Source organism: Phocoena phocoena, chromosome 9, assembly GCF_963924675.1.
Source record: "Phocoena phocoena chromosome 9, mPhoPho1.1, whole genome shotgun sequence".
Taxonomy (NCBI): Eukaryota; Metazoa; Chordata; class Mammalia; order Artiodactyla; family Phocoenidae; genus Phocoena; species Phocoena phocoena.
Genome location: NC_089227.1, coordinates 99249045 through 99314416, shown reverse-complemented (window position 1 = coordinate 99314416; position 65372 = coordinate 99249045). Strand labels below are relative to the sequence as shown.

The 65372-nt window shown below is 47.8% G+C and overlaps 1 protein-coding gene and 4 non-coding genes across 5 annotated transcripts; 3 read left to right on the top strand and 2 right to left on the bottom strand.

Moving 5' to 3' along the window:
• The first annotated feature begins 1542 nt into the window (after positions 1-1542).
• TRNAC-GCA (transfer RNA cysteine (anticodon GCA)) lies at positions 1543-1614 on the top strand. The gene has a single exon. It is a non-coding gene; the product is annotated as a tRNA-Cys (tRNA).
• A 6273-nt stretch (positions 1615-7887) lies between these two features.
• Positions 7888-7959, top strand: TRNAC-ACA (transfer RNA cysteine (anticodon ACA)). The gene has a single exon. It is a non-coding gene; the product is annotated as a tRNA-Cys (tRNA).
• Positions 7960-19023: 11064 nt separating this feature from the next.
• On the top strand, positions 19024-19095 carry TRNAC-GCA (transfer RNA cysteine (anticodon GCA)). The gene has a single exon. It is a non-coding gene; the product is annotated as a tRNA-Cys (tRNA).
• A 17283-nt stretch (positions 19096-36378) lies between these two features.
• TRNAC-GCA (transfer RNA cysteine (anticodon GCA)) lies at positions 36379-36450 on the bottom strand. Its single transcript has one exon. It is a non-coding gene; the product is annotated as a tRNA-Cys (tRNA).
• Positions 36451-51774: 15324 nt separating this feature from the next.
• ZNF783 (zinc finger protein 783) lies at positions 51775-64512 on the bottom strand. The gene is made up of 6 exons (XM_065884339.1): positions 64489-64512; positions 61415-61816; positions 61210-61336; positions 60918-61046; positions 55540-55668; positions 51775-52613 (listed from the first exon to the last, which is right to left on the bottom strand). Exons 1-6 carry the CDS (start codon positions 64510-64512, stop codon positions 51775-51777), a joined length of 1650 nt encoding a protein of 549 aa, XP_065740411.1.
• Between the last annotated feature and the right edge of the window lie 860 nt (positions 64513-65372).

Here is a 65372-nt window from a genome sequence, read left to right as displayed (position 1 = left end):
CAGACATTTTCTAAGGATGGATTCCAAGAAATGGAATTACTACCAAGTCAAAGGGAATTAATTATTTAAAATAATCTCTGGTTTTACACTGCCCTTCCCCTCAAGAAAGATTGTACCAATTTACAGTCCCAATTTACAGTAGTAATATGATAATTACTGTTTTAATTGTTTTCCTAATTTGATAGGTGAAAAATGTTATGTTTTAATTTGCATTTCTTTGGTCTTCCTAAAATTTACCCTGATTTACTGAGATTGAGCACATCCTTGATGGCCTAAGTGGACCCTTTACATATTAAGGATATTTATTTGCAGCATTTTGTCTGTCGTAAATGATGGAAATTTGCTATAATCCCAACTTGCTATTAACCTTTCAGTTTTGTTCATATTCCTAAACTCTTAATGTTTAAATAACTACTGACATTTTCTGTTCGGATTTCTTCCATGCCTTCCCTGCTGTTCAGAAATTAGTTAGATATTCATTTATATTCTCTCACACTTTATGTTCGGTTTTGTTATACACAGTGCTTTAATCCACTTGGACTGTATTTTGATATACAAAAAGAAGTTTAGTTGCTACTTTAATTATTTTTCCCAAATGGCCAATTAAACTCTCCTAGCTTGATTTATGTAAATAACCTTTCCTTTCCCGTCTGACTTCGTGACTGCTCTACGTCGGGGCAGTAAAACGCCGTGGTTAAGTGTGTGGTTAAGTAAGCCCCGACAGCTTATTTCGCATCCTGCCCCCTCGGGTTCCTCCGCTGTGCCGCTGGGGTAGCAATCACAGCCCGCTCCCAGAGGGCTGTGGACGTCCTGAGCGCTCGGGAGGCACTCGCGATGATCTTTTATTACGTGGGTACATATACCATGGTGTTCTCCCAGGTCTGGCTGCCTTGCGCTGTTTTAGTAGATGTTCTAATATTTACAGTGGAAAAGTCCTCCAGTGTCGCTTCTGTTATTACTTTCGCAGTTTTCTTAGCTACCGTCACCTATTTCATTTTTGGAAATAAACGGTTCACCTTTTATTTACTAGGCCTGGTCTTCCGTTTACCTCTCAAGGAAGGAGCTCGAAAAGGACACTGCTTGATGCAGCTGGCAGACTAGCCAAGGTCTGCGCGGTTAGGGGAGCAGAGCCCCGAGGGGCATCAGAGCGCTGGGAAGAGGAGAGAGAGGCGGCGAAGACGAGGAGGAGGACGACGAGACCAAAAGCCGGAAAAGGGCAGATGGAGCAGAAGCAACGAGGCGGCCCGGGCTCAGGCCGGAGCTTGGCGCGCTGATAAGTCTCCGTCCGGGCGGCCTGGGTCTTCTCCAGGCAACAAGAGGGGCCCTGAACCTCTACCACCTCCGGCTGTGGGCAGAAGACTGTGACCAAATCAATCGTCCCACCGAACCTGGGGAGGAAAACCGGTTGGAGTTCTGAGCAGGAAGGCCCGCCTGGAGCGACCATAGGCAGCAAAACCCAAGGCAGAGGCTACGACGGTCGGCAGGGTCTGGGTGTGGCTGCACAGCTATAAAGGTGTGAGTTGAGAACATTTAAATACGTCAGGGGGTATAGCTCAGGGGTAGAGCATTTGACTGCAGATCAAGAGGTCTCCGGTTCGAATCCGGGTGCCCCCTGCCCACCTAACATTTTGGAATTTCCAGGCTTCAGCAAGCCTGAGGCCCATGGCCTTCCTTCCTTGGGTCTCTGTAGTTCCAGCACCCCTCCACACTGAGAACAACACCCGCTGACTCTTTCCCATCTGGAGATGTTCCACCCGGAACAGCCACCTATGGATTGTGGAGAGGTACACAGTGTGGGAAGCCTCATTGGCTTCTTGCACTTTTCAAGGAAATGGGGGGAGCAGGATGCTGTCAGGGCCCCAGGAGGGTCCTGCTGCTCGTCAGAGTGTGGTAGATGGAAGGAGCCCCAGGGAGGAGTAAGAAGTTGGGGTTCTGGTCCCAGCACCACCATCACCCCACCTATTCTCATCAGCAGAAGGGGTGTCAGCCAGGAGCAATGAGGGCTGCTCCGCACAGGACAGAAGCAAGACTGGGGTCTGAGGACGGCTCTGGGGAGGCGTAGGAGACCCACAGATTTCCAGGTCCCTGGACAGACACTTTCAAGTGACTTTTTTCTGTAGACCAAAATATGTTTAATGAAAATACCTCTGATCCAGGTGCTAAAGTAACTGGTAAGCTTAAAGTATGCTAATCGAAAGGCACCCTGTGGGACTTCCCTGGTGGCCTAGTGGTTGGGATACTGTAGTTTCCCTGTAGGGGGCATGGGTTCGATCCCTGATGAAGGGACTGAGATCCTGCATGTTGTGTGGTGTGGCCATGAAACAAAAGAAAAAGTTTTAAACAACCAAAAAGCATTTTTAAAAAGTATTCTCAGTTGTAATTTTTTTGTATTGCAATATGTAAACATTTTAGCCACAAAATTTTCACATTCTCTTTTTGCTTCCATTCAAAGTACGTTTCTTCCACAAAAATATTTATAAGACACAGCTCTTGAAATGAGTATGATTCTTTGGAATATTTCACCAAATTTAGATGCTGCAAAATCATAAGCTTTGAAAATTTCATTCCCTTCAGGTACAGAATGTAAATTATCCAATTTAAATGAGGAGCTTCAGCCAAAGACTCCTTAGAGATATCGCAAATGCAATTTTAGAAATTCAGAATTAAATCCTGTACACCACGTGAAATTTCATTGTTTAACTTGTTCAGTTTCTCTCTTGCTTTTGCAAGAATACATTTCAATATCTTCCTGTTTGCAAATTTTGTTTTCATTTATTGCAACTCTAAAGTTTTCAAAAGCTGAAGTTTTGGGGCACACCATTTGTTGAAAACTTTGATTAAAGATTTCCAACAGGTTTGTGCAAAACACAACAACAATTTTTGGTGCACATTTTTACAAAAAGAAAAGTTTAATACCAATGCCATTGCAGGACACTTAGGTTAATTCACAAAGTAGTTCTTCAAAGGTTTAAACATTTCTAAAATCTTAGTGGTATTGGGGACAGATGTGTTTTAAGAGACTGATTATATTGGTGGACCTACAAAATAATTCTATTCAGTAGCTATTTGTACTTTCTTATACATACTGCCATCATGAAATATTTTCTTGTATTAAATCAGCTGTGTCACAAAAGTAATTCAGTTTTTTAAAAACTTAAACAAAAAACCAATTCAGCTTTTATATGAATTGGTAGAATACCACAGCTTGTTTGGATGCACTTGTGAATTATGTGTGCGCCACAGTGCCAGTGATATTTCTGCTTAATTTGCTTACAACTTACTGATGGCTTCCTTGCTAAGAACATGGTTTATATTACAATGCTGTGCTCCGAAAATTTCATTCTTGTATTATTACTGCAAAAACAAAGAGTTCTATCTTCTATTGAAGTCTTAAATGGAGTTTATAACAGCCTTTGCAATAAGTCAGGTGTTTCACCTTGGACAAAATGAACTTCCAAAGCTTCACTTTGATTCCATGAACTGGATGCTGGGACTACAGACCTGAAAGCAGGACCATCCCCAGGGACAGACTTATGTGACCCTACCTAACAAGACTTTGTAGTTACTCAGCTTACCAACAACATGTGTTCCCCGGGATGGGGGTGCTCCTCAGAAAGGAGCTGGTGGAGAGGTTGGACAGAGGGGAGGAGAAGATGAAAGGAGGGCGGCTGTGCTCCTGGGGAGGCCTGAGGTTTAGATTCTGGAGCAGAAATCAAAACCTTTGAGGCCTGGTCCTGACCCTTGTGGGCAGCCCGAATGTGCCCAGGCATGAAAGGGACAGCAGATCAGTGCTTCTCAGTGGTTCTTGAGTTTGCCTAGGAATCTATTCATACTTTAATAACAATCTTAACCGTTTAGATATAGGCACACTGTGGCTGGTTTGCAGGGCCATCTTTTAATCTAGAGCCCGGTGCTGGCGCCTGCCCGGGTTATGACCACATTGTCACCACACTGTGCTGTAACAGTGTGATGACAGAAGAACAGAGGCAGACTTTGAAAGCAGCTCTTTTGCCCCTTAACTGTTTGTCCATTTCTGTGCCCCTCCAACCTTAAAGAACCTAATTATAGGAACTCCTGACTTGAGCTCTCCTGAGTGCACACCATGCCTTGTGTAACCTGTTGAGTCTTTTCCTAGATTAAAAGAAGGAAGAAGGAAGAATTAAGTAGTTAAGGAATGACCAGCTCTCTACCCGCAACAGCCCCCTTAGCAATCCTGCAGGCAGATCACACAAGCAAGATAACGTCTGGAGAGAGAGGCAGCCAGCCTGCAAGCAATGGAAAAGGATGCAGAGCCCGACCTCCTGCCTCGATGGTTCACTGAAATTCTTCCCCATTTTTCCCTTTAAAAACTGTCATGGCTGAGCAGAATCTTTGCAGTTGGTCTTGGGACATGAGTTCACCTTCTCCCCAGATTGCTGGCTTTTCTGATTAAAGCGTTTTTCGTTTCTACTGACACTTGCCTCTTGATTATTGGCTTTTGAGCAGCGAGCAGCCAACCCTGAGTTTGGTGACAACTTCAGCCTATGAGAGATGGATCTGGGCCAAGAGAGGCTGTCACTGGGTGTGTTAGCAGAGACAACAGAGGAGTTGGGGGACAGCTGGGTCTCCAGGCACGAGCAGCTTCACAAGCACATTGCAAAGAGCCTCTTCCAGCAAAATGATTTCATCTGAATTGCTATTAAGTTGAATGTTATTGGGTATGTGATTTTGTTTGTATTGATTTCTAAAACTGTTTTGTCTTAATAGTGTATACAACTGTATGAAGCATTTACATCTAGTTTTGTGTACACATTTGTACACAGATATAAGCAGTACAATAAACTAAAATTAAGTTAGCCCTGGGGCACTAAGAAAAAAATGTTCCCTTTCAAAGGTGTACACACAACAAGAAACCAGTAAACTCGTTGTGTGGGGGCTGAGAGACAGAGATGGAATGGAGTCGGTTTTTCTCTGGTTGCTGTTTCGTACATTTTCATTTCTGTGCCATATGAAAGCGCTACTCGTAAAAAACCTAATTCATTCAGAAATTTAGGAAACTTCAGTTCAAGCCATCTGACTCCCAGAAGCCTCTGGTGGGTCCTCTCAAGGCGCTGGGTTAGGTCCCCTCCCTAACAAACCCATTAGAAAAGGGGGAGAGTTTGCAGGGAGGTGGGGGAGAGGGACTGCTGGGGTCACAGGGCGGGGTGAAGGCTTGGCCCTGAGGCAGCGAGGCCCTGAGACCCACCCTCAAGGGCAGCTGAGTCGAGGCAAGATAAAGTGGTGGTCCTTTAACTCTTGATTCTGTCACTTTGGCTTTGTGATTTAGGGCAATTTGCTTCAATCCCCTGTGTCATTGTCACCCATGATGAGGGTGGTGGTGGACATAGCACTAACACAATAATTTTTAAAATTAGATACAGTATATGAAAGTCTTAGAACAGTTTATCTAGCACATTATAAGTGCTCGATAAACATCAGGTCTTAAAGTTATCACAGGTGTCTTTGGTGTGACTACCAAAGTGAGAAGTTCTGAGGAGAGATGATATTCCAGTAGGGAGTGTAGCTCAGGGCTAGAGCATTTGACTACAAATCAAGAGGTTGCTGGTTCAAATCTGGATGTCCCCTTTAACTATCCCAAGCTTCCCTTTACTGGGAATTATCCCAAATTTCCCTTTGCTGGGCCTTCTGGTATTGCACCCCTTCTGTGTAACCAGCAAGAATGAGGATGTGGAAACTTTCCCTCGTTATTGCCAGGGAATTATCTAACCGCCTTACTTTTGGGGCTGCATTATAGGATTTAAACCAGCCCCCAGACCAGTTAGGAAGCTGGGTCTTAACACAGCTGGTAACCAAGGTTTCCTGCCCTCGAAAGATGCTCTCCCCCATCCCCCATCCAGCCGGGGAGGTTTTGTGCCTTTAACAACACAGAGAAGGGATGACCCTGTAGAATGCATGTTGTCAGTACTCAGCTTTCCAATTCCAACAGTGTGGGTGCTGGGGGATTCGGGGAATAAAGATCGGCACCCACTCTGTGCCAGCAGGGGGGCGTGGCATGGGCGTGGCCGGGAGAGCCAGGGAAGCTGGGAGGAGACACAGCGGGGACCAGCGTGGGATCAGAAGGTCACAATGTGGTCAAGACGACATTGAGGACCAGATGCCCACCGCACCCCCCAGCACTGTGGTACTCGGAAAGCCCTTTCAGGACTTAGGTGTGACACAGGGTGCGGGGGCGTTGGGGGAGTCCTGAGGTTGACTCATTAAATTTCTGCCACTCAGTAGGATGGGACACAAAATAGAGATCCAGTTGTTTTGTAGAGTTATCTTCTATCCCTCAATCTGTGGATTAAGATCTATCCACACTGAGCAGATCGCAGGGCTGAGAGGCTAGATGGAGGAGAGGGACGGGCATGTTCAGGAAGCGGGATGACAGAGTGCAATGATTTAGGAAGGATGCCTGAGGACACACTGCGCTTCCCAGTTCGGTGACTGTGAGTATTCTGGCCTCTAAAGAAGGAACGGGACTTTGGAACAGGAATAATGCATAATAATTTTCCGTGGCCTGAGAAACCCTCAAGAGCATTCAGTTCCCCTTTGCTCTGATTGCAGCCTCCGGAAGCAACTTTCTGATAGCTAATTTGGTTTCCCAGGTAACCTCGAGGGCATTCTGGCTTATTATGCATCCATCTCTCAGAGCCTGATTAGGGAGGTCCTGAAAGCCAGTCTAACCGGGTTGCATCACAAAGTCAGGGGTCTGGTGCTGCAGGGCTGGGAGCCAGGCTCCATACCTGATGGCCTCACTGAGGTGCTGCCAGGTAAGGACTCCAGTGAAGGGCAGGACCATGGGGGTTGGGAAGTGAAGGGCAGAGCGCAGGACCCCGGGGGGGGGGGGCGGGGGGCGGGGCTGGTGACTGCTGATGGCAGCTGTGAGCCGCAGCACCCAGCCAGCCCCTCGGAGCCTTCCATCTTCACTCTTGGGAATCGGTCCTAGGGAAATCATCAGAGAAGTGGGCCAAGAAGTATGTTCATGTTCATCCAGTGTTGTTTTATAATCCTGGAAAAAAATCATCCACTTGCCAACACTCTTAACTCTTTTTTTCCCAAGAAAGGCAGACGTCACGTTCAGCGCCTCACTGGATGTGTCTGGAGTCTTGGAAGCTTGATGGGCCTACGTTCTCCTACAAATGGAGAGCTTGTTTGGAGGCTCTAGCAGGGGCACAGCTACTCCCATACCCTTGACCAAAGAACCACCCTCCTCTATCGGGGAAGGGCAATCTCACTTCAGAATAATCTGAATGAAATGTAGAAAATCGTATCCAATTGTATGGTACAACATAACCAAGAAAGACTCAGACAGAAATGCAACGATGGCTCAGTACTACAAAATGTAGGACTGTACAGCAGGGGCTGTTTGAGTTCCAGAAGAAGTAAGCCCAAGGCCCATGCCAGGCCCTGTGGCTATGCCAACTTCTGGGCTCACCCCTGCCCACTCCAAGAAAGCTGTAGCTTTCTTGGCCAGACGCCTCTCCTGGGGTAAGCCAAGACGCTGACAGCCTCCCATAGGTCCCAGGCCTTGGTCCCCTGGAAAGGAAACCAGAACAGAGAGTGGGAGATGAAGAAAAAGAAAAAAGAAATGAAGTATCTTAGATATTAAGGGGCTGGGTAGAGTTCCTCCTGTATTCAGTAATAATAATAATGAGGGAAGGGGGCGAGACGTGCTCTGGGAAGAGGGGTGTTTGGGTGGGCATAGGTACGCAGGCTCTGAGGAAGCGGAGCAGTTCTGACAGGTGTGCAGGTGGGTGCCCAGAGAAGCAGCTCAGGAAGCTCCCCAGGGAGACACAGGATGGTGAGAGCACAGCTTAGGAAAGACTGCAACTATGGAAGTGTCTTGTGAAAAAGACATAGGCAGCTGGGGGTATAGCTCAGGGGTTGAGCATCTGACTACAGATCAGGAGGTCCCTGGTTCAAATCCAGGTACCCGCTCTGTCATGACTGTTTTTCCCTCCAGTGGAAGTTATACCTCCTTCTTCTGTGGAGGCCCAGCCTCATGGAATCTAAATTTCCAACAAGGGGTAAAGACTTCAGTATTCCTCCTGTGACATCTCTCATGAGCTACATTTTCACCTCCTCAGCCATACTCATTTCCTGGAGGGGCAGAGGAAGTCTGCCCTAAGCTTTCTCTGTTTCCCTTGTGCCTAATTATTACCATCCTGATTTTATTTGTTTATACCAAGCTAGCTGCAAAAAAATAGGGTCTGAGACAGCTTGCAGTAAAAGATGCAATAAAAGTCCACCAATGGAGCAGGCATTAAAAGGTAAGGGCTGGGCTTCCCTTGTAGTACAGAGGTTCAGGATCTGCTTGCCAAAGCAGGGGACATGGGTTCGAGCCCCAGCCTGGGAAGATCCCACATGTCGTGGAGCAACTAAGCCCGTGTGCCACAACTACCGAGCCTGCACTCTAGAGCCTGTGAGCCATAACTATTGAAGCCCACGCGCCTAGAGCCCGCTCGCTGCAACTGGAGAGAGCCTGCGTGCAGCAACAAAGACCCAATGCAGCCAAAAATAAATTTAAAAAAAATAAATTTATTTAAAAAAAAAAAAAGGCAAGGGCTGACTTACATGAGGTAGTCAAAGTCATAGAGACAGGGCTTCCCTGGTGGCGTAGTGGTTGAGAGTCCGCCTGCTGATGGAGGAGAGACGGGTTCGTTCCCCGGTCCGGGAAGATCCCATATGCCACAGAGCGGCTGGGCCCGTGAGCCTGTGCATCCGGAGCCTGTGCTCCGCGGCGGGAGAGGCCACAACAGTGAGAGGCCCCCAAAACACTTATCATCTTACCCACGTTTAAGTATACGGCTCAGTGGTATTAAGCACATTCATAATGTTGTACAATGATCCATCTCCAGAACTTTTTCATTTGCCAAACTGAAACTCTGTCCCCACTAATCAATAACTCCCCATTCCCCCCTCCGCCAGCCCCTGATACCCACCAGCCTTCTTTCTGTCTCTATGATTTTTTTTTTTTTTTTTTTGCGGTACTCCGGCCTCTCACTGTTGTGGCCTCTCCCTTTGCGGAGCACAGGCTGCGGACGCGCAGGTTCGGCGGCCATGGCTCATGGGCCCAGCCACTCCGCGGCATGTGGGATCTTCCCGGACTGGGGCACGAACCCGTGTCCCCTGCATCGGCAGGCAGACTCTCAACCACTGCGCCACCAGGGAAGCCCAGATGATAAGTCTTATGCTATGTGTATTTCACCACAATTTTTAAAATTCAAGGGAAAAATAAGGCAAGAACTGAACATTTGAGAGAGGATGTAAATTTATTATTCCCGAGAGCCCAGGTTAGGAGAAGCTACTGCTGCTGAATACAAAACGTATCTCTGAGTTTCCTGGTAATCAAACAGCAGTGAAAACATACCAGTTCATCAACTGAGCAAAATATTGTATTGGCTCTGAAAAACAGCAGGCATTCATATGATAGGTCTTTATAGATGGAAGGGTGGGAAGATGATGGTTATTGCCAGGGCAGCCAAGTACAGTCACAGAAGTTGTATATTACACAACTCCACCAATCACATTGTCCCTGGAGTTATGTAACATACAGACCCTAGATATTGTCCATATTTTATCCCCTTTACAAAAATAAGCATAAACTGTGCTCCACACACATATGTGTATATATACATGTGTGTGTGTGTAGGGGGCAGAGCTCACTAGTTAACTATCCAAAATACATTCTTCCCTCTTGCTTAGTAATAGAACCCTGATTTTATACTGAGCATTTATGTTCCCAACTAAAAGACCACATTTCCTGACTTCTCGTTGGCTAGGGGAGGTAAATGAGTGATAAGAAGCAGTCATCAGACAAAAGTTCTGGGAAAACTTAAAAGAAGGACAAACATGACATATCCCCTTTTTGACCTAATTCATGCTTCCTACTTGGAGCATAGATGTGATGGCTGGAGTGCCAGCTGCCAACTTGGACCATGAGTCAACCTTGAGAATGGGACCCACATTTAAGGGAAGGCTGATCAGAGAGATAAAAAGAGCCTGTGTCCCTAAAGACACCCTGGAGTGCCCATGCCAGCCCTGGTCTGCTCACCTCCACATACTTTTTCAAAAGAAAGATAGACATTTCTAGCATGTTTATACCTAGAGAAGACACAAATCCAGATGATTCTGAGACTCATGCCCTTTCCCCATCAACAGTTTTTCAAGCACCTAGCTCAGTAGATCTTAGTTACTCATTTAAAAAAGGCTCCTCTAACAAGGCCATTTCCTACACCAGGAACCTCCCATTGTTACAGTCAATGGGAGGCCTTCTCAGCTCCCCTGTAACAAGGTAAAGCAGTGCAGGAGAAAAGTCTACGGATGCAAGTTCCATGGTGCGCCCAGCTCTGCCTGGTTCAAGCCCACCTCTCTGCACGTTAAAGAGAGCCCAGGGGACCGTGTGCATTTGGATTCTTCCTTGCCTGGAAGTTCCCCCAAGAACTTCCTTTCTTTCACATCAGAAATGCATGGTACAAGACAACATATAGACTGGGAGAAAATATTTGCAAGTGATGCAACCAACAAGGGCTTAATTCCCAAAATATACAAACAGCTCATACAATTCAATTAAAAAAAAACAGTCCAATCTAAAAATGAGCAGAAGATCTAAATAGACATTTCTCCAAAGAAAATATACAGATGGCCAATAGGCACACAGAAAGATGCTCACCCTTGCCAATTATTAGAGAAATGCAAATCAACACTGCAATGAGGTACCACCTCACACCATCATTAAAAAGTCTACAAATAATGAATGCTGAGAGGGTGTGGGGAAAAGGGAACCCTCTACACTGTTGGTGGGAATGTAAACTGGTGCAGCCACTATGGAAAACAGTATGGCCCTTTCTCAAAAAACTAAAAATAAAGTTGCCATTTGATCCAGCAATCCCACTCCTGGGCATGTACCCAGACAAAACTATAATTCGAAAAGATACATGCACCCCTATGTTCATAGCAGCACTGTTCACAATAACCAAGACATGGAAACAACCTAAATGTCCATCAACAGGTGAATGGATAAAGAAGATGTGGTGTGTGTATATATATATATATATATATATATATATATATATATATATATAAAATGGAATATTACTCAGCCATTAAAAAGAATGAAATAATGCCATTTGCAGCAACGTGGATGGACCTAGAGATTATCATACTAAGCAAAGTAAGTCAGAAAGAGAAAGACAAATACCGTATGATATCACTTATATGTGGAATCTAAACTATGACACAAATGAACATATCTATGAAACAGGACAGACTCACAGACATAGAGAACAGACTTGTGGTTGCCCGGGGGTCGGGGGAGGGAGGTAGGGAATGATTGGGAGTTTGGGATTAGCAGATGCAAACTATTACATACAGGATGGATAAACAACAAGGTCCTACTGTATATCACAGGGAACCATATTCAATATCCTCTGATAAACCATAATGGAAAAGAATGTATATATGTTTAACTGAGTCACTTTTCTGTACAGCAGAAATTAACACAACATTGCAAATCAAATATGCTTCAATAAAATTAAAAAATAAATTAAAAAAAAAGAAATGCATGGTACTATGGTGAATGAGTCTGTACTGAGCAGCACAACAGCCACTCTCATTTCTAATTGGTTACCAGCAGCTGAATGCAGTTCCTAACTGGTGGAGTATGATTCTTCTAGCAGCTGGAGAAGGCAGCTCTACAGAGGTCTTGCGTAACTAACTTAGCAGAGTGATAAAGTCATCCCTAGATTTCAGAGGAATTCGTGGTCTGCTCAAAGTGTGGTCCAGGAACCAGCCCAAGACCTCTTTGTCGATGCTTAGAAATTCTACAATCTGACACTGGCCAGATCTGGCTGTAGTGGGTCTCAAAGTCCGCAAGTCTGATGTACTAGTATTGAGCTGTGACAGCTTTTTAAGAAACTAAAAATAAAGCTAGTCTTTGACCAAAGATAGTTGGAAACTCACTGCTTGAATTCATGCCCTTGGAGGTATGTTTCTCAGCATCCTTGGGCTGGAACAGTAAAGAACTTTAGGATTTAGTCTGCTGTGGCCATCAGGGCCTTGGGTGCCTGCCACAGAAGGTAGACTAAGCTGTAAACATTTATTAAAAATCTCTCTCTCTCTCTCTCTCTCTCTCTCTCTCTCTCTCTCTATATATATATATATATATATATATATATATATATATATATATATATATATATATATATATATATATATATATCACTAGGTAGGAGTGGTGGAAAAAGAGTCTGCAGACCAGCCTTCCAGGAACAATGACCCAAGCTAAGCTGTAGAACTGGTCTGATGAAAAACCACCACCACTGCATTGGTGCCGCCCAGCTGGAGATGCCAGTTTTCTTCCCAGAAACCAGCACGTGCACTACATCTGTACCAAACAAGCCCTGAACACTGGACAATGACACCATCCTTGCAAGCAAAACAGACTCTACACCTCCCTCTTCTCTCTTCAAACCTTACACGAGTACCTCTCATTATTGGAGCCTGGACCTATTCCAGAAACTCAAAGGAGCCTGGAGAACAGAGTTTTCTAGCTTCTTTTCTGAGGGTTTTGCAAGGAAAGAAATTCCCCATACACAACAAGGGCATTTGAAATGCTCTGCACAGTCAGAAAACATGAATATATCCTTTGCAATCACAGCAGATTTTTGAATACTTAGTATCAAAAGTAAGAATGCAAGTAATTTCATTATTAATTTTGTGTGTTAATTACATGTTGCAGTGATAATATTTTAGATATTTTGGGTTAAATAAATAGATCTTTAAAATTAACTTTAATAGTTACTTTTGCTTTTTAATGTGGCTACTAGAAAATATATAATTACATTTGGGGCTTGCATTAGATTTATATTGGACAGTATTGCTCTGGATGAAGCATGACCTCAGAATATAAGACCTAAATAATGTTACCAATGTGGAAAGGGTGGATATATAATAAATGGTGCTGGGATAATTGGCTCCTAAAAAAAATCAAATAAGATCCCTACTTCACTCCATTACAAACAAATTCCAGATGGATTAAAGACCTAAATATAAACTCAAACTTTTGGAAGAATATACAAAATAAAATTGTCTTAGTCCATTGGGGTGCCATAACCAAATACCATAGACCCAGAAATTAGCACCCAGGGCACTAATCCCATTCATGAGGGCTCCACCCTCATGACCTGACCACCCCCCAAAGGCCCCACCTCCAAATATCATGACATTAGGGATTAGGTTGCAATGTATGAATTTGGGTGGGGGCACAAACATTGTTTATAAAATATGTATAACTCAGGGAAGGCTTTCTTAAACACAACCCCAAAAATCACAAACTATAAAAGATAAATTTGATTGTATCAAAATTTAAAGTTTTATATGACAAAAATTCCTTAGCAAGAGACCATGAATTTTGCAACACATATGGTGGAGAATAGATTTGCATAAGCAAGATGAAAAGTTTCTGGAGATTTGTTGCAAAACATCGTGAATATACTTAACACTATTGAACTGTCCACTTAAAAATGGCTAAGATGGTAAATTTATGTTATATGTTTTTTACCACAATTAAAAATTTTTTTACCACAATTTAAAAAATATAAGGGGACTTCCCTGGTGGCACAGTGGTTAAGAATCTGCCTGCCAATGCAGGGGACACGGGTTCAAGCCCTGGTCCAAGAAGATTCCACATGCCATGGAGCAACTAAGCCCGTGTGCCACAACTACTGAAGCCCACGCGCCTAGAGCCGGTGCTCCGCAACAAGAGAAGCCACCGCAATGAGAAGCCCTCGCGCAGCGATGAAGGCCACAACTAGAGAAAGCCCGTGCGCGGCAATGAAGACCCAACGCAGCCAAAAATAAATAATTTTTTAAAATAAAAATATAAGAATTCCTATAGAGCAATCAGAAAAAAAAAAAAGGTTAACCCAACAGAAAAAATGGACAAAGAATAAGCAATTTACAGAAGATGTTCTTTTTATGACAAATAAACATATGAAAAGATGCTCAGCTTTGCTAGAAATCAAATAAATGAAAATTAATTAAAATAATAGAGGCACCATTTTCACCCCCCTGTCAAAAGTCAAGTGGAGATTTAACTAGATCGAAAGTCGGTGAGGGAGAAAATATTATTTACACTTGCTAACAATGAGTATAATTGGTACACTCACTGTGGAGAAAATCTTGGCAATCAAAATAGTAAAATAAATATTAAAATTATTTTAAAATTAAAAGTGTGCATACAATCCAGATATTTCATTTCTGGGTATATCCCCTTGAGAAATCCTAGCATAAATGCATCAGGAGATGTTCATCGCAGCATTACTGTTAATTTGTAAAAAACAGGAAACATTCTTAGCGTGTCCATTAATAGTGGAATAGATAAATAAAACTTCCTGGAGTCTTATAATGTATAAAATAAAGCAATTAAAAGGAAGTTTTAGCTGAGTGTCCACCATAAAATAGGTATCAGGTACCAAAGGCAGGAGTGAAATTTGAAAGTCAGGTCTGATAACCAGATGAGTCACCCACCTCGAGGGTATAAGAGGGTCAGGTTGTTGGAGATCAGAGTATGGGTAAGGAATACTTTTCTGGAGAGATGTGTTGTGAGTATCACTCTTAAGTCTAGCAAAGGGGTTTCACGGAGTCCACCGAAGGCCTCGGTCCACGTGCCCTGGAGTTGGGGTTTGCAGTGAGGTGTGTCCAGCACAGAACTCTGCAGGTGGAGAGGAGTCGGCCGCTCTTTGGAATTGGTCTGTGCTACCAGCGTGGGTGGGAACAAAGGGCACATGAGTATTTCCCGCAGGCCACACAGCCATTTTGGAGCAAATCAAACTCTGCTCAAGAGGATGGGTCGTGAACCCCAACAGAGAAAGTCTGTGTGACACAGATCCCGGAAAGCCAGGAGAAAAATGCTTTGCCAGGTCATGGGAGCAGTCGAATGTTCCCGATGGAGACCTCGCAGGAAACCCGAGGAAATGCCTGAGGAGTAATTTCCAACACTCTCCAGGCCCAGGGAAAGCAAACCTACCTCACCACAGTACTGATCAAGGAGGAGCTTTCTTATTCTCCTCGTCCTCTCCTCCCTCCCTTCCTCCTTCCCACCCTAAGTGCTGGGAAACAGTGCCCATGGAGGAGAGAAAGGAAGGACCAAGTCCCAACTCTCCAACTTCTAGGGGTGGAGAGAAGTTGAAGTTGATTTCACAGGACTTCCCTGGTGGTCCAGTGGTTAGGGCTCTGCACTTTCACTGCTGAAGGCCTAGATCCGATCCCTGGTCGGGGAACTAAGGTCCGGTGTGTGTGGCCTCCCCCTCAAAAAAAGTGAAGTCAATTTCAGAGTATTGATTATTACATGAGACTGGACATTTTAATTATGAATTCAGACTGTTACCTAAGTGTTATTATTAAAATCACTTGGGCAAGAGAAAGATCTCACTGAGAAAATTTAAATGGACAGTGAAAGGCAAAAATGAAGTTGCTTTTATTATTATCTCTTGGGTCCCACAAGTTCAATGTACCAGATACAAGAGCAATATAGATAACTCTTAAAAATATGATGTCATATGCAAAAGAATTTAAGATGCAAAACTATATATTTGCATTATGCCATTTGGGTTTTTAAAAGATACACAGAACAATACTAAATACTGTTACTGAGGGCTTCCCTGGTGGCGCAGTGGTTGGGAGTCTGCCTGCCGATGCAGGGGACACGGGTTCGTGCCCCGGTCCGGGAGGATCCCGCATGCCGCGGAGTGGCTGGGCCCGTGCGCCATGGCCGCTGGGCCTGCATGGCCGGAGCCTGTGCTCCGCAATGGGAGAGGCCGCAGCAGTGAGAGGCCCGCGTACCGAAAAGAGAAAAAAAAAAAAAAAAAAAAAAAATACTGTTACTGAATGTGAAAGTATTAAAAATGGGACTTGTATCTAAAATACATAAAGTTGTCAAAATTCAACCAAAAAAACCAGTTAGAAAATGGGCACAAAATATGAACAGACAGTTCACAGAAAAGGATATACAGATGGTAAATAAGCACTTGAAAAGGTGTCAACATCTTTAACCATTAGGGAAATGCACATTAAAACCACAATGGAATGTCACTACACACCTATCAGCACGACTGAAATGAAAAAGGTGATAACATCAGATGCTGGTGAGGATACAGGAAAAATGGATCACTTGTATATTGCAGCTAGGAATGTAAAATGGTACAACCACTCTGCAAAACAGTTTGGTAAGATCTTACAAAACTAATTATACGCTTATATATGTGGTGGTTAATTTTGTGTGTCAACTCGACTGGGCCATGGGGTGCCCAGATACTTAGTCAAACAATACTCTGGGTGGGTCTGTGAGGGTGCTTTGGGATGAGATTGACACTGGGGGAAGCCAGCTGCCATGTCATGAGGATACATCAAGCAGGGGATAGAGGCCTCCTGCCAACATCTGTGTGAGTGAGCCAGCTTGGAGTGGCTCCTCCCACCCCAGTGAAACCTTCAGATGATGCAGCCCCCGCTGACACCTTATCCACAACCTCATGAGAGATCCTGAACCACAGCCGCCCAGCTAAGCCACCCCCAGATTCCAGAATCTCTGGAACTGCACGATATGATAAAGACTTACTGTCCTAAGCTGCTGAGTTTGGCGGTATGTTGTTATGCACCAACATCTAACTAATGCCGAGTCCTTCTGCCATCAACCCGACACCTGCCCTAGAATCAACCAAGCCTCTGGAACACTATGGGGAATGACACAAAAGACAGTGATTGGGCGATGAGAGAGAAAGCCAAAGAAACAAAAAATTTAGAAAATTGATGTCGTCGCAGTTGGCAGGGGATGGCTAAAGGAAAGACAGGAAGAAGTGAGCAGTGTGGGGAAGGATACACATGAGGCAGAAGGCTAAAGTAACAATGTGAAAGTTCAAGTGCCTTAAACAGATGGGGAATTTGGAGGTGAGCTGGGAGAGATGCTTATCTCCGTCCCACTTTATAGGTTATTTGAAAGTGGGCTCAACTGAAAAGCTGCCGATGAGTCTCTGAGCTTTATCTTCTGCCTGTATATCAAGCCAGGTACAGACTTTGTTGTCCCAAACAGAACCTTCAGTGACCTTCCAAGCTGGTGCCAAGAAATGATGGTGTTTTTTGGAAAAGGAGGATAGCTATGGCATAAAGGGGTCCAGGTACAATTGAGTGGGACTAACAGCTCTCTGCTGAGCCAGAATGGCCAGGCTGTGAGTGGAAGTGTAAAGTTTGTTAATTATAAGATCCCTCTGTCAGCGAGGGGTGTAGCTTAGTGGTAGAGCATCTGACTGTAGCTCAAGAGGTCCCTGGTTCAAGTCCGGATTCCCCCTTGGAAAGTTCCCTTTTCCTCCTTGAGCTGAACTGACAATATTATGTCTCATAGAGACCACCCTCAAAAGGAGAGCCTGGCTGGAGCTTACAGTACCTTAGATGGCCACCGCTTATGAGTCAGGGTCCTGTCAGACACTTGGCCCTGTCTTGAAGATGAAGAACTAGACCAATTGCATCCCCAGTACCCTCTTTGAGGGTCTGTTTCATGGGATCCCAATGGTACCAATTTCCGTATTATTCAGGGTCCAGTCTGGGGACAAAAATTGCACTGGTCATTTTAACAGAAAGCACTTAATATAAAGAATTGTTAATCTGTGTGTCAGTTTCTTAGGGCTGCTGTGATAAAGTGCCACAAAATAGATGGCTTAAAGCTACAGACATTTATTGTCTCACAGTTCTGGAGGCTAGAAGTCTGAAATCCAGGTATGGGCAGGGCCAGGCTCCCTCTGAAGGCTCTTGGGGAGGGTCCTTCCTGGCCTCTCCCTAGCTTCTGGTGGTTGCTGGCAATCCTCAGCCTCCCTTGGCTTGTAGATGCATCACTCCAATCTCTGCCTCCAAGTTCACATGGCTGCATTCTCCCTGTGTGTCTCTCCTCTTCTTATAAGGACTCCATCATATTGGATTAAGGGTCCACCTGACTCCATTGTGATCTCATCTTAACTAATTACATCTTTCATGCCCCTCTCCAAGTAAGGTCACATTCTGAGGTACTGGGGGCCAGGATTCAACACATCTTTTGGGGGGGGTGGGGACACAATTTAACCCACAACAATTGGAAATCACAGGACTGAAAGGGTGAAAGGAAGATTAAGTATCATGGAGGGAGTACCTGCAAGAAACCACTCTGACTCCCGGGCTGTGGACACAACTGGAGGAGGATGAACTTACTCAATCTTACAAACCTGGGGAGGGTCTCTGTGGATCCAGGACCCCAACCCCTAAGGCGGGACCCCAACCCCTAAGGTGGTGCTAGTGTCCCTGAGGTGACATGACAAAGCTGGCCCTATGAGCACTAAACTGCAGGTGGCAATCCACTGGGATGGACTGTCATGGCCGGGGACACGGACAGGAACCCAGTAAGCAGGAAGGACAGAGCCCTGTTGGCAGGACCAACCAGGAATCCACCTGGCGAAGGACAAGAGAGGTTTACAGAGTCCCAGACCCAGCAGCACAGAGCAGAGCACAGAAAGGCGAACTGGGAGCTTAGAGACAATCATTTCTTCAGACGTTTCATCTCACCCAACAGTGAAAGGGTTGACTACATGGAGATCTGGGGCCACGGGAGAGAGGCCAGCCTGCATCCTAGGGTGTGGCATTGTATGCTCTGACCCATATCCGGTCCATGTGTGTCCTGTCTTCGAGGTGTTGCATGCTTGGCCAGGCCAGTGGGGACTTTGAGTCTCAGGTGCTCAGCACAAAAACCACCGTGGAGATGTCACTATAGACTCTTCCAGCTTTCGGGGAATGCTCCCCAGGTTATACCTCCTCCAGCACTGACAGTAGAGGCTGTGAGCTGTGCGAGAAAAGAGCCCGTTGCTTCTGCTAAGGCAGGGGGATGAGTTAGCAGTAAAGCAGGTCTGGCAACTCAGCCAACCCATTCTGAAGGGGCAACTGGGGCAGCACATGGAATGGTGTTAATTGGACCTTGCTGACATGGCAGGGCGTATAGCTCAGGAGTAGAGCATTTGACTGCAGATCAAGAGGTCCCCAGTTCAAATCTGGGTGCCCCCTACCCTTTTAGTCACTAAAGGTGGTAAGGGAGTTCCAATTTCCTCTCCGCTTGCTGAATCTGGCTTTGTAGCAGGTAAAGAGTCAGAGAAGACCCTTCGGACCCAAGCAAGGCAGCTCTGCTCAGACGATGTGTTTGTCCCACTCCTCTGGTCTTCCCACTCTCCCCTCCCCTGGTCTACCATGCAATCCTGCTTGTACGTTGATCTCCTGGCTGAGGAAGAGGACTTTGTCCTTCGAAGGCAACCAGAGAGAAATCTGAGATCACCTACAGAGGAAGAATAGTTGAACTGCTGGCTGACTTCTCAACAGTTGCAAAGGAAGCCAGAAGCTAGCGCAGTAACACAAGCAATATGTTGAAAGGAGATATCAGCCAACTTAGAATTCTACTCCCAGCCAAACCATTCTTCGAGAACAGACACAAGCTGTCGGAGAGTTTATGGCCAACAGATGCTCACTAAAGAAAAATCTAAAATATATACTTTAGAGAAAAGTAAAATGATTCCATATAGGAGGTCTGAGATGCAAGAAGGAATGTTGAACAAAGAAATTGGTAGATATGCAAGTAGATCTAAAAGTCGTCCATATAACACAGTGTTAATGTCTAATTTATAAGGTGTTTTTTTTTAAAAAAAGATAGAACTAAAATACTAGCTAACAATAATATTTTAGGAAAGGGCTCATAAGAATTAAAATGTCTTTATGCAGTTGGGAAAGAAGATGAAGATACTGATTAACTTTAGAGTTTTAAAATTTGCATGCAGAAATTTCTAGTGCATCATTTTAAAAGTTGTAGTTTTGCTGAGAAAAAGGAGGTACGGGAATGGAGGGTATATGCTGATAGTCTTGCTAAACACTCATTAATTCTAATAATTTATTTGTTGATTCTTTTAGATTTCCTACATAGATGACCATGTCAACTAAGAAATTTGAAATTTTTATTTCTTCTTTCCAATCCTTATTTTATCTCTTTTTCTTACCTTATCATAATGGCTAGAACCACCAGGATCATGTTGAAAAACGGTGCTGATGGTAGATATCTTGTTTTATTCTGATTTCAAATGAAAAGCTTTCAACATTTCACCATTAAGAACATGCTGTGTTGACTTCCCTGGTGGTGCAGTGGTTAAGAATCTGCCTGCCAATGCTAGGGCCACGGGTTCGAACCCTGGTCCAGGAAGATCCCACATGCTGCGAAGAAACTAAACCTGTGCATGACAACTGAGCCTGCGCTCCAGAGCTCGTGGGCCACAACTACTGAGCCCGCGTGCTATAACTACTGAAGCGCACGTGCCTAGAACCTGTGCTCCACAACAAGAGAAGCCACCGCAATGAGAAGCCCACACACTGAAACAAAGAGTAGCCCCTGCTGGCTGCAACTAGAGAAAGCCCGCGCATGTAGCAAGGAAGACCCAACGCAGCCAAAAATAAATAAATAAAATAAATTTATTTTAAAAAAATGTTGTGGGCTACACTTTTTGTAAATGGTCTTTATCAGATTAAGGAATTTTCCTTCTATTTCTAGTTTGCAAAAAAATTTTTTTTATCATGGATCAATGTAGAATGTTCTCAAAACCACCCCTTTTATGCATCTATTGAGATAATAATATAATTTTTCTCCTTTAGTCTATTAACATGGTGAATTACACTTAATTGCTTTTTGTAAAATTAAAACACACTTTGCATTCCAGATATAAAACTAGCTTGGTCATGAAGTGCTATCATTTTCATATATTTGTGGATTCAGTTATATAATAATTTATTTGTGTACCTATATTTATGAGTGAGATTGGCCTATACATTTTTATATACTATCCTTGGTATCAAGGTTGTGCTAGCTTCACAAACTAAGTCATACAATGTATACATCTTTTCTATGCTTAGAAAGGTTTTTATGCAAAAATAGAGTTATTTTGCATTACGTATGTGATAAAACTCACCAGTGAAACCACCTTATCTGCATTTTGGGGGGGAAACTTTCAAATAACTGTTTTAATAAAATTACTATTTAAAACTAGAGGACTATTCATCTTTTCTGTTTCTTCTTGTGTCAGCTTTGGTAAGTTGTAGTGTTTTTAAAGTTCTTGCTAAATTTCCACATAACACAGTCGTAAAGTCCCTGGACTCTTAAAACATGATGCATGGATTCAGATTCTAGATTGTAACTGAGTGACCTTGGCAAAGTTGCTTAACTCTCTCAGCCTTAGTTTTGCCATATATAAAATGGGCATGATAATAGAAATGAGCGAAATAAGTACCTAGCTTGTGGAGTTGTTGTGAAGATAAATAAATTAGTATTTTAAAAGTATATAGAATAGTGCCTGCCACATGGTAAGTTCTTTGTACAGGTTTGTTAAATAGATTTAAATTTTTGTACATTATTTTTCGTAATGTTCTATGGTTATTATTTTAAAGACTGAAGCTTTTCATTTTCTTTTAATTTTTTAATTAAAACAAAAAAGTTTTCTGGCCACGCCACACAGCATGTGGGACCTTAGTTCCCCGACCAGGGATTGAACCCGCACCCTTTGTATTGGAAGCGTGCAATCTTAACCACTGGACCACCAGGAAAGTCCCAATGCAGCTTTTTTTTTTAATTTAATTTAATTTTATTTTTTATACAGCAGGCTCTTATTAGTTATCTATTTCATACATATTAGTGTATATATGTCAATCCCAATCTCCCAAGCAGCTTTTCTTTTTAATTCATGCTTTTGATTATTTTTGTCTGCTTTCTTATTTTTCTTATCATTTTCACCAAAAGTTAATCAAACTTATTCTGATTTTCAAAGGCCAACTTTTGGCTTTGTTAGTCATCTCTGTTGCGTGTTTGTTTTCCATTTCATTGATTTCTGCTCTTCCTTGTATTTCCTTTGTTTCTTGTAGTGTTTTTTTTTTTAAAAAATTAATTAATTAATTAATTTCTGTCTGCATTGGGTCTTTGATGCTGCACGTGGGCTTTCTCTAGTTGCAGTGAGCAGGGGCTACTCTTCGTTGCAGTGTGAGGGCTTCTCATTACGGTGGCTTCTCTTGTTCTGGAGCACAGGATCTAGGCGCTCAGGCTTCAGTAGTTGTGGCTCACAGGCTCTAGAGCGCAGGTTCGGTAGTTGTAGCGCCCAGGCTTAGTTGCTCTGCGGCATGTGGGATCTTCCTGGACCAGGGCTCAAACCCATGGCCCCTGCACTGGCAGGCAGATTCTTAACCACTGCACCACCAGGGAAGCCCTCGTAGTGTTCTTTTATCCAGTTTTTTTTCCCCTAACTTTTGACATGGATCCTTCGTTTATTTATATTTATTCTTCTTTCCTAGTATACTGCTCAAAGCTATAAGTATTCCTTTAAATGCTGATTTAGTATCTGTCAATGGATGAGTGGATAAAGAAAATGTGGTATATATACATATATATATACACACACACACACACATATATGTATATAATGGAATACTATTCAGCCAGAAAGAAGAAAATCCTGCCATCTGTGACAACATGGATGGAACTGGAAAAAAAAAAAAAGTCAAACTCAGAAACAGAGAGAGTAGATTGGTGATTGCCAGGGGCTGGAGGGAGGGGGAAACGGGGAGATACTGGTCAAAGGATGCAAACTTGCAGGTATAATGAAGAAGTTCTGAGAATCTGCTGCACAGATTAATAATATTGTATTGTATACTTGAAAGCTGCTATGACAGTGTATCTTAAGCACTCTCACCCGTCCCTGAAAAGGAAAGGTAACTATGTGAGGTGATTGCTGTGTTAATTAACTTGATCGCAGTAATCATTCCACAATGTATTTATATCATATCATCACATTGTACACTTCAAATACATTACAGTTTTATTTGTCAATTATGCTTCAATAAAGCTGAAGGGAAAAAGAAACTAAACAAAAAATTCTAAATTATTCATGATGCTTTTGTCTGATTCTATTAGTTAGTGAGAAAAGTATGTAAAAATTTCCCACTCTAATTCTAGATTTGTTTTCTTTGCTATCCTGTCAAGTTTTTGCCTGACATATTTTGAAGCTATATTATTAGAAACATAAAAGTTAGGAATTCTTATATCTACCTGGTAAATTCAGCCTTTTAGCATAAATTCGTGATCTTCTCATCTCTAATAATATCTCAGGTCTTCAAGTCTATTTTGTCTGATAATAATATACACCCACTTTCTTTTTGTTAATGTTCTACAAGTCATATATTTTTTCATTCTTTTACTTTCAATCTTTCTGTATGCCTAAGTTTTAGACGTGTCTTTTGTAAATAAAACATAGTTGGTTGTTTTAACTCAATGTGGTAATCATTGTCTTTTAATCTGGGGCATTTAATTTCTTTACTTTTAATGTAATTGCTGATGTTTTTGTATTCAAATCTACCACCTTATTTTGTGCTTCAATATGTGTCACTTACGTTTTTCTCTCCTTCTTCCTTTTTTTGTTTGACTGATTGAGATTTTTGTAATGCCATTATTTCCCCGTTAGTTTGAAAAATATAAATGCTATTTGTTCTATTTTAGTGATTATGCTAGAAACTCAATATGCATAGTTATTTTTCAGTCTCAAAGTCTGTGGCTAACCAATAGCATATCCTCCTCTTAGGTAATACAAACATCTTAGAACACTTTAACTCCACTTATTTTCCTCCCATCTTACGTTACTCCACGTGTTGTTTTAACCTCATTATTGTTACTGTTTTATACAGTCAATGTTTGCTTAGATTTATTCATATACTTACTATTTCTTTGCCTCTTTCTTCCTTCCTAAATCTCTACCCTTCCATCTAGATCAGTTCCGAGCTGCTTAGAATATCCCCTTACGAATTTCCTTTAGTGCAGGCCTGGTGTTGATGAATTCTTTCAGCTTTGGTTTGTCTGAAATTCTCTTTATTTTACCTTCACTCATGAAGGATACTTTACCTGAGTACAGAATTTTATGTTAACAGTTACAGTGTTTCAGTACAGTCCCTCAGTATCCATAGGGGACTGGTTCCAGGATCTCCCACCCCAGATACTAAAATCCACAGATGTTCAAGTCCCTTATATAAAATGGCATAGTATTTGCATGTAACATATGTACATCCTCCCATATACTTTAAATCATCTCTAGATTACTTATAACACCTAATACAATATAAATGCTATATAAATAGTTGTCGGTGTGAGGCAAATTCAAGTTTTGCTGTGTGGAACTATTTGGAATTTTTTTCCAGATATTTTAATTCTGCACTTGGTTAAATCTGTAGATGCAGAACCCATGGATACCGAAGGCCAACTGTACACACAATTCCACTGCCTTCTGGCTTTCATTGTTGCTCTTGAGAACTCAGTTGTTAATTTAACTCGCACTCCACTGAAAGTAATATGTCTTCTTTTTTATTATATTTTTAAGAGTTTCTTGTTATCTCCGATTTTCTGCAATTTTACTACAGTAACTCTAGGTATGGATTTCATCTTGCTTATTACGTTTGAGATTCATTAGGGTTCTTGAATGTAAGAACTGATGTCTTTCATTAGTTGTGAAATAATCTCAATGGCTGTCTCCTCAAATATTGCATCCACTTCATTCTCACCCATTTCTTCCAGGACTCCATTTAAATGGACATTAGACCACCTTATTGTAGCCTCTGTATTTACTACTCTCTATTCTGTGTTTGTCATACTTTTGTTTCTCCATGCTTTATTATGGATAGTTTCTCTTCCCAATGTTCCAATTCGTTGATTTTCTCTTTAGCTGAATCTATTCACTGGGTAGAACATAGACATATTCATTGAGCGTTTAATTTTAGTTATTGATTTTTAGATATAAAATTTCTAAAAACTCAAAAAATTTTTTTCTAGGTTGTTCTCTTTTTAAATCTTCTTAGTCACTTTTTATGCTTTCCAGTTTCCTACTGAAATATTGAAGCTTGGCTTTTCTCTCCTTGAACACAGCAAGCACTGCCATTTTACAGTGCATTTCTGACAGTTCTAATTAAAAAGTCCCCGTGTTTAGTTATGTGATCTGTTGTTTCTGTTGATTTTCACTGATGGCATTTTGCTTCCCCGTGCACATAGTTATCCTTGACTGTGTGTTGAGCATTGTATTCAAAATTTTATTTGTAGAACTAACTCGAGGCTGGGGATAATAATATCTTCCTTCATTTGCTTTTTCCAGGGACCTGAGCAGCTCTAGCAGTCAAAGGACCTCAGCATAATGTCAAGGCTTGAGTTTTCTGGGCCTTTCAGATGTCACAAAGACCAGTCACAAATTCTTGCAGTGGCTGTTTTCTTTCAGTTCACCCTTACTCCTCAGGATTCAAGCCCAAAGCCAGAGATAGTTTTACCAGTGTCCCTATTCAGGGGGGCCCAGAATTCTGATTTTTATCCCCCTAATCCTGGGAGGCTTCCAAAAGTTCCACTTAGCCTCTCAGCTGACTCTTTTGGACTGAAAAACACACTCAGGGCCAAAACAGCCTGTAGTATGGAGCATTAACTTTCTGTTTCCCATCCTTTTCAAATCTCCACCTAGTATTTTCTGTCTAAGGTTAGTTCTTTGATTCTTTTAATGAGACGTTTTTAATAGTTTTCCAGCTTTTTAATTTGTCTTCATAGGAAAGAGTGTTTCAAATCACCTTATCCATTAAGGAACGTGGAGATTCTTTTGCAGGTTTCTTTTTACCATTTATACCTCTTAACTATTTTATCTGGACTTTTAGATCTTATTATATAAAGTAGGGTCTACTTTTAGGCGTTCTCACTAAGGAAATACTGACTGAGGTTCAAAAAAGAAAAAGTGGTAGGAGAGAAAGGAGGGAGAAGGGAGAATCAAGTGGTCCAAATCTGTGGTAGAGGCAACACCCTGAGAAATTCCCAGGGGGAGGAAAGAGGGTTTACTTTTGAAGTGGTTTTCAAATCTTTACAGTCACTTCTGGAAATTAGGGAGGAAGATGCATATACACCCTCTATACTTCTCAAGTGGTAGCAGCAAGAGCAAAGAGATAGCCTTCTTTCTGGAGATTACTGTAAGGTTGAGGAAATGAGAAACTGAAGTCTCCACACCAGCCCTGAAGGACGAGTCCCCAGGGGGAGTGGGGGGGAAACTGGGTTAACTTCATCAGCCTCTTCAGAGAAATGTGACCTCAGTACCTCTTGTCTGTGTGATAGTCAAGGGAGGATACTTGGAGCTGGTCCTAGTCCGGACCCTAAATTTGTATAACAAGACATAGCACATTAATTTAAAATTCAAATGTGGAAGGAAGGGCCTGAAATTACAGTCTCTGTTTCAGTAATTGAAAATGTGAGCAAAGCAGGGGGCATGTGGATTTGAACCAGGCACCTCTTGATATGCAGTCAAATGCCCTACCCCTAAGCCATACCCCCCACTTATGTTGAGCTTTTCATTAGCACCTTTTCACCCATGGTGCTGCTTTCTCCCTGCCTATTCTTCCTTGCTCTTTCCACATGTCCCAGGAGGTGGCAGGTCTTCTCCACTGTAGTTGGCTCTCCTGTCTTCCCCTCTCCAGCCCTCCCCTTCCTCAGGTCGTGGTAATGGCACCACCCTTTACACCTGGTCATTTGAGTCTATACTACTGGTTCTACTTCAGCCGGCACATAGTTAACAGGAAAAGGCCGTTGGTTCCGGGTCTTTAGTGAACCTCAGACTCAGCGCAGGGAGAGCCTCCTCCACACTCTGAGGCCTCAAGGAGGGTGCTCACTGTTTCACTCATTCATTCATTCACTCAACAAACACTCATGGAACATGTTAGGTGCCAGGCCCTATCATCCATGTTGAGGACACAGAGACAAACAAAACATTGTCCCTGTTCTTCAGAGTCTTAGTCCAAATAGGAGACGAGCCCATGAACTAAAGCATTTGCAAAGGGTGGCAGAAGCCCAAGCAGAGAGCTCTGGGAGCAGGGAGTCGGAGCTACCCGGCCTGCGAAGTCAGGAGGGGCTTCTGGAGGTGATGGGCAAGGAGTTTGCTGGAAGAAGCAGCTGGAGAGGTTTTCCAGCCAAGGCAGGAATAAAATCACAGATAAATATGTGGGTCAGGTGTATCTGGAACTCAGTGAGGCTTGAGACTGATGTCACATATAAAGCGTGCTCATCAACCCAGGAGACACTTTGGAAGTCTGGTGATGAGTAGGACTCACTCACCACGACTGTCATTGGAGGAAGGCTTGTGACACACGGCACAACTAGCCATAACTTCAATTAATTAAAACCCCAGCTGTCTAATTGTAGACACGAGGAGGTACACAGGTTTGCCCAGGTAACATCAAGAACACCGTGTATACCCAAACATGGTAATGGAGTGCCCCAGGGCTGTGGGTGACAACTGCCTCTTTCCTATTTGATTTCTTATTTATTTATATTCACTTCTTATCACAGTTAAAAGTGACCTTAGCAAGGGGGTACCCAGATTTGAACCAGGGACCTCTTGATCTGCAGTCAAATGCTCTACGCCTGCACTACAGCCACAAGCCTGCCTCTGCTGTGAACTACACCTCTTGATCTGGGCACCTGACTGCCGTTTCTGGCCTCTTACAGCCCAGCTCCGGGAGCAGGCAGCCTGCCCCGCGACAGCCTGCTCTCACTACCATCACTCACTCACTCGCCCACCTCCAAACACCTACTGAACAGTTTCTATGTGCCAGACACATCCTTCCTTCTCCTTCCATTTTCTCTGGCTCCGCCTACCTCTGCCACCCCAGTTCCGTCTGCCCTGCAGTGGGCCATCATTGGCTTTCCCCACCTCACAGGACCGTGGTCCCCGCCTCCCCTCCTGCACTAAGGCGCTGGGGAGCAGAGAGGGCCCTGCACAGGGTGAGGAGCGGGGACGAGGGCCTGGCCAGGACACCACCCCGAGACACAGATGACCACCCCCCTCCCCTCCCCACGCCCTTCCTTCACTCAACCCCCTTCATCCACTCAACCTGCAAACATTGTGGAGAAATAAGTTGAACCAGCTCCGAATTTCATCTCAAGGAGAAAACTGATTTGGGGAGGGAGTGGAACACCATGATGACTTGCTTGTGAGCCCCGGGGAACGGAAGGCGGCGGGCGGCAAGCTCCATAGCCGTAGCCGAGGGTGGGCAGCCCTGCTTGGGCAGCGGGAAGGGCGAGGCAGGCAGGGAGGAGGCTGTCCTCTCACGAGAAAGGCTGGGCGCTGGTGTGGAACGGAGCCGGGGCGCCCCCTCCCGGCCTCTGAGGGAGAAGCTAAAGCAGGCTTCGACTCCCCCAGCAACCCTTCCTCACCCCACGGAAGCGGTCTCCAGCAACGTCTACGAGGCTCATGGGCTTTGGGAAGTAGCTATTTCGTCCAGAAATACTGAGGGGAGATCTAGTCCCCATGGGCTGGCTGGTGGCCAGTTTTCCTGGCACCTGAAGTGACCGCACACTTACTGTGCCCTCCTCTGCTCTCGAGGCCGCTGTGACCTGCCTCCCTTCATTGACCCAAGGGGGTGACATTTTCAGTTTCAGCTACAGCGGGGGAAGAGGGTGGCAACCAGCCCCCCAGCACAGCTGATGGAGGTGGAACTGGTCCCCGACCAAGTAGGTGTCCTGGGGCACAACACCTGCCTATATGGACCCTCTCCCTCACCAGGCGAGCCCAGGTCGGCCCAGCCTGGTGGGCACCTTCCCTGGCAGAGACCCGGCAGGATTTCACCGGCTGGCTCCTGCTTCATATAGGACCCCCGGCCCGCAGTCTCCACCCCCATGACACCGGCTGCCACTCCAGGACCCCCTGGGAAGAGGACTTGTTTGAGCAGCTGTGCTAGGAAACAGACCTGAGGGGCTGAAGTAGCCAAGGGCGTGCGCTCCGGGCTCGCAGGGACAGGCCCTTGGGCGGTGGGGCAGAAAGGAAGACCCCGAGAGAAGACACGCTGAGGACCGTCTGTGGGGGAGACCAACCCACGGAGACACTGGGGATGGGGAAGGCACAGCTCTTCCACGTTGTTTTAGTTAATTGTCGTTACCAAGAAAGAAGCCATAACTAAGCATAGTCAAATTTTTCAGTTACTCACGAAAGCAAGAAACTAGGGCTTTTCAGCCCGGTGAGGCGTGCTCTCGCTGAGCAGCGATCACAGGAACTACTCCAGTGGTGGGAGAGGTAGGAGAGAGGACCAGCCGGAGGCTCCTCTACCCATTTGTTGCACAAAATGTTCAAAGGATGCTGTCAGTGCTGCTTTATGTTGAGGAAAAACTGGCAATTTTTACATCGTCATACCATAAAACAGAAATATTTGGACTTTTATGGCTTCCCTGGTGGCACAGTGGTTGGGAGTCTGCCTGCCAATGCAGGGGACACGGGTTCGGGCCCCGGTCCGGGAAGATCCCACATGCCGCGGAGCAACTGGGCCCGTGTGCCACGTCTACTGAGCCTGCGCGTCTGGAGCCTGTGCTCCGCAACGAGAGAGGCCGCGACAGTGAGAGGACCGTGCACTGCGATGAAGAGTGGCCCCCACTCACCACAACTAGAGAAAGCCCTCGCACAGAAACGAAGACCCAACGCTGCCAAAAATAAATAAATTAAATTAAAACAAACAAACAAAAGAAATATTTTGACTTTTACACAGCAAATTTCATAAAATGTTTAATTGTTAGGTCATATTTTCAACAGTTAAAGAAAAGTGGTTTCTTTCTGAGATGAAGGGCTGGTGGTGTGGCTTTCAGTTACGCAAGAATTTCTCAGATACGATGCCAAAAGCTCAACTGATAGATAGGACGTCATCAAAAGTAAGAACTTTCTCTCTTTGAAAGACACTGTTAAGAGAGTGAAAAGACAAGTCACGGTCTGGGAGAAAGTATTTGCAAAAGCCATAGCTGATACAGGCCTTGCACCATAATATATAAAGAATGCTCACAGCTCAATCATAAGAAAACAAACCACCCAGAAGATACATGATGGCAATAAGCACCTAAAAGTGCGCTCAGCATCATTAGTAATTGGACAAATGCACGTTAAAACCACAATGAGATCCTCCTATGTGTGTACTAGAATGCACATCAGAAAGACTGACCGTAACAAGTGCTGGTGAGGATGTGGGCAACTGGAATATTCATACACTGCCGTGCAAATGTAAAATGGTGCAGCCACCTTGGAAAACAGCTTGGCAGCTTCTTAAAACATGAAACACACTCTTAGTGTGTGATCCAGCTGTTCCACTCTTAAGCATTTAGTGAAGAGAAATGGAAGCATCTACCCACACAATTGTGCACGAATGTCACAGTACCATTTTTGTTAAAGCCCAGAACTGAAACAACTCCAACGTTCAACACGCAAGGGAATAAACAAATTGTGGTGTACGCATAAAATGGAATACTTTCCGTCAGTAACAATGAATGAACTACCAATAAAATAAGCATAGACCTCAAATAATTATCTTGAGTGAAAGAAACAAGACCAGAAAAGAGAAAGAAAACACACACACACACACACACACACACACACACACACAGTACAGATGGTTCGATTCCGTTTATATGAAATTCTAGAAAATCTGAAAAAAAATCAGACGAATCTGTGGAAAGATCGGTGGTTGCCTGGGGTGTTGGCAATAGTCTAAGGAACTAGCATTTTACCTGGAGAGAAAAAGCTGAGGGGTGGGAAGTTCTGGGCTCCACTTTGGACACACAGGCCAGTTCATCTCTCTCCCACTGCCCGCCCCCCCCTTCCCCTAAGCTCTGCGGCCTCCCACCCCCTTGCCTTCCATCAGTGGCCGCCAGCACCAGGTAGAGCATTTGCTTCCACACCTGGAAGGGGCGTTGGCTGCTCCTGGTCAACTCGTCTCATGAGGAAAACAAAAGAAAGCAGGAGGGATTCAGTCAAGGCCTTGGAGTCGTTGGCGGTCTGGGACGCACAGACCCTGGCTCTGGGCGTCCGGTGACTCACCCCTTCTCATCTCCCTGAGCCTCTCCGGGAGTCCGGCCCAGCTCCCCGAGGCCAGCTGAGCCGTGGACTTCAGCCTCCCTGTCTTCTGACTGCCGTCAAGCTATTTGCCGTCTGCACTACCCCCCACCCCCAGGACAGGGCCCCCACCCGCTCATCTCCTCCTGGCTGCCACGCTGTCTTCCAAGAACTTCTTTTCAAAAGTTCACACTTCTCACTGGCACAACACACTTCCTGGCCCCATTGCTGTTGCTGTGAGACCCCCAGAGGCTCCCTCGCCAGCCTGGCTGATGTGGCCTCTGCTCCCCCAGGCCTGAGCTGTGCTGGGTGACCTCTGAAGGCCCCACCTCACTACAGTCTCTACTCCTCCCTCCACCCCACCCCCCCCACCCCCGCCCCCTGCCCCTCCCTCTGACCTTCTCTTTCCCACAGGTGCTCAGCTCTTCCTGGCTTCCTTTCAGATGCCAAGGTCAGCCACCCACCTCCACCCGCTGTGCAGTCGCTCTGATCACCTGCTGATCACGACAGTCACAGCCAGGACTCCTGCCTTCCCTCAACATTCCTGAATCTCCAAAATGGGTGCCCTGGGTGTAAAACAGAGCCCCCTCCTTACAGAGCCCAATACATCCCTGGCGGGACCTCAGCCCACAATTCATCAGGCTCCCTGCCTTCCTTCTAGGGGTGAGGCACCCCCAGGGCCAGTCACTGCTCTAGAACCAGAGACCTTGCCCTGCACTGAGGTCTGCACCCCCATGTCCAGATCTCATGGGGTGCCTTTGTCCTTGGGAAGCACCCCACAAGGACCTCGCCCGCCGGCCAACGCCTTTCACCAAACCTCCCTCTGCTGATCTTTGGTCGGGTCTCTGCCGTCCCAGCCCACTTCTATCATCCTGTTTGGGGAAGGGCACCCAGGCCAGTGGGGAGGAGGGTGGGAATGAAGCTGCTGTGAGTTCTGCTCTCTGGGGGACCTGAGTTATTTTGTGAAAACCAAATGGACTCCTAGCAAGCGGACAAAGTGAGTGTACTGTGATAGTAACAACAGTGCAGCAGCAGCAGCGCCTAGGGCCCTGGAGTCCGAGAGAACTGGGGTTGACTCCAGACGTGAGTTTCAATCGCGGTTTTACCACTTACTGGCAGTGGGATCACATTTAAGTCATTTAACCTCTTTGAGCTTCTATTTCCATATCTTGGAAGTGGGGAAAACAGTAGTACCTGTTCCTGTGGTTGTGTGGATATTAAATGAAATAGGTTACTTAGAAGTACCTGGAACAAAGTAAACATTCAATAAACATTCGCTCTCAGGACTATTAAAAAAATGTTACAAAATTAAAAAACAAACACAGCATCAATAGCACAGATTCTTTGACAAACTCCCTGTTCATCACAACGCTCCTTAAAATGTTAAAAATTGGAAACAACCTGAATATCCAAACTTAGGGGAACAGGGCGAGTCCAGGTGTGTCGAAGGGCAACAAAGCCCCTCTCTGCCTTCCTGGCCCACCTCCACGACCCTGGCCTGGCGGCACTGTTCTACACTCTACCCCCAGACTCGGCAAACCAGATGCTTCTGGACCGAAGCTACTGGTTGATTGAGCTGAGCTCACGTATCGCTGCATCTGTAGAGACCCCCGAGCCCACCGCCTCCTGCTCTGGTTCCCCTGGGGCCTCGTGCAAACCTTCGTCATCGCACACGTCTCTGTACTCCTGATGGCTGACTGCGTGCTGGGAAGTAAGACAGGGGCCAGGACAACTAGCATGTGGCATGGCAAACAACGTCAGCACAGTCGCACTTGGGCCTCAGCCTTGGAGGACTCGGTGATTCGCGCAGGAGCGGCCGAGAGCCCTGGAGCCGCACGTGCAGGATGCAGCCCAGCCTGCTGCATGCGATCTGCTCCTTGAGGTGACTGCCTGAGCTGGAGGTGGAGGACAGAGGCAGGTGGTAAAGTGCCCTGGGCATTTGCAGCTCTGCTCTAGGAAAGAAGGGATGTCCCGGGGATACCTGGGTGGGAAGGGGTGGGTGACAATGCAGTTTAACCAGGAGGCCCCTCGACGGCTGCTCGCCCTGCAGCCCGCCACGTTTGCCGTCAAGCTCCTCATGTCAAGTTCCTCTTTCAGTCTGCGTGAGGGGAAGCCATTGGAGCTTCGGAGCAGGAAAGGAACATGATCAGATCCACAGTTTTAGAATCTCACTCTGGCTGCTGCGGGGAGAACAGATTAGAGGGGAGAACAGTGCAGCCCAGGAGATCACATCGGAGATGGCTGGTGAATTGTGGAGCCGATGAGACATGGCCAGGAGCAAGAAGCGTTTTGAAGGTGGAGCAGATAGGAGTTACTGACAGGCTGGGTGTGAAAAGTGAGGAGAGGCAGGAGCCGCCCTCGGCTCTTGGCCTGAGCAGCTGGGCGGGCGGTGGCCCTTTGCTGTGCTGGAGGAGCATTAGGAAGGCGCAGATTTGGGTGAGGGGGGAAATCGGTAGTTCTGCGTGGGATACATTAAGATGGAGATTCCCATTAGGTATCTAAGGGGAGGTAGATATTCAAGTCTGGAGGGTAAGGGGTGGTCCAGGCTAGGGATGTGAGTCTGGCAGTCATGAGCATGTAACAGGAGTTTGAAGCCACAGGACTAAGCGTTAGACATGAGAGGCGAGGCCAGAACACCACCCTGGGTGCGCTAACATTCCGAGGCTGGGGGAAGAGGGGTACCAGACAAGAAGGCTGAGAAACAGCATCCCGCGGGGTAGGATGGAAGCAAGGTGCGATGTCTACAAAGCTTAGTCTTCACGAGTTTTGAGGAAGGAGTGGCCATCCTTGCAAAAGCGTGAGTGGCCAAGTACAGAGAGGGGAGAGAGTTGGCCTCTGGCATCAGCAAAATATTGACCAAATACAGGTCACTGATGGCCTTGAGCAAGGCTGTTTCTATGGACCAAGTAAAACAAAAGCTGGATCAGAGTGGGATGAAAGGAAGTGGAGTCAGTGGGTACAGACAACTCTTCTGAGCTGTCTTCGGGAAAACGGGAGTAGAGAAACCGGCCAGGAAGACTAGAGGGGTCATGGGATCAAGAGAGGCCTTTTAAAAGGGGAGTGATATTAAGGCATGTTGTGCGCCAATGACAATAATCCCATGGAGAGGAAGAAAACGTTGATGCAGGAGAGAGAAAACAGAACCGCAGTGGGGTCCTTGAGGAGGCAAGAAGCAAATATAATTCACAAGTGATAGACTGACCTTGATAGATGAGAACGAAAACATTTCTTCCTAACAGAGGGGAAGGCGGCTGATATGAATACACATGGAGACTGGTTGCTTGGAATTGGAAGAAAGGTGGAGATGGAGCTCATGTGATTGCATCCGTTTTCTGAATAGTTAAGATACTCAGCTACAATAGAGATGGGGAGGGAGGGTTGAGGATTTGAAAAGAGCATAGAGGGACTTCCCTGGTGGTCCAGTGGTTAGGACACCACAGTTCCACTGCAGGGGGCATGGGTTCGATCCCTGGTGGGGGAACTAAGATCTCGCATACCATGTGGCGTGGCCAAAGAAAAAAAGTTTAAAAAAAGTTTTTTTAAAAAAGAGCATAGGGCTTTCCTGGTGGCACAGTGGTTGGGAGTCTGCCTCCCAATGCAGGGGACAGGGGCTTGGGCCCTGGTCTGGGAAGATCCCACATGCCGCGGAGCAACTAGGCCCATGAGCCACAACTACTGAGCCTGCGCGTCTGGAGCCTGTGCTCTGCAACGAGAGGCCGTGACAGTGAGAGGCCCGCGCACCGCGATGAAGAGTGGCCCCCACTCGCCGCAACTAGAGAAAGCCCTCGCGCAGAAACGAAGACCCAACACAGCCAAAAATAAATAAATTAATTAAAAAAAAAAAGCATAGAAGAGGTGAAGTAGCCGTCTCAGAAAGTGAGACAGCAAAGGTATACAAGACTGCCCAGCTACGTTCAATGCTGACGTGAGATTTTGGTCACAGGTGAACTTCGTCAGCACAGTTGTATGATTTTCCCCAGCAGTGTTAGGCTGCTCAGATGTGGGCATGGAATAAGCGAATACCTGCACTGTGATTTTGCCAGGTGGGTACAATACAGCGAGAGAGGGCCAAACAGGTAAGAGATTTGCAAGAGAGTGGTTGATGCGCTGGGTCATGGAATCCAAGCTGTGTGGGCAGGAGGAGACAACACGAGGGGGAGGTGGGTGATGAAAAGCCAAACAGGAACAGGAAAGAGGACCTGACAAGGTCAGAAGATACAGGTAATGGTCAGATACTGTGCTTGAAATCAAGACCTCAAAGGTGGAAGCATCACTGATGATCACAGGATGTGCATCTCAAATGCCTACTTTCTATACTACAGCGCTGAGCGTAGGGCCACCTACCACCCACTGGTCTATGTGTCCCTTGAGAACAGGGATCCTGCCTCACTTTTCTTAATGATGCTCAGCCCTGAGCCTGAATCTAGTACATAGTAAGTGTTTAACAGATATTTGTTGAATGAAAGAAAGGGAAATAAATCCTATATGAACGGCTGTGCTAAGTGTCCCTACCTCCTCAAAGAGGGAAATGAGTTCCTCTGAGTTTAGGGCAGAACAAAGGACAGAACGCAGGCCAGGTGGCTGAACCACAAGTAAAAAATTCCAGGTAGCTCCTTACAAGTTAAATGTTCTTCTCCAAGCTTTTATTCCTTAGAGCCTAGTGCTGACACTAGGACTGTCTCCGTGTGCCCACACTCTCCCTGAGCTGCTTCAGTAAGGACTTCCTTCTCACATCTGCACCTGGGGAAGGTTGGGGCAGGGGGCTGTAGGGAGAAGAGACAGGATGTGTAAGGGCCTGTAGAGGTCAGACACACAGGAGGGGAGAGTGGGGGAGGAGCCCAGGGCTAGTTCATGCCTTCAACAGACATTTCCTGAGCCCCTACCATGTTCCCATCTGTGCCAGGTGCTGGGGACCCCTAGCTGATTAAGACCTCAATCTTGGGACTTCCCTGGCAATATATCTGCCAAAGGACAACGTGGTCATCGTCCTGGTTTCAGGCCGCTAGTCTCTGCACCCAAGGCCACGTGGCCTCTGTGGCTTGAGCTGCATGATTGTCTTGTAAATGCCCTTGAGCACAGCAAGAGGGAGGGAAGGAGAAGGCAGCGAGGGCTGAGGGTCTAGGAGAGGGAGCGATGCTCAGCCCAGCTCATCACGCCGTCAGGCAACAGTCTAGTGTCTCTCCTCCCTGTCTTGTCCTCCTCCAACCCAAAGAGTGCAGGGCCAGACAAGGTTTTGTTGTTTCAAGTTTCAATCTGATCACTGCCTCTAGCGATATCTGTTGAGTTTGTTTACCCAGCATCCATCTCTCCAGCTCTTTATTAATCCCCCATTTCTCACCTTTTCCCCCAAATACTCTCACCTGAGAGATGAGCTCTAAGGTTGGTCATGTGAGTGAAGAAAACAAGGGGGCACCCGGACTTGAACCAGGGACCTCTTGATCTGCAGTCAAATGCTCTACCCCTGAGCTATACCCCCAGTTACAACTGTCCTGCTAATATCATTTCATGTGCCGAATCACGTTGCGTTAACACTGACAGTCAGTGGCAGAGATTAAATTTCAACTGATAAAAAAAAATTTTAAGCAATTTAGATCAGAGAAGAAACTGACTTCCAGAAATTCAAAAGTTATCAGGACTCTCCCTTTTCTTTGCTTCCTTCTCAAATGAGCTTTAATCTCTCAAACCAATCTCTCCACGCAGCTGATACCCCACCTCCAGCACCTCTAGGCTCACATCTCCACACCGTGGTTGCCAGAGAGAAAAGGGCTTAACTCTGAAAAGTCCTAGAGAAGGCCTGGCCTGGCTGGGTTCTAGTGCAACCAGGGGACAGGGTACTTAAGTGGTATAACCATTTCGGGAGTGATGTCACATAAGAATGTATCTACTCCCACTCAGAATACACGTCTATAGTACAGGGAGGGAGGGTGAGCCCCCAAAAGAAGTCAGGGGCAGCCAAGACATGGCCCCAGCGGGCCACCTCTGCAGCTCTGGGCCTCGCCGGTCGAGTCTACCATCTAAGCAGGAGAGCGACCTACTGCTCCTGCGGCCTGGAGTCCTCAGAAACCCTCCACAGCCACAGATTCCTTGACGGTGTTCACTCGTTTATCCAACAAGTACTTCGTAGGTGGCTACTGTCTGCCTGACCCTAACAACTGCACAGTTCCCGGCCTCAGGAGCGGACAGCCTAGAGGAGCTGTCTGACACGGCAACAAGTGATACTAACATGGTGAGAACCGGACGCTATGGGAACACAGAGAGAGAGAGAGCATTCATTAGAAGCCTGACCAGAGGCGGGGGTCATGACATGCTCCCCATTTGAAATGGGTTGTGCACTCTGAGGGGCTTATTTAATAGACAGGGGAGGTAGGGAAGGAATTCTGGGTGAAAATGGCACTAAGGACTAAGGAATCAGGTGAAGCTCTTGACAAGGTTCAAGAACGGCTGGTGCACACGGCTGGTGTTGGGTGAGGTGGGAGGGGGTCCTGGAGAGGAGATGGCACAGTCTGTAGGCAGCAGGACCCCCACGGGAACTGATGAGCCACGTGGGCCCTGGGTGTAACTCCAGGGAGAGAGAAGGGATAGTCAGACCCACCAATGTGTTGAGGCTGGAGCACTGACGGCACGTCAAGAAGTTGGGGTTCAAGTCCTGATGCCGTCTCCATGTTCTGAATGTCCTCTCTTATTCACATCATAGCCCACTTGGCAGACAAGATCTTTGGCCTTTCTATGCCTCTGTTTCCTCATCTGTTAAGTGGGGATTATAAAAGGCCCTACAATTGTGCGGATTAAATGAGACCCTTTAGAGCAGGAGTCAGCAAACTATAGCCCACAGCCAGGGTACAGCCCCAGGAGCAAAGAACGGTTTTGATATTTTCAAATGGCTGGAGGGTGGAAATGGTACAGAGTAAATGCTTAATAAACATTAGCTGTTATTTCTAATAATAATAATATATTGTGACATGTGACAATTATAAGAAATGCAAATTTCAGAGTCCATCAAGTTTCATCAGAGCACAGCCACTCTCACCCATCTGCAGCTGCTTTCCTCTACTAGGGTAGAGCTGAGTGGTTGCAACAGGGACCAAATGCCCATAAAACTAAAAATATGTACTCTCTGGCCCTTTTCAGAATAGAATGTGCTGACTCCTGACTTCGAGTCTTTATAGAGTTCTGCCAGATACATAACAAATACTTAATAAAAAGTAGGTATTGCCGGTATTATTATAGCCATGGGCAAACACCGTTCACTGGGGAGTCCGGAGTCTCTGATTCCCTCACTTTTGGGCATCAGCAGCTCCAGCTCCCTCCTCTTCCCAGGCCTACTTAGAGCTGACCAACTGCTCCTCGCTGGGGCGGCGTGAATGGCGCGCAGGAACAGGGTTGGGAACGCGTCCTCGAGGAGCACGCACTGATTACACTGGTGGCAGGTATCTGGCCGTGACTCTCGAAATGACGAAAGCACATAACTCTGACCCAGAAACGAGACTTCTAGAAACTTAAAGACATATGCACATATTTGTGGAATGATGTTTGTGCAAGGCTATTCCACTGCACCATTATTTGTAATTCCAAAACGCTGGAAACAACCCAATTGTCCCTCATCCGAGGACTGGTTAAATAAGTCATGGAACATCCTGGAGTCGAATACTAATAAACAGCCATAAAAATGGTGATGCTCTTCTCTTTATGCACTGATACGGAAAGATGGACAAAGAAGAAACAAAACAGCAAGCTGCAGAACAATGTATGTACGCACCATATAGCGCCACCGTCAGTGAGGAACAAAGGAGGGGAGAAAATATATTTGCTTCCATATGCATAAAAATTCTCTAGAAAGATATATGGCCAACATTAGATGCCTGCAGGGAGGGGAAGTGGGGGGGGCAGAGGTTAGATGGAATATTCCTGCACACCCTTTCCTACTGTTTGAATGTTGAACCATGCAAATGCATTCTTTATTTCAGTATTTCATTACCCATCTAAAAAAGAAAGTGTAACAAGAACAGAAACACAATGTAGCCCAAGTGTCACCATTTCTGTGATGCTCTCCCTCACCTCCACCCCCTCCCACTGGGCATCTATCCTCCACATAATCATGTACATTTTTTCGTACAAAAAATAAAAGTTATTAAAACATTCACAATAAAGATACTAGGAGTGATACAGTTCCCAAATCCGGCTGTTTTGTGTAAATTATAATAAAATGCAAATAAAAAAGGATGCATACTTGCAATTTCTAGCACCTTAACTTTACAGACCACTGGCTCTAGCACTAGTGTGATAATTTGTTTATTTATAGGTATCCCCAGTAGACTGAGCTGCTTGAGAACAACCACTATGTTATATTTGCCTCTGAAGCCCCATCGTCGAACACAGTACCTGGTACATAACTCAGGTTGAGAGAATCTTTCTGTGCTGACAAACGCCAATCCTGACAGAGCGCCTTCTCCAGCTCAGCAGCAGGGGGAGGTGAGGCACCTCCGGCACCCGCAGCATATGCAGATCCTGGTGCCGCATCCATAGAGAGAGGAGGTCTGGGGGCCATGTCGGCAGCCTCAGCCTGCCAGCCTCAGCTCATTCCTCCAACCACTAAACCGTCCACCCTCTGCACAGCCACCAGCAATTTACCAGCTGCCTTAGTCTGCTTGGGCTGCCATCATGAAGTACAACAGACTGGGGGCTTTAAACAACAGAAGTTGATTTTCACACAGTTCTGAAGGCTGCAAGTCCAAGATCTAGGTGTCAGCAGGGTTGGTTTCTTCTGAGACCCCTCTCCTTGGCTTACGGGTGACCACCTTCTCACTATGTCCGCACAGGTCATTTCCTCTGCATGTGCTGCACTAGTGTCTCTTCAAGGACACCAGTCCTATTGGATCAGGACCCACCCTAATGGGCTCATTTAACCTAATCACCTCTTTAGAGGCTTTATCTCCAAACATGACTACATTCTGAGGTACTGGGGGTTGGGACTTGAACCTACGAATTTTGGTGGGGGACACAATTCAGCCCATAACATATACAAAATTAATCTGGTCACATCATTGCCTTCCAAAAACGTCTCTTGATCGATAACTTTTTTTGTTGTTGTTGTTTTGTTTGTTAGCTTGTTATCTAGCGCTGACATTCTAAGACAGCAAGGCTGGTGGAATGGGTGACCTCACCAATTGGCGCCAATTTCTAAAACCCATCTTAAGAATAAGGAACAATTACTGCTCCTTTTCCCTGCCTGGGTTTGACACAGGGTAGGCACTTTTTTTTTTTTTAACGTCTTTATTGGAGTATAATTGCTTTACAGTGGTGTGTTAGTTTCTGCTTTATATCAAAGTGAATCAGCTATACATATACATACATCCCCATATCTCCTCCCTCTTGCGTCTCCCTCCCACCCTCCCTATCCCACCCCCTCTAGGTGGTCACAAAGCACCGAGCCAATCTCCCTGAAGCACACTTTTTGTTAAATGAATGAATGTAGGACATTCCAGACCACCAATATCTAATGGCCGCCCACATCTCGCAACACCATGCCAGATTTTGTCCCCAGGACTACAGGGTACAGCTCTTCTGTTTCTGTGGTGCACGCAGGCAACTTTGACACCATCATGCTCGGGGACAGCCAGCCTAGTCACTTGCTCCTGGATGCCACAGTCTCTTTAAAATTGGAGCATAGTTGATTTACAATGTTGTGTTAGTTTCAGGTGTACAGCAAAGTGATTCAGTTATACACACACACACGCACACACACACGCACACACACACACACACGTATATTCTTTTTCAGATTCTTTTCCGTTATAGGTTATTACATAATATTGAGTATAGTTCCCTGTGCTATACAGTAGATCCTTATTGGTTATCTATTTTATATATAGTAGTGTGTATATCCCAAACTCCTAATTTATCCCTCCCCACCCCTTCCCCACTTGGTAACCGTAAGTTTGTTTACTATGTCTGTGGGTCTATTTCTATTTTGTAAATAAGTTCATTTGCATCTTTTTAGATTCCATATGTAAGTGATATCATATGATATTTGTCTTTGTCTGGCTTACTTCACTTAGTATGATAATCTCTAGGTCCATCCATGTTGCTGCAAATGACATTATTTCATTCTTTTCTATGGCTAAGTAATATTCCATGGTGTGTGTATATAATATATACATGTATATATGTGTGTGTGTGTGTGTGTGTGTGTGTGTGTGTGTGTGTACCATTCATCTGTCAATGGACATTTAGGCTGCTTCCATGTCTTGCCTATTGTAAATAGTGCTGCAATGAACACTGGGTGCATGTATCTTTTTGAATTAGAGTTTTCTCAGGATATATGCTCAGGAGTGGGATTGCAGGATCATATGGTAACTCTATTTTTAGTTTTTTAAGGAACCTCCATACCATTTTCTATAGTGGCTGCACCAATTTACATTCCCACCAGCAGTGTAGGAGGGCTCCTTTTTCTCCATTCCCTCTCCAGCATTTATTATTTGTAGACTTTTTGATGATGGCCATTCTGACCAGTGTGAGGTGATACCTCATTGTAGTTTTGATTTGCATTTCTCTAATAATTAGCAATGTTGAGCATCTTTTCATGTGCCAGTTGGCCATCGGTATGTCTTCTTTGGAGAAATGTCTATTTAGATCTTCTGCCTATTTTTTGATTGGGTTGTTTGTTTGTTTTTTGATATTGAGCTGTATGAGTTGTTTGTGTATTTTGGGAATTAATCCCTTGTTGGTTGCATCATTTGCAAATATTTTCCCCCATTCTGTAGGTTGTCTTTTTTGTTTTGTTTATGGTTTCCTTTGCTGTGAAAAAGCTTTTAAGTTTAATTAGGTTCCATTTATTCACTTTTGTTTTTATTTCCATTACTTCAGGAAACAGATCCAAAAAGATATTGCTGCGATTTATGTCAAGGAGTGTTCTATGTTTTCCTCTAGAAGTTTTATAGTATCCAGTCTTACATTTAGGTCTTTAATCCATTTTGAGTTTATTTTTGTATATGGTGTTAGAGAACGTCCTAATTTCATTCTTTTAGATATAGCTGTCGGGTTTTCCCAACACCACTTATTGAAGAGACTGTCTTTTCTCCATTGTATATTCTTGCATCCTTTGTCATAGATTAATTGACCATAGGTGCGTGGGTTTATTTCTGGGCTTTCTATCCTGTTCCATTGAGCTATATGTCTGTTTTTGTGCCAGTACCATACTGTTTTGATGACTGTTGCTTTGTAGTATAGTCTCAAGTGAGGGAGCCTGATTCCTCCAGCTCCATTTTTCTTTCTCAAGATTGCTTTGGCTATTCAGGTTCTTTTGTTTCCATAAATTTTAAAATATTTTGTTCTAGTTCTGTGAAAAATGCCATTGGCAATATGATAGGGATTGCACTGAATCTGTAGATTGCCTTGGGTAGTACAGTCATTTTAACAATATTGATTCTTCCAATCCAAGAACATGGTATATCTCTCCATCTGTTCGTGTCGTCTTCAAATTCTTTCACCACTGTCTTATAGTTTTCAGAATACAGATCTTTTACCTTCTTAGGTAGGTATATTCCTAGGTATTTTATTCTTTTCAACGCGATGGTAAATGGGATTGTTTCTCTTTCTGATCTTTCATTGTTAAGTATATAGAAATCATCAGATTTCTGTGTATTAATTTTGTATCCTGCAACTTTACTGAATTCATTGATGAGCTCTAGTAGTTTTCTGTTACTGGCTGCCACACTTAATCAGGGCTCTGGAAACCAAGTTCCTAGCATGCAGCCGAGTCCAGGCTCTCAGAGTGCAGCTGATCAAAATGTGCCAAGGGGAAAAGGTCCCTAAGACATATTCCTAAGTGAAAACAGCAAGCTGCAGAATGATACACAGTATGGTATGCGTGGTTTTTAACCCCTTTTAAACCTTTTTCCGCACTACCTACACGTATGAAAATGCATAAGGAAGGAGGCTGAAAGGCTACACACCAGAATGACAATAGTGGAGACCCTGGGGAGAGGGCTGGGGATGGAGGGTGGCCAGCACAGAGAGCCCTTCAGCTTCATGTGCATACATTTTCTTGGTGAGAATGTATTCTTGTAAGAACACGTTTGCAGAGTCAAAAAGCAAACACTTCCAAAGGTTAGAGGCTGGTTAGTCTGTTCAGAGGGATCTCCAACCTTGGTCCTCCAATGTGGACCTGCCTCCGAATCCCCTGAGGAACATGTTGGAACTTCAACGCCCAGACCTCCTGATGGAGAACACAGGATACACCTGTCCTAGAATTCCAGTAAGAGAAGCCTGCCCCTGGAAACACAAGTAAATAAAGCAATCTGCACACACTCTGTCAGCCCGCAGGTTTGAGCCAGAGTGTGTGGAAACAGCTCCTAGGAGCAGGGCCTGTCCTGGGGGTTAGGCAGGAAGCACAGCTCTCTCCTAATGAATCTGGAAAAGCTTACAGAGAGGGTGGAATGCAAGGAAGTAACTTCTGAAACATCAGGAACCTCCCAGACCACAGGATGGTAGCCGAGTCCCCCGAAGACCTCATTCCTCTGCCTCTCAATGCTCACTCGAGCCCCACTCAAGAGCAAAGCCCCGCTCCATGGCAGAGCTGAGCCAGGGCTGGGGACTTCTGAACCCGGGGCCCCTCGACCAGGCCCTGCATGCTCTGCATCTCCCTAGGAGCTTGTGAACAGCCCAGTCCTGACACGTCTGCTGTAGGGGCCCAGCCCTGGTGGCTACAGGCTGACTGCGGGGCTGGCCCAGCTCACTCCCTGCCCCACAGAGGAGGAAGCAACTCCCAGGTTCCTGCAGTAACGGCATTCACAGAGACAGGTCAGAAACCACAAGAGCAACCCTGCCTGCCAGCCCCTCACTCGCTGCTTCTTTTGTCCTGCTGTCGTGCCCCGTCCCGGCGGGAGTCTGAAAATGCCACTTTTAGCACCAGTCTTACATGCCAGCCACTCAATACCCTGGTCAATACCTACCTTCTTCCCAGCTCTGAGCTCATGGTAACTTAATTTACCTACTCGAAGGACCTGCTTCAAAGGCAAGGCTTTCTTCCTAAATAAAATGTCAGAGTCTAGAAAGCAAGGAACAGGTGTCTTGGCATGATTCCTTATGTCCTGAGAGAACAGGGCTCCTGGGTTCCTGTCCCCTGCTTCAACCAGGGTAGTCCCACTTTGCCCTGCATTGTTTCTAGCTGTCATTTAAATAAAGGGTTCCTTGCCTTTAAAAAGCTTTGAAAACTGCATATCAGATCCAGTGCTATTATTTGAAAGATAAAGAAAACTGAGCTCCTATTTGGTTCATCATTCATTTAATAATCACTCATTATTTGTTATTTACACACGTGCCAGGCACTGTGTTAGGTGCTGGGGACATTCCAGAAAGACTCAGTGCCTTCCCACAAGGAGACCGAAGCCAAGGAGAAGACAGAAGGAAGAAGGAGCTGGAGTGCACAGTGAAGGGCACCTGAGAGCAGGTGCTGAGAGACGCGGGGGCAGATACTGGTCAGAGAAGGTCTCAGAAGGAGGCCACCTTCCCGCCCATGTCTGCCCTCAGGACTCTGCCTGCTCTACGACAACCTTCTCAGTCTCAGGACTGGGTGTCTGGTCTGCCCTCTGCCACTCCCCCAAGCTCCCAGGGCCATCTCAGGCCACAGTGATATGTGTGCAGCAAGTGGCACAGGCGCTCCCTGGGCACCAGAACACCTGGGCCTGCCCTAACCGTCAGCTGTGTGACATCGAGCAGCTCATGCCACTCTCCTCTCCCTCTGTTTCTCCAGAAACACGGACCCCTGACACCAGGCTGCCCTCAGCAGGCAAAGGTGGGAGGCCAGGCTCCGAGGGCCTCCCCTCCCACCTCTGCAGCTCAGGCTCGGTGGCGGCACAGTCTATGAGGGAGGAAAACGGGCCCGTGTGCCGTAAGCGAGGTGACGGGGCTCAGCTCTGCAAGCCTGGAAGGGAGAACGCGCCGCAGCCAGGGGTCTGGCGCAGGATCTGCCCCTCCTCCTGATGTGCGGGAGAAAAGTGCCGTGTCTCAGGCGGAGCACAAGTGCTCCCAGGCTCCCCGGCCGGCAGTGCAGGTGACCGAAGCTGGGAGGCACATCCCGCTGCCCTCACAAGGAGAGAAGTGGAATCCAAGAGAGACAGGAGGAGCCCGAAGTCACAGCCCAGCCACCTCATTCGACAGACGGGGAAACAGGTCCGGGAGGGGGAGACAGGCATGCCTGAAAGTCAGCTCTTCGCTGGGTGCACCGTCCACTCTGCAGGCCTCCCGCCGTCCCCGCTTCCACATACTCCCCGCCTCCCATGAGGCCACATCTTCCCTCTCCCCATAGCCTCACAGCATGCTGGACGCCCTTCCCGAAGAGGAACCTTGGCGGCCAGGTGAAGGCAAGTAAGTCATTTGTTCTGGGCCTCAGCCCCCTTAGGAGGGGAGAGTGGACACAAGCCAGCTGCTTACCTGCTCAAAGCAGTGGGAGAATCCGGGTGTGCAAGCTGGGATGGAATGGGGGCGGGGTAGCTTGGAAAACTTAGATCTAATTGTGTCTTACACAAGAACGTATGCTCATGCACACCTATTCTTAATCCACAGCCTGAAGAACTTAATACTCCAGGACTGAACCTCCTTTTTTGGGCCTGGGGCCCACAAAGAATCCTTCATTCAGTAGTTGTTCTGGGGTACTCACAGTGTGCAGAGTACAGCTCGGTGAGCCCGAGGGCTGCAAATACAGATAACGAGAGGCCCTAGCTCGCCAGCAAGTGAGAAGATGCGTGTGTAAGAGCTGCCTCTGGTGCTACATGAAGGGCAGACAGTGCGGAGCAGAGGCCAGTTCATATTTAGCCTCCGTGAGACCTCGGGCAAGACAGCTAACCTCCCTGCATTTCATTTCATAAAAACTAAAAACGAGAATCAAGGATACCTTCTACCTGCCTGAAGACAGAGGGCCAGTCAAATTATCTCAAAGTGCTTCCAGCTCTCAGATCCTAGAGGCTCATTTGATTCAATAAAGGATTTTATTCCAAGGACTTCAGGCTTGGAAGTCGCCCGGGCTGGCCCCTTACCCGGGCTCACCTTCACGACGTGCTCGCAGAGCTCCTCTGCCTGTCTCCCAGGCTGCCCCACTCCGACTCTAAGAAGCACGTGGCCCCATCTTCTGCAGTCGCCCACACCTAGAAGTGCAGGTCACCTGCGCCAGCGTGAGTCACCGGCCATTTCAGAGAACAGCTAAAACCAGCTCCAGTCTCCTCTTTTCTCGCCCCAAACCACAAGGCACCACTGGCCAAACCACTGGGCAACCGCAAAAGCATCTCCATCATGTTTACTTCAGATAAAGGGCAGAGGCCAGTGGCTAAAAGGACTCAAGACCAGGGCTCCTAGGTTCTCATCCCCTCTCCTGAGTGCACACACACGTCCTGTGAGTTCCCCTACTTGAGTTCATGCTCAGAGGTCTTCCTGGAGTAGCAGGCACACCACTGCTGCACAGCCACACACTCCCCAACCAACTCCACGCCATCCGCCACAGCAGACATCTCTGCCGTGTCACACCTTCCTCCTGAGGTTTTTCAAGCCCTTTAAAGTCAACTGGTGACTAGCATTAAGCACCAAGAGGTCAGGCCTTGGCAGCCACCAGGCTTCCCTCCACTATGAGTCTGAGGACCCCACTGAATCCAAGCAGGCCCTCTCCACCCACACCCAATTCCTGTACCTTGCGGGGCTCCCCTTGCTGCCTGTTCCTCAGAGACCCTCCATGTTCTCCAGCCACCTCTGCAGCATCCCGAGCTCCTGCAGCAGGGTCCCAAATTGCCCTCCAGCGGACTCTTTATCTCCACAGCCATCTTCTCACAGTCGGCCAGCTTCTTCTCAGCTGTCTCTGTTCACCTCTCCAGGCTCTGAAGTCGGATGGGCCCGGCGTTCCACCTTCCCCACAGCCTGAATGGCAGCCAAGATGGCCAGAAGGGAAATCTCTGCAGACTGGATCTGGGCCTCTCGTTGGAGGTCAGTCCCCACGTGCCATGCCTGCAACTAGACACAGGGAGGTGCGTCAGCCACCAGGAAAGGGGCCCAGAGCCATTCCCAGCTACGGAAATGTCAGGATCCCCTGGAATAAGGGGGAACTTCTTCCAGGTGCTAGAAGGCCTCACTGGTCAGACCTCCAAACAGACCCCACCCGGCAGACTGTCAAAGACAGCAGACACTGACCCCATAGAGCTCCTGTGGGAAGAATCTTGAACCAAGACCCAGGGGTAATGGTAAATGGTATGGCAAAGCATTACCATCATAAATGGACAGTCAGTATAAGAAATTTGAATCCCAGCCCTACCACATAATAGTGGTATAAACTTAGTCAATTATTTAACCAACCACTTCACCCAAGAACACAGCCCAGCAGGAAAAAGGAAGTGAGTGAGATCCAGAAAATTTCTCAGGGGACCAATGTACAGACAGATTGCTATTTCAGTTCCTGGGTGTTCTAGAGCAAACCTACTGCCCGCATTCCTGGGCACAGAGGTGAGCGAGGCCCTGTTGTTCTGGCCTTGGTGATGTGATTTCTACGGCACTTCCACCCTGACATTTACTAGTACGTGACCTCCTAACCTGCCTGAGATATCAGGTCCCCGTGACCCAGGTGCCTTGTCAACCAGCTTCAGGGTTGTCTCCACACTAGGAGGCCAGGTCCTAGCTGCCAGGTGATGGAGCCAGAGAAAGTCAAAAGCCAGCATTTAAGAGAAGTCAGAAGAAAGAAATATTTCAAAGAATATCCTGCCACGGGAAGTGGAAAGTGTACCGTGTATTACTAGAAGTAATAAGAAATTCATGAATGCCTCAGTGGGGACAACTGACATTTAATGGAAACGTTCCTGGAAATGGAACTCTGCTAGAACTTGACTCAACACCTATCCTGCCATTTGAATCCTGTGCATTTTGCGAGACTGAAATGCACTGTAGGTACGGAAAAGCACTCAGGGAGCATTATATTGGCACGTATTACATCACTGAAACAAATATAAAGGCTGTGGACCAATGATCATAATGCTTATAAACCAAAGACTGTGATTAATCCAATTCTGTGCACCTGAGGTCCCCCCAACACCTTCTCCATAAAAGCACTCAGCCAAGTGTCCCACACGTGCTAGGGACTGGCCACCACACACTTGTCCCTTCCTTCCTTCACAGCATAACTGTTCCACCTCTGAGTCTGGTCTCTGACCGGCATAAAGTGTAGCCTAGAGGGGGCAGACCCCACTTCCACAGATTAGGGACAAAACAGCTTATCTCGCCATAGTGCCCTGTCACAAATCTGGCATCCAGAAATGTATCTAAAACCATCTCAAAGTTATGTCCACCAGGAGATGACTCCTCTGCCTTCAGAGACATAGAAAAATCTCATCTTGATAGCTCGTCACGCAGGCCAGGGATGGCCTCAAACTTGAGCCTGAGCCACTAACCAGAAGTCCTCTATGACGCAGACCCCCTCCTAGCAGCAGTAGGAGGGACACCCTGGGCAATTTCAGAAAAGAGTGAGCAGACACCCAAATACATCCTGATAGGAATCAGAGTTCACATCTAGAAGAGCTTTACACGACCCTCACAGCCAGAGGCGAGACTGCTGACGGGAGGAAGCCAAGGGCCTAGACTGGAGTGGAAATAAGGTCACCAGACAATAGCACTGATCTTAGCTTGGGAAAGGGATGAGAATGGGGTCACGGTCTCCCTGAGATGATTTTAGGGCATGGGGGCTGAAAGACAGGTCCAGGAGGGGGGCCCTGGAGTGTCTCTGGAGTGAGGATGGTCACAGCCCATCCGCCCCACACACCCACCCTGAGCCCCTGAGCCGGGTCACAGAAGGTCAGGGCTGGCGGAAACCTCGGAAACATTGTGGCTACCCAGGCTGAGCCTCCCCAATTCCAGGAGGGGCGGGGTGAGGGCAGGACATCCTCTGTGAGTGCCGCCCTCACCGGAGCCGGGCCGCCTCGGCCATGGCCCTGCACTGTCCGGCCGGGCGGGGGAGTCGCCGCCGCCGCTGCCGCCGCCGCCGCCGCCGCCGCCGGGCGGCCCACACAGGCCAGCGCCCGGCCTCTCTGCAAGCTCTCTCGTGTTCTCGCGGCCGTCGGGCCGGGCTGCTCTGGACGCGCGGGAAAGAAAGGACCCGGACGAGCAGCAGCGCTGCCCCGAGCTACGAGCTGGGCCCCACCCCGCCGCCCGGAGGCGGCTCCCCATTGGCCAGACCGGGAAGCTCCGCCCCCGCCCCTTGCGCGGGCGACCCCGGCAGCCCGGAGCCTGCCCCCCATTGGCCGGCCCGGAGGCCCCGCCCCCGCGGCGTGCGCCAAGGCTCTGTGGGCGCGGGGCAGGGGTGGGCGCCAGCTCCGTGGGAGAGCCCGGCGCGAGGGCCGCACTCAAGCGTGAATGCGGACCCGAGCTCGGCCGAGCAGCCCACCCGCGTGGCGCGCGGGGACTTTCCGCACCGCCGCGGACTCCCAGAGAGCAGGAACCAGGTCACGTCCATGTACAGAGTCCAACATATTTATTGAGCACTGATGGGGCCAAGGTTTCATCACCGTCACAGTTCTTACGGGCCTTTTAACACCAGAACTCCAACTTTGCTTTACAAATGAGGAACCCGAGACCCAGAGCTGGGAGTGAGACTGGGGTCAGACCAGGCTCCAGCCTCCCAGGTCACGCAGCCTCCGCTGACTCATTTTAGTGTAAAGAATGTCCTTTGAACACCTATTGAGTGCCAGGCAAACTCACAGGGCCTAGCCGGGAGCCCGGCACACTGAATGCTTTGGAAGAAGAGGAGCACCACTGCACAGTGATTACTGCTTCTGTTAAGAGTTTGCGTGTTTACACAGGGCATTAAGCATTAGAAAAGCCTGGGAACTCTGAGCCTTGAGGCCTTCCAAGGAAACACCTGAGACTAGCTCTTGCAGCTGAGGGCTAAGCTCTCAGCAGCTTCACTAGCACCACATCCTGTCTGAGCACTTGCTGACAGCCCAGCCCTGACTGCGGGGCCCTGGCAAGAGCTGGGGGATACCAGAGCAGACAAACAGAATCTACGGCAGGGGAGGGGGGCACCTCTCCCAAGCCCAGAGGAGCTTGGCTGAGCAGTCACTGACATGTATACTCTTGCCCCAGAGATGACAGCAATGTTTCCATCTGCCCCCAACCCTGTTCAGGACTTTAGGAGAGGTATGAGGGTCAGAGGGGGGCAAGAGGAAGTGGCACAGCCAGGGACCCAGGCCTGAACACTGGACTCTTCACATAGTGCCAGATAAATAAGACAACAATCAGAAGAGCTGAGGACCCATCACTCCAGCTTCAAAATCACCAGACCAAGGGCTGGTTTATAGGGAGCACCCAAAGTGGTGTGATTTAAGAGGCACAAGAAGCTAGCTGCCATCAAGACTTCTCCATGAGGCCCAATGCTATAGCCCGAACCTCCACAGTTTGAACCTCATTGCTTTGGTAAGAATTTGTTCCACTGAGGTACAAAAGGCTCCAGGCGGATATAGGTCAAAGGGAAAGTCTTACCTCACTTTGCACCCGTGGGACCTTCCACTCACTCCAGAAAATAAAGGTCCTTCTTGAGTGATTCTGACTGGGAAGAGGGCTGGAGATCAACATGAAAGAGAAAGGGGGCCCTGAACTTGAAAGGAAGTTCGAAATCAGGCTTCCTATTTGTCCCACTGCCTCTAAATCTATTATGACTCTGACAACTCTAAGGTGAGGTAGGATGCACTGGGGTCATTACCACCTTCGACAGACAAGTAACATGAGGATGGAGGTGGTTAAAAGATTCACCTAGATCTCCTGGCCTAACTCTGCCATGAGCCCCAAGTTCTAGAAGACAACCCCCTCCTTTAACGTGACACATCAGGCCTGGCAACCCCACAGTCCACGTGGGCTGACCAGCCTCCCTCAGACCAGGATCTTCCTCTCGGGAGGAACTTCCTGGGCCCGCTCTGCACCTGACCTCTCCCACCCCCCAGGTGTCAGGTGGGGTCCAGTCCATGGAGCATGAACACTGAGACCTTGGGGGAAATGTCATCCACTCCAGGCTGCAGTTCCCCGCCCTCAGCTGATTACCAAAGTCAATCATGGATGTGAACACCCACTGGGGAAAGGACCAGGAATACTGGGAATCAGTCTAGGCCAAGGAACACACACCTGGGAAGACACCTGGTTTCCAGGGCAGCAGCCAAGGCACCCCCATCAACAGGCATTCCCAGGCTGGTCTGGACAGTCCCGCTGCCATCCCCACACACAAGGAGGTGGCAGAATAACCCCTGCCCCTCAGGAGTTCTTGGTCCCCTTTACAACCACACACAATACTTACAAAAGCACTTCGAAAATCTCCATAAAAAAAAGTTTCAAAGTAACAGTAGAAAACTCAAATTTCCAGTGCCTATTCTTCAGGCTGTCTGTCCACTCTGCTGTTTCTCGTGTTGACAGAAGGCCAAGACCTCTGTGTATAAAATCAAACCACAGGCTCTCCGGGTCTCGAACACCCCCTACTAGAAAGGCCATGGCCTCTGGTCCTGTTGCCTGTCCACGGTACCCGTCAAAGGCCCCCACCAAAGCTTGGCATCCCCTAAGCCCTAGTGGCCCCTGTGTAAGTCAGGAATGTAGAAAAGGCAGTAGAGTGACAAACTTAGGAAACGGAGGCATCTGGCACGCATACACTGTCATCAAAAAGGCCACTGCTTCCCATGTAAAAAGATCTCTCCAAAGCCATCGCAGAAGGAGGAACCAGCATCAGGCACAAGTGGAAGGGCTCCGCCGGTGTTGAGGTGGTCCTGGAGCAGGGGGTGCCCCGCACGCTCCTGCCCGGTCAGCCCTCCTCGGAGGGGCTGGGCCGGGCCAGCGGCGGGCTGCCCAGGCGGGCGGAGGGAGCCGGAACGTGCGGGCCGCCCTGGCCGCGCGCGTGCGTCTGCATGTGGACCGCCAGGTGGTGGTTGCGGTTGAAGGCGCGGCCGCACTCGGGGCACGGGTAGGGCCGCTCGCCCGTGTGGATGCGCTGGTGCCGGAAGAGGTCCGAGGGCCGGCGGAAGGCCTTGCCGCAGTAGGGGCAGGCGGGCCAGCCCTGGCTGTCGCCGGTGTGCAGGCGCTGGTGGAGCAGCAGGCTCTTCCGCTGCTGGAAGAAGCGCAGGCACTCGCTGCAGTGGTACACCTTGGCGGCCGCCGGCCTCCGCCCCACGAAGCAGCGGCGGCCCTCGGGCCCCGCTGGGAGCCAGCGGATGACGGGGCCGGGCACCACCACCTCCCCCGGCTCCAGCGCGGGCTGGGCACGTCCCCCGGACCCGGATGCCGAGCCGCCCCGGGCCTCCGCGCGCTGCTCCTCCTCCGCGTGGGTCCGTTGGTGAATGATCAGGTTGATCTTCAAGCGGAAGCTCTGTCCGCAGTCAGGGCAGGGGAAGGCCCGCTCTCGCCGGCGGGGGAGGACGCGAGGCGGCTCGCCCCCCTTCCCCGGTGCCCCCGGTGGCAGAGGGTCCCCTGCCCGCACCCTGGGCGCCGCCCCCGAGTGAAGCCGGCCAGAACCCCCGGTCCTGCTCCTGGGCGCTTTGGGGAGTCTACACTCTGGCTGGCTCGGGGACTCCCCCACGTAGAGCTGCGCAGGCATCATCTCGTCCTCAGATCGTGCTTCCGTCTTGATGACCACACCGCCACCACCTGGCAAATGGAGTCTGCGTTGATTTCAAGCGGACCACACCGCCGGCCCCCACCCGGGCCACAGACCCAGTCCTGGCCTCCCGGCGGCGTGCTCCAGCCACACCAGCCCCGCCCCCACCCCCCAGCCTTCCCCGGGCCCCTCCTCCTCCCAGCGCTCCCGGCCAGAGCAAGGAAACACTGCTGCAAACCCAGGAGCTGGGGTCAGGGGTCAGACCGGGGAAGCAGATGGGTGGGAAAATGAAAGGCAGACAAAGGGAGGCCTACGTCCTGTGCCCTGCGGCATGCTGACCATGCGGGACGCCCAAAGAGTTCTGACGACTTTAGTTCTGATCTGTGAATGACGATGAGCCCTGCGGGCCACCACTGCCCCCAGACTAGGTAAGAGGCTTCGGGCCTGGAGGTGGTGGGTGACTTAGCCCCCCTCAGAGCTATGCAGCCAAGTAACAAATCCACACCGAGCATCCACCACCTGCCCTGACAGAAAGCAGGCACGAGTCCTGGGCTTCCCGGCTGGGCCTCAGTGTGGGTCACACTTGACTCTGAGGTGGGACTCAGGCAGCGACAGGTGGTCTCAGCAGCAGCTCCAGGGGCCCCTGGCGCTGAGGAGGCCGGTCCTGGCCGCAGAGCCCTGCCTGGAACCCGGCATTCTCCCACCTCCTCCAGCTGCTGGCCACCTCTGCTTTCCTCTGGAGCCAGCCAACCATCCCCCAGGATCCGGCAGCCTCAGCTGCTAGACCGCACGGTCTGCTCAATGGTGACAGAGAACCCTGTCCGCTGCCTATTAGAATGAAAACGTACAGCCCTCAGCAGGCAACTTCCAAGGTCCAAGACAAGAGTGATTTCTATTCTTGCTGAAGCCTGAGCTTAAACCGCAAGCCGGGAGGCCACTGAGGAAGAGAGCCCTTAACTGGTGAACCTCCAGGGCAGCACCCGACAGCAAGACCTTGGGTTCTCTGCTCACCGCTCGCCCAGTCATCCTCACAGATTAACTCACGGCAGGACTTTATTTCCGTCAGAAATGACCCACTGTTTTTAATTTAGTCCTCCAGCTACAGAACCGTTAAGAGTCTAAGAATCATGTAAACTTTGAGTAAAACCTTGTTGCATTGAAGAGGCCCCCATGGTGGTCTTGGGCTTAGAAATTAGTGAGGGTCTCAGGCCCTCTTCTCTGTGAAGGCCAAGGCTCCCAGATCTCTTCATCTGCAGCCACACCACAACCCCAAGGTGGGCCCAGATCTCATGCTTGCCTCCCACCGAAGCAGGTACCAGGATGGAATGGGAGGACAGCTGGATCCCTTTCTATTGGGCCAAAATAGGCAATAATTGCTTTCTTTCTTCCTGCTTATCAGGAGGTAAGCCCGGTTTATAGAAAACACACAGACTCTAAGCAGGAAGAGCTAAATTTAAATCACAGGCCTCCAGACTCCAGCTGCAAGACGCGAGAGGCTGTGGGCTGGGCCACTTCACAGGGTGGCTGTGAGGAGGCCACACCTGGTGGCACACAGCTTGTTTTAAGCAGCACCTTTCCAGCCAGACCAGACCACGATGGGGGAGGAACAGGACCATAGGTGATCTGGGTCCCCAGAGCCCCAGGGAAGTAATACTTGGGGGGTGAGGGAGGGAGCCCTCAAGAGGAAACCCCTTACCAGGTCCATCATGCAACCCCTACCCACTCCCAAAGAGCCCCCGAGTTCCTCCGAGGCTCTGCTGTGGCCACGGGGCCTCTTCCCTTCACTCACCTGGCCCCATGCCGGGCAGGATGTCCCCGGGAGGGGAGGTGGGTGACTCCCCGTCTGAAGATTCTTCCTCCCGTTTAACCGAGGACAAAACGCTAGTGCTGGCTAGTGATCCTGTGAGAGAGAGTCCCATGAGGGCCTTTCCCAACAGCAGGCTCCCACAGGGAGACCCAGCCATTCCCTAGCAGGTCCAGGACACGCTCAAGTGCCTGAGGCCCAGGAAGAGGGAGCACCGGGTTCCGTCCCAAGGGTGGCAGGTGCCCCACCCCACAGCCTCTGCTCAGAGGTGGGCGGAGACCGGGGAAGACCACACCCCCAATTCCCATGCAGGTGGTGCTAACAACTCCCTCTGCATCTGGGGGTCACCCTGATGGGCCTCAAAAGGACAGAGGGTTTGGGGAGGCCCCAGGGCACAGCACCGGGTTTGCAACAGAGCAAAAGGACAATGAGAAGGTCCCAGTCCTCTTACACACTGGCTGGGAAGGATGGACACAGGGAAGCGGGGATGGGGTGTCACCTCCAACTGCAGGGGCCCATATTCAGTGGGGAAGATGCACAGAAGTAACTGGATAGAAAGCAACCCAGAGACTGAACGGTCGGGCCGGCAGGAGGGGGACGCCAAGCCAGTACAGAGCAGTCTGGAGACAGAAAACAAGGCTCTGGGTTACCTGCCAAGTGCTATGCTAAATGCCCCCCGAATATACTCCATTTTTGTGACAGGATGGGCAAAAATTTCCTTTAAACGAAAGCAGAGAACACTGGAAGCGGTGACTGGAGCTTCACCGGTCTTCAGAAGAGGACACTCACTGAGGAGCACACATGCTGGCACTCTGCTAGGCATACGGCACGTACTGCCCCATTAACGGGATTGTCTTAAGAACCCTGAAGAGACCCAATGTCCCCCTCCTGTGCCCTTCCCCTCACTCCAGCCCGATCAGTGTACCTGGCCCCCAACATACCTAAGTAACCCATACCTTTGCTTAGACTGTTTCCTCCCACTGAAAATACCCTATGTTCCCAGCAAAATCTACCTCTAAGGCCCGTCTCAGGGGCCCCTTTTCCAGGAAACCTGTCCAGCCTTGCCCGGCGCGGCCCGGCCCCCAGCCACCTCTCCCCGCCTCGAGCTGCAGCACTTATGCTCAGTACCGCTTGTCTGGTCCTGTTCACACGGCTGCCCAGCGCTCACTCACCGGTGCTCGTTTCGGGTGGGGTTACTCTTGTTTCTGAGTCTTGCTGGTGCTTGGAGGCCTGACCTTCTTTTGGCTCCTTCTGGGCAGGGCTGACTGGGCTGGAGGTGTGCTCTGGGTATGGAGGAAGGCCTGGGGAATGCAAATCAGTGACACTACGGGCAACGCAGAGGTCTCCCAGGAGCCTCTGGGGAGTGGCTAAACGCAGTCACCTGGAGCATCAGGTCAAACACAGGGTATGACAATTAAGTGAACTTTACTGATCGTCTAGTAACTAGATTCTAGACTAAAGCCTCCATATCTGAGAAAAGGAAATGGTATATATAGCATGTTAAGTTATCCGATAGTACCACACAGGTCATGACACAGTAGGACCAAAGGTCTGGCTTTTTAAGGACTCCTGGCTCAGAACAGTTCAACAGTAGTTCCCAATCCCAGGTCCTCCACCAGGCTGGTATATAAAGATCCCCTGGGGAGCACCCCCAAGATTCTCATCAGTTAGTTCTGGGTGCGCCTAGGAAGTATGCATTTTTAAAAAGCTTCCTAGGGGAGGGCGCTTGCCTGGTGGTGCAGTGGTTGAGAGTCCGCCTACCAATGCAGGGGACACGGATTCGAGGATTCGAGCCCTGGTCCGGGAGGATCCCACATGCCGCGGAGCAACTGGGCCTGTGAGCCACAACTACTGAACCTGCATTCCAGAGCCCACATGCCAACAGCCCGTGCTTGGCAATGAGAGAAGCCACTGCAGTGAGAGGCCCGCACACCACAACGAAGAGTAGCCCCACTCGCCACAACTGGAGAAGAGAAGACCCAACGCAGCCAAAAATAAATAAATAAAATAAATTTACTTTTTAAAAAAAGCTTCCTACGGGAAAAGACATGAATATTTCACAGAATAAAAAATTAAAATGGCCATAAACAAACAAAGCTACACTGTTACCATGGCCAGACAGACACTACAAGAAAACTACAGACCAATATCCCAATATGAACAAAATGCTAGCAAACCGAATTCAGCAGCATATTAAAAGGATCAAATGTCATAACCAAGTGGAGTTTATTCCTGGAATGCAAGGATGGTTCTACATATGAAACTGGATCAATGGAATACACCACATTAAGAGAATGAAGGGGGGAAAGCCCCACATGATCATCTCGGCTGATGCAGAAAAAACATTTGACAAAATTCAACACCCTTTTATAAAAAAACTACTCAAAAAACTAAGAATACAAGGAAACTACCTCAATATAATAAAAGCCTTAATAAAGGAAATTCTGACATGTGCTACAACATAGATGAACCTTGATGATACTGTGCTAAGTGAAATAAGCCAGCCACAAAAAAATAAAAAGAGTGTACGATTCCACTTATATGAACTACTTAGAGTACTCAAATTCAGGGAGACAGAAAGTAGAACTGTGGCTGCCAGGGACTGAGAAAGGGGGGGAGTGTTATTGTTTGATGGGTACAGAATTTCAGTAAAAGAATAAAAGAGATGAATGGTGGTGATGATGGCACAACATGGTAAATGTATTTAATATCACTGAACTGTATACTTAAAAACAGTTAATATGGTAAATTTTATATGTATTTGACTAAAATAAGAAAAAAAAATAAAGTGCTAATACACAGCTCAATATAGATGAACCTTGAATACATTATGCTAAGTGAAAGAAGACAGACACCAAAGACCCCATACTACGTGATTCCACTTACATGACATGTCGAGAATAGGCAAATCTACAGAGTCAGAAAGCAGATTTGTTGTTGCGTATGGCTGGGGGGCTGGAAAGGGGGTCAGGGTGATAGCTGAAAGACACAGAGCTTGTTTTTGAGGTGACAAAAATGTTATAAAATTGACTGTGGTGTTGGCTGCACTTATCTATGAGTATGATAGAAAGCACTGAATTGTATACTTTAAATGAGTGAATTATTTCTAATAAATCTATTTTTTTAAACTACACTGAAGTACTTACCTATTATGCAGACAAAAATCCGACAAGTCTGACCACATTCTCTAGTGGCAAGGCTGTGGGGAAAGAGGCCCTCTTTCACAATGCTGATGGGAATGTAAATGATACAACCCCTATGGAGGGGGATTTGGTGATAAATTCTTTAAAAATTGCATATTCATTTACCTTTGACCCAGCAGTCCAGCTTCTGGGATCCTATCCCAAAGATACACTGACAAAAATATGAACTGATTTATGCACAAGATATTCCCTACAGCATTATTTATATCAGCAATATACTGGCTATTCCCCAAATAATCCATCAGTGAAGACTGGTTAAATAAACTATGGTACATCACACCATGGAACAGTCCATATTCACACAAAAAATTAGGAAGATCTCTACATACTGCTATGAGGTATTTCGAAGACAAATAGTATGGGGGAATACAAAGGTATCTATGTATTAGTGATATTTTCAAAAGGAAACACTGGAGTATAAACGAGAAGTTAATAAAAATGGTTATCTATAGGGAGAGGGAGGGGATAAGGGTGGAAATAAGACCTCCCTGAGTGTATCCTGTTAAATCATTTTGACTTTGCAACCATGTCTTACATGTTCAAAAAGTTAAATTAAATTAGAATTAAAAAGAGCCATCGCTAAAAACCTAAAATTAAGCAGGGGCTTCCCTGGTGGCACAGTGGTTACGAATCTGCCTGCAGGGGACACGGGTTCAAGCCCTGGTCCGGGAAGATCCCACATGCTGCGGAGCAACTAAACCCGTGTGTCACAACTACTGAAGCCCGCGTGCCTAGAGCCCGTGCTCCGCAACAAGAGAAGCTACTGTAATGAGAAACCCCCGCAATGAGAAGCCTGTGCACCGCGATGAAGAGTAGCCCCTGCTCGTTGCAACTAGAGAAAGCCCGCATGCAGCAATGAAGACCCAACGCAGCCAAAAATAAGTAAATTAAATAAATAAATAAAAATAAATAAGTAAAATTAAGCAGAAACAAAAAAAACTTAACTGTATATCAAGTTGGTGGCATAACCACATAGAGAAAATAATTATTTCAAGCAACTTTAAAAGGCATTATTTTGTCTATTAAGTCCTGAATGAAATATGCATTCAGATGACAAAAAGAGCTGCAAAGAAATCTCAAATTTCAATTAGAAGTGTAATTGTTAGTAGTAATACAGACTCAATTATTTGAAATTATTTCCAAGTTATTATTATTCCAAATAAGATATTATAGGATAATGAAATATTAAGGTTTGGATACAAAATAATGCAAATAAGTAATTATGCTAATATAGTGAGGAATTTAAGATGTCCATGTAAAAGTGACATACAAGTATAAAATCAAAGGACATTAAATTTGAATTCTAAATATCATTACGAACTCATGATTTTTTTCTTCTCAAAAATACATATTTTCTGAGAAGGCCTAGAAGTAATGCCAAAAATTAGCAACTACTAGAACTCATACTGCAGTCTCTGAATACCATTCCTTATTGAAAGAAATAAAACTTCTTGGAGAAACTCTTATTCCAGGTCTGGGGAAGGAAATGTACAAGATGAAACTAGAACATCTTACAGTGTCTGAACTCCATCAAAGTTACATCAAAATGACCTATAGGCCAACTTGAAGGGGCTCCTAAGAGCTAAAAATGGGACAACTTAAGCATGAAAATAATGGCTGCAAAGGACTGCATGTATAAAATACTCAACAATCTATGAAGTCATAATAATAATAAAAAAAAAAGAAAGAAAAGCCCAAGTATTGGTCACCTTTGGAGGCGTCTAAGGAAGCAACTCTTCATTCTAAAAACTGATGAAGGGAAAGAATTAAGCACCTATCCTGCCTTTTCTGTACAGATGATATTTCAAGGTAACTAAAAGAGTTAGGGAAATTATTCTTTATAAAAGAATTTCAGGGCTTCCCTGGTGGCGCAGTGGTTGAGAGTCCGCCTGCCGATGCAGGGGATGCGGGTTCGTGCCCCAGTCTGGGAAGATCCCACATGCCGCGGAGCGGCTGGGCCCGTAAGCTATGGCCGCTGAGCCTGCACGTCCGGAGCCTGTGGTCCGCAACGGGAGAGGCCACAACAGTGAGAGGCCCGCGTACCAAAAAAAAAAAAAAAAAAAGAATTTCAGCTATTAGGTACAAAAGTAATGACCAAATTTCACCATTTTGCAACCCCTAATAAAATAATGAATCCAGGCAACAATCTTCAATGGCTAATAAAATCATTAGGTGAAAAGTTGACGGGGAACTTTATAACAGAAGGATAAGGCTCACCATCAGAAAAAGAAAGGCAACTGGGTAAGACCTGAAGCCATAGGCTCCTAGTAGAAAACACAGGCGGTAAGCTCTTTGACATCAGTCTTGGCAAGGACTTTTTGGATTTGACACCAAAAGCAAATATAAACAAGAGAGAATACATCAAACTAAAAAGCTTCTGCACAGCAAAGGAAACCATCAACAAAGTGAAAATGCAACCTACTGAATGCGAGAAAATATTTGCAAGTCCTACATCTGATAAGGGTAGTTAACATCCAAAATATATAAAGAACGCACACAACTCAACAGCAACAAAAATCCAATTACAAAACGGACAGAAGATCTGAATGGACATTCTTCCAAAGAAGACATACAGACAGGCAACCGGCACATGAAAAGATGCTCAACATCACTAACCATCAGGGAAATGCAAATCAAAACCACAATGAGATACCACCTCACATCTGTTAGAATGGCTATTATCAAAAAGACAAGAAATGACAAGGATGTGGAGAAAAGGGAACACTTGTACCCTGTTGGTGGGAATGTAAATTGGTGCAGCCACTATGGAAAACAGTATAGGGGTTCCTCAAAAAACTAAAAATAGAACTACCATATGATCCAGCAACCCCACTTCTAGGTATTCTTTCAAAGAAAACAGAAACACTAACTCAAAAAGATATCTGCACCCTGATGCTCACGGCAGCACTATTTATATACAATAGCCAAGATATGGAAACAACTGAAGTGTCCACTGATCAATGAATGCATAAAGAAAATGTCACATATACATACAATGGAATATTATTCAGCCACAAAAAAGAATGAAATCTTGTCACTGGCGACAACCCTGACGACATTATGCTACGTGAAATAAGTCAGAGAAAGACAAGCATTGTGTGATCTCACTCATATGTGGAATCTATTAAAAACAAAGACAGAAAAATGAGGTCATAGATACAGAGAACAGATTGGCGGTTGTCAGAGGTGAGGGGTGGAGGTAGGTGAAACGGGTGAAGGGGGCTAGGGCGTGGCCCACCCTGGGTTAAGGGCCTGCGCTCCGTCCTGGCCTCACAGCTCGGAAGCGCAGGAGGCTGGGGACATGAATGGTCTGTCCCCAGCTACGCCCCCATCTTGCCCCCACTCACCAGCGCCCAGCATCCTTGGGCGTGCTTCCTCTCTGTCACTCCCCTCCTCCCGGCCCCTCGGGCCTTCAGGGCAAGGCTCCTCTCCCCTCTCCATCCGGGTGAGGATGTCCGGTTTGGAGATGGCATAATCTGCACACAGAACAGAGGCAGCTGGGTCAGGACTGCACACCCACCATGCAGTTGCCCACAGAGATGCAGAGACCCCCAGAGGAACAGAAGCCAAAGCCAAGACCCAGACCGCAGGAGACCCATCTGTGCACCGAGGCCCAGAGCGCCGCCTACACAGCCTTACCCAGGGAGACCAGCGTCTCGTAGTTGCCCCGCATCACGTGCTTGTACAGCTCCTTCTGCCACTCATCCAGTTTGCCCCACTCTGGCTCAGAGAAATACACGGCCACATCATCAAAGGTCACGGGCACCTGGAACCACAGTGTCACGCACGCTCACCCGCACGCTGACGGGCACGGGCTGTCCCACCCCCGGCACCCAGGGCTTACCTTGGGGGCCTCGCCCTTGCTGCCCGGGGGCAGCCGCAGGATCCAGAAGTTCCTGTTCCTCAGCAGGTTCTCCACGTTCTCCAGCCGCCTCTGCAGCAGCCCGTACTCCTGCAGCAGGGTCCCCAGCACTGCCCACTTGCCCTCCAGCTGGTTCCCCAACTCCACGGCCGTCTTCTCGCAGTCGGCCAGCTTCTTTTCGGCCTTCCCTGTCCGCCCCTCCAGAGTCAGCAGGCGGGCCAGGCAGGAATCCACTTTCTTCTCCAACGCCTGGATGGCGGCCACCACCGTCCACAGCGTGATCTCCGTGGAGTAGAGGTATGAGCTCTTCTCAGCAGCCAGCTGGGGTGATGGAGAAGGCGTCAAAGGCCTTTCATCCCCTGTTTGCTTGTCCCTCTCTGGAGCCTGTCCACAAGAGAAAAGAGAGATGTTATCAGAATTATCCAGTCAAAATGTCCATCTCTAAAAGAAACCTCAGAATGGCACCTGACCAGGTGAAGCCCCATCTGGGATCCTGAGGACCAGTCAGGCAGCCGGGGATGGGGAGGGGGGACATCCAGCCTCTAGGACAGGAAACACTGGCTGGACCAGGGTGTTAGCAAGTGGGAACAGGAGGAAAGGCATGGCCAAAGCGGGAAAGCATCTGTGGCCTCACACAGGTGACTTCCTTTCCGGGTCTCAGTCTCCTCCTCCGAAACTCAGAAGTTCTGCAGTCAAACCACCGGAGTGCAGCTGGCAGCTCCACTACTCGCGAGCTGGCTGCCTTTGGCAAGGTTTGTTAAGCATTTCAACTTCAATCCCACATCCATGAAATGGGAGTAGTAACAGTGCCTACGTGATAGGATCGTGAGAATTGACGGTGCAATCTTTGTAAATAGCGCTTAACAATGTCCAGCACATGGCAAATACTCAATAAATGTGAGCCCTGTGTTGTTGATCATGAGGGGGATGATGACGATGGTGGCTCTGGCTCAGGGATGCAGCAGTTCACATGGCCTTTGTCCTCCACCTCTTTCATTACAATGTCCTTCAGCATCTCGGAAAAGAGCTCCTGCAGTGCCTCAGCTTACCTTGGTGCCTGATGACAAGGTCTCAGTCCCAGTTCATCTCGCTGAAAGCTTTGTTGGAAAGGCGAATTGACACTTCATCCCTTCACTGCACTCATCCTCATGGTCAAATCACCATCAAGTCCTATCCGTGTAACTTCTGAAACTATCTCAAATCCATCCTCTTTTCTCCTTCTCTGCCATGACTAGTCAAAATCCCAATCATCTTTCCCCCAAACCACTGCAATCCTGCCCAGCTGGTTTCCCCAGTTCGCCCTTCTCCCCCCACAGTACACTTTCCACAGGGTGATCAGTAATCTTTTAAATACACAGACTAGATCATTTTAGTCCCCGATCAACAGCTTCCTGTGTACCCAGAATAAAACCTAAACTTCTTATCGTATCCCAGCCTACCTCCCTGACCTTATATCCTCCTGGGTATCAACTACACTCCAGCTACCCTGGTCTCCTTGGATTCCTGTGATGCACCCAGCTCTCTCCTCCACCTTTCTGTTAGCTCTTCCCACACCTCTCTGTACGCCTGGCTCCCTCGCGTATAAGGCTCCAGCTTAAACACTGCCTCAAAGAGACCTTCGCCAATGGACACATCGAACATAGGCCCCCTGCTAGTCCCTTCCTGCACAGCACTAATAATCTATGATCGTGCCATGTGTATGCCTGTGTTATGGTTTGCTTCCCCCATGAGAACATAAGCTCCATGATGACGTAAGCTTCTAAAAGACTGCCTCATTCATAGAAGACGCTCAATAAATGCCTACTGAATGAGCGACTGACTAAACAATTAAACAACACATTCATTCAATAACAATTACTGAACATCTGTCATAGTAAAGGAGCAATGGGGATGCAGAAAAAAAATATGTGGCTCTTCCTTCTCCTGGAGAAAAATTTTGTACAAAAATAGTCATAATAAATTAAATAACAGTGTGATACCATGGGCTATCGAAAGTTGAGGGCAAATCTGTCCTGTTTGAGGAGTTTCTTGGGATCTCAGGTGCTACAAGACAGCAGAGGAAAAGGGGCGGGTGGATAAGAATGGTCAGAAAGAGTACTGAGAAAGTGGCCCTGGGCTAAGTGGGAGCTGAAAAGGTCACTTGTCCCCCTACAGAAAGGCCTTCCTGGGGGCCATAATCCCCAAGAACTCCCATCCTCTTCTCCCTTGCACTCTGAGGACCCTTAAAAAAAGCACACACCAAACTCACTGGTTAAAGAGGAGAGAAAAGTTCCTCCTTAAAAATCATCCACAATAATCAGCATCCAGAAAGATCACGGCTTCAAACACTTTATTAAGATGTATTAATAATAGATACCGTTTATTAAGCTCTTTACAAATGTTTTTCGAGTATGTCAAAAAAGGACAGATTATTTTCTCCGAATTGGACACACTGCACATTATCAGCCAACATTGTAACATCTGCTAAACTAATCTTAAAAACAAACAAACAACAAAAGCACCACACCTACAATCCCGCCAGTAAACAGCACTCAACACCTCTTAGGTGTCAGAAGAACACTTGGGCACCTTAATGGGGGTGTAACTCCGGAGCCCCTGGTGGGCGTCAGGCTCTGGCCTCTACTAGGTGGGCGACTTCGGACCGCTCCCCGCCCCGAGCCCCAGACTTCGGTCGTCAGAACCGAATGGGGCCGGCGCCCCTGCCCCGCTGCCTGCCTCCGGGGCCGCCGGACCTCCAGTGAGACAATGGACGGGGCGGGGAAACAGCCATTCGGTTCAAAGACGAGGGCTTGTCATCTTAAGTGTAACTAGAAAGCCCGGCCTGTCCCCCGACGTCGGGGCCGTCCGCCCGCCGCGCCCGGCCTCGCGTTTGGGCCGCCCGGCCGCTCGGACGAGGCGGACGAGGGCGGCCAGACGGCACGAGAGGGCCCGAAGCGCGGGCCTGGGCGGAGGCGGCGCGCGGGCCGCTCGGGCCGCCCGACCGAGACCCGCGCGGGACCACGCGGCGGTGGAGTCGGCGGCCTGGCCGGGCTGGGCGTCCGCGCGGGGGCGCTTACCGGGGCAGGCGCCTCTTCGGCCATGGCTACCCGCGTCCTTCTCCGGGCGGCTCTCCTCAGGCCCGGTTTGTCGGGCCCGGCGCGGCGCTGCGCGGCGGCGGAGGCGGAGCTGAGCCGCCCAGCCTCGGAGCTACTGCCGGGCGGCCGCGGGCTGCGTCCGAGCCACGTGCCCCGCCGGCCCTTTAAACAAGAGCTGCGCTCGCGGCCCTGCCCGAGGGCGCGCACAGCGCCCCCTGCAGCTCGAAGGACCGCACGCCCGCGGCCCGCGGCCTTCTGCGCCCACCCGCCCCGGCGGCCGCGGGGGTCTCCCGGGGGGAGCGGTGTGCCCGCCCCCTCCTGGGCCGCGGTAGTCGACGCTGGGCCTCATGCGCCGCGGGGCCCTCCAGACGGACTCCCGTCGGGCGGAGGCGACCCTCGGGCCTGGGCCGAGCGGCGCGGGCCACGCGCAGGGCCGGCACGGTGGGACCCTAACCCCTCTCCGGGGTGCTGGGGCAATCCAGTCAGGGAGCTAATAAAGGAAACGCGCAGGAAACTTCGAAGCTTTGGGGGAAGAAGGTCAGTCATTGCTGGGTAATCTCAAGTGTATGCACTTGATTTGCCGTTTGAACACATCTAATGGACCCAAAGTGACTATACATTTTGCCCGGGAAAAGCCAGGGGGGGTGGGAGGGATCGATAAGGGTTTTTAAACTTTATTAGTTTTCCAGAACAAATAGAAAGACCTCGGGAAAATTTTATTTCCTTAAAAAAAAAAAGCCCCACCTCCCTCCCCAAACCTCCCTTTGGGGACCCTGGGTCTCCTCGTCCTTCCCTGGGGCCCACCTTCCCAGCATCCTCCATAGAGTGCTCTGAAGCCCTCTTTGCCACGCCCAGTCTTCACGTGC

Coding starts and splice junctions, on each gene's coding strand:
- ZNF783 (XM_065884339.1), bottom strand. CDS start 64,512: ATGGCCGAAGAGGCGCCTGCCCCG. Junction 61,047..61,209: donor CGAGACGCTGGTCTCCCTGG/GTAAGGCTGTGT, acceptor TTCTGTGTGCAG/ATTATGCCATCTCCAAACCG. Junction 52,614..55,539: donor CCCACCCGAAACGAGCACCG/GTGAGTGAGCGC, acceptor TCCATTTGCCAG/GTGGTGGCGGTGTGGTCATC.